Raw genomic sequence first — 67,857 nt, 5'->3', positions numbered from 1 at the left:
ATTATAGTCATATCATAATAATGTGGGGCCAAGGGAAGTTTACTTTTATGGTGTCCTTAAAGGTTAGAAGTTTCCTAAATTTTTGAATCCAGGCATTAAGATCAATTTCCAAAAGATGATTTTTTGGTAACACTTTACTTGACAGTTTCATTCATAACTGATTCATAACAGCTGTCATGAACTGCATATGAAGCATACTAGACTGATTCATGAAACATGACTCAACATTCATACCAACACTTTCATGGGGCAGCCGTGGTGTACTGGTTAGTGCATCGGGCTTGTAACCGGAGGGTTGCCGATTCGATCCCCGACCAGTCCACCACGGCTGAAGTGCCCTTGAGCAAGGCACCTAACCCCTCACTGCTCCCCGAGCGCCGCTGGTTGGGCAGGCAGCTCACTGCTCTGGGTTGTGTGATTCACCTCACTGTGTGTTCACTGTGTGCTGTGTGTTCACTAATTCGGTTAAATTGGGTTAAATGCAGAGAACTGAATTTCCCTCACGGGATCAAAAAAGTATATATTCTATTCTATTCTATTCTGAATGTGGAAGACAAAACGACGAAAACAGTCCAACAATCTAGTAATCCATGTACAGGGTATTATGAATCCTCTCCAGCGTTTGTAAACATCTCATGAATATATTATGAAGTCTACTTCAAATGTCACTTTACTATACGAGTTGTGACGTATTCATCATACTGGGAAGATAACTACTGACCATAAGTGGACCTCTGAATGGTTGGACATTCCTGTTTTATATATCTATATACACAGTCACTGGTGTAGACAATTATGCATTCTTCAGAGGTTACTATCATAAAATAAACAAACAGACAAACAAAAAGCTAAATTCTCCTGGACACTGGACTTCCCCATTGACTAAGATGTGACATGATCAGGTTGGCTAAAACGAAAAAAGACAGCAATGCTTCTTTGCGATTCATGAAAGGGTTGGTATGAATGTTGAGTCATGTTTCATGAATCAGTCATGAATGCTTCATGAGCAGTTCATGACAACTGTTATGAATGTGTTATGAATGAACCCGTCAAGTAAAGTGTTACCGATTTTTTTTATTCCTCTCAACTTTAGCATGGGTTCATAACACATGAGCACAACTGTAAGAGGGCCAAGTGGACGTTATCCTACTGGTCTGTGGACTATTGAATTGATTCCCAGTTTAAATATGCTGAATGACAAATGATCAAATAAATCTGTGATATGAATAAAGGTGAAAAAGTTTTGTTTGAAATGTCATTAGTCCAATGATTTACCACCTGTTGTAGCCAACAAACCTGGACATTTTAAAATATCTTTAACAAACAATGAATTGTCTTTGTTTACCCTATTACATAGCAAAGGTATTGTACATACAGAATTAGAAAAGCACTCAGAGAGCGTAAACCTCCGCCAAAGCACATAACCACCTCCTGGATCTAAGTTTCTTCCTTGGGTCATTTCAGACCTTCCCTGAAAGTTTCACTGACATCCATCCATACACTTTTTGAGTTATCTTGCGAACAAACAAAGAAACAAACCCCTTGGCGGAGGTAATGAATTAGAGTTGCAAGGCCGTAATCATTAATATTAACAGTCGCTTATAATCACAAACTTGAAAATGGTATGCCAGTTGAAGAAGTGAGTGCCTAGGTGTGAGATTACCTCAGCTGAACCACAGCTTACTGCACAGTATGTGAAAGTTGAAGAATAGGCTACCATGGAAACATGACATACAAAAAAAGCAGAGGAGTGAAATGACACATACATTGCTTTTTCTCTCCACCCTTCGTCTCCTGTAGCATGTTGTGCTATGCTATGCTATTTGTCAGACGCCTTTGTCCAAAGCATGCGGTTGGTGCTCTTTTTAAATTGAACAAGGGTAGTGCTTGATATAAACTGACCATTCTGTATACTATTCAAAAGCTCATCGCATAAAGTTAGGATCTTAAGTTAGTGCTTAACTAAACGAGACAAGCAGTAATGTTAGAGTGCTTGCTAGAGTACTTGTACGTGCTGAACATAAGTGAGTTATCAGTTTGAGATTTCTTTTTGAGAGTATGACATTGCAATTACCTTGTTTTTCTTATGTATTTCCTTTTAATGTGATGAAGAAAGTAGATGTCCACACACTGAAGACTCCAAACCTTTGACCTAATTTCTTTTTAATGTGCACATATAGAAAAATACTGCATCTATCTTCTGTGTAGTCATTAGCCTTAAATAACACATTATAGAACACATTCAATTTGTAATACTGTTCACAGTGACATTTGGCTGCTGTATTGTCAAATAGGCTACTGTAATTATAGTCATCCCAAGCTCACTCTGAACAATTATGCGTCTCTCTCTGACATTTTGCCATCTCAGGTATGAAGGTCAAGACAATTTTAGGCACATGTCTGGAGGCATTTTCCTGTCATCAACAGGGAAGGATATAAAATCTTGCAAAAAAATCTTGCAAAAAAAAAACTGTTTGAGCGTGTGTGTGTGTGTGTGTGTGTGTGTGTGTGTGTGTGTGCGTGCCAAAGGATTTATTTGCATATGTGAGCCGTATACTTCGTAATGTTTAAGCAGTTGACGTAACAGTTGCAATGGACTATTAAGAGCTGGCTATGTCACAATGATAGTACAGTATGTATATGGTGTAAGACGTCACTTTTCTGGACCAATGAGGGAACAGAGAGTGGTCGAAGGAAATTCGTGAAGCATCCGCGCACTGTTGAAAATATCTGTTAACCTAATCATTTCTGACCTCGCTAAATATGGAAAAGTTTCTGTTACAAAGTACTGTTACTATACATGGTGGGCAGACGCCCAAAATATTGTAATATGAACGTCAATTCATACTATGAGTGCGAAAGCCAAGCGGGTCAGAGTTTAACAATTTATTGGACAGGTTCAAGTTATTCATCCAACACATTACAGGAGTAGGCTACATCTAAATGCATAGTGTGAAAGTTACTTCAACAGGTTAAAGGAATTACTTAGGCTATCGTGCAAAACAGTCAGAGAATGAAAATACATTACCAGCTCAGAGGATTGAAGACTACACACCTACGGTGTGGGAGATCTGACAACAGAATAACTCCATGAATGATGTTCTGTCTACCCTTATATAGGCTACAAAGTTTGTGATTGGTTCAGACAGTGATATAGGTTACATGAATGGGGATCACATGATGAGTACTGTAGGTGAAACTGAGACCATTGTTGTAGTGAAACCACTTGAGTGAATCAATCAAGACATGACAATACATTTGGTTACATTTCCTGGTCCAAGTTGACTTCTGAGGACTTTGGACAAACATGTGACAGGAGGTCCACAATAGGCCCACACTTAGTAGCTAATCAAGAGTCCATATGTGATTGAAAGGAATGTCATCAGCCTAGGAATTTTAGATCCTTACAATGGTGTTGAAGACAATTAATATGTGTATAATGCAGTGAATACATACAGTGACATTGAGCTATATTGTGCTAAGCACACTGAATATTGATTTATTTCGTACATTGATTTGATACATTCTGTTATTTGAATCAGAACAGATCATTAAACATGTTTTTTTTCTAACAATATAAAAAACTCTTTTGGTGTGAATAGAAAAGGTACATGTACAGTTATTCATTTAGCAGCCTCTTTCTACAAAAAGCGGTTTATATACAGTATGTCAATCACATTACATGGGCCACTGTCCTCAAACCAACTCAGGGTTACCTGCATTACTCAAGGGCACAACAGGGTTAACTGCCTTACTCAAGGGCACAACAGTGGAAGCCAGAACATTTCAGGCTACTGCAAGCTAGCCCAGCTCCTTGACCATATGTTACCACCAGGTACTACTATGTTCCATTGTGCCAAGTGATTGATTTGATACAAAGTTAAGTGAATAAGTTGTCTTGTTAATTGACTGTCTGGAACACATAACAGCGCAATTTGTGAATTCATATTTTAGTAAGAATTGATCATTCATGTTGAGCCTTCTGCAGCAGAAATTATGTGGGACAACCATTTGCTTCATGTTCTGTTTATAATGAGTCTGACATTTATTCATTTGGCAGACAGTTTAATCCTGTCACAGGGTGTGGTAGTCTAAAGTATGTGTGTGTGTGTGTGTGTGTGTGTGTGTGTGCCTGCGTGCATCCGTGCGTCCATGCGTGCGTGTGTGTGTGTGTGTGAGAGAGAGAGAGAGAAAGTGTATGTACATTTGACTGTTTTTTCTTTGCATCCCATGTAGAGGCTTGTGTGTTTGTGTACAGTATGTGCAAACACCTGTGCTGGTAACTTGAATGTGGGTTGGATCATGTTGTTTATGTGAGTGCGTAAACAAACAAGCCCAGCTCCACTCCCAGCCGTAAGACTTTGTTTGAAAGGGATTATCTGAGATTGAGTGCGTAATGGTCCAGCTCCACTCCCAGCCGTAAGACTTTGTGTGAAAGGGATTCTCTGAGACTGAGTATGTAATGGTCCCATCCACTCCCTTTTTCTGCAGTTTGACCTTCTCAGAAATATGTGGGAAAATATGACCTTAGAGAGGAGGCGCGCACATCCAAAAAAACTGACAGGTCCCGGATTGCAAAAGTTCAGAACATGAGAGAACAAATCTGAAACCACACACTGAGCTCCACGCTAACGGTTTTAATCACCAAGTAACGTTTCGGGTGACTGCCCCCCTCCTGGCTCAAAGAACATGACCTTCCAACATGTTTCCATTATCATGCTGGAGGGTTTCTTCTGGTGCTGTATGCAAATTCTTTAAAAGGCTTTAAAAGCGCTGGAGACCACTCATGTGGGGCACAGCCTCCTCCAGAACAGCCCACCTAGACCCTCCTCTGCTCTCCTCGCATCTGCCTCAGCATGGTGTCATATTCCAGCCGCATGTCCCTCTCTGGAGGATCCATCAGTGGGGGATCTTCTCGCCTTTCCCTCTCCGGGGGTAGCAGCCGTACGGGCATCATGAGAGCCGGTAGCGTGTACGGCGGCGCCGGCGGTGCAGGGGTCCGCATCTCCGGTTCATCCCGCATTCTGTCCATGGGTGGAGGTGGTGGTGGTGGATTCGGTGGTGGTGCAGGCTATGGATTTTCCGCCGCTGGAGGAGCAGGAGGAGGCTTCAGCCTGGGAGGCTTGAGTGGAGGAGTCATCGGCAACGATAAGTTCACCATGCAGAACCTCAACGACCGTCTGGCTGCCTACCTGGTCAAGGTGCAGGTCCTGGAGAAGGCCAACGCGGAGCTGGAGATGAAGATCAGACTGTTCCTGGAGAGCAAGGCTGTTCCTCAAGCGCACGACTCCATGGGCTTCATGAGTGTCATTGCCGATTTGCAGTCCAAGGTACTGTACTGTAAGTTAGCCAAAGTAAATGGTTCATTTTTGTTTTTTCGATGGTATATTTTTTCACTATAGACTTTTCTTTTTATATTGACACCTGAGCCAAAAGAAATTCTTTACTTCTATATTCAGTGCATTAAAGATTCTGATTCTGATAACCAAAACATAACAGGTCGCTAGAATTTAACTCTGCTATTCTTGTTGGCATCTTCGTATCACTGCAAAAATTAATTTAGTTTTTTTGTATTTCAATTCAGATACAAGGATTCCTTCAACTGAAGGGCTCCATACATCTTGCTGTTGATAACTCTAACATGGTTGTGGATGACTACAGACGGAAGTGAGGCTTTGTATGCATTCATGTTCACATTCATGTACTGTACACAAAATAAGAGCATATATAGTCTTTGTTTGATTTCTTTTGGCTATGAAATAGGGTTGATACTGTATAGATGGACATTTTTCTGTGGGTGATGCTACATGAAATGTAATTGGTATGAATTCTGATATGTGTCTTTTAACAAACATTCTGTGGATTTGAAGGTATGAGAGCGAGTTCTCCATTCGCCAGTCGGTGGAAGCAGATGTGGCCGGGCTGAAATTTGTCCTTGGCGACCTGACCTCTGCCAATAAAGACCTCACTCTTCATCTGTCTGGCCTGCAAGAAGAGCTGCACATGCTCAAAAACAGCCACGAAGAGGTACATTACCCAACTGTATCTGTTGCATTGCATACAACCTACTTCACAGTCACTTCAGCCAAGAGGTGGCTGCAGTAGACAGTGGTTCTCATAATAGCATAATGGCATTGTAGCATTAGCAAGATGCAGTCAGGGATTTTGCAGGAAGTCATCCTTTGTTTGTGTTTATGTTTACTTAAATTGAATAACAGAGGCTTTTGTGCAACATGACGGGACAATTGCTCTGCCGCTAGTTTGGAGTTTAACACAGATTTAAACTCCAACTCCCAACTCCAGTTTAAAACCATGTGAAACTCCAAACTAGAGACAGATATATTTAAACAATACATTTTAACCAGGGACCAAACAAAGCATGAAGAGGTAATTCACTCTTACCTTCCATATTCCCAGAGAAATTCCATGCCAGGTACTGTTTTGGTTTGAGTGACAGCCTGGCCCCACTTAGATGGTTATTAGCTTTCAGAGCCTGGGATGGAATGCCTTCAGAAACTGCCTTCAGTTTTTGTTGTACACTGTTCTCACAACAGGGGCAGATACTGTAACATGCATGAGGAGATGAATGCTGAATGTGACAAAAAAAAATGATGGGCATGAGATGAAGTAAATCCCAGACAGCACCTTTAATAGCAATAGCAACATCTCAGACAGCACCTTTAATAGCGATGTCAATATCTCAGACTGCACCTTTAATAGCAATGTCAATATCTCAGACAGCACCTTTAATAGCAATGTCAATATCTCAGACTGCACCTTTAAAGATACCCTGTGCAACAATTTCATAGTCATAAAATCGCTTAGAAATCGTTGTTTTGCTTGACTGGCCAGTTTTATCGAAATCAGTCATATTTACTCCCGCCCCCAGTGTCCCTATCCGCTATTGCAGTTTGTGCAGGAGGCGATCGTTCCTTGTTTACATCTGGAAGTCTGAAACGCGCAAGGAACAAGAAGAACCACGCTTGCAATTTATATATATTTATATAGCCTATGTTATGTATAAATATTCACCCTAAAGCTGTAGGGGAAGCTCTGAAGAGAAATATGCAAGCATAAAACGAGCGAAAACGAAAAGCAAAACCAAAACCGGAGATGAAATCGCCAATCCTACATAGTTTCTCTTTGATAGCAATATCAATATCATAGTAATAGTCGAACGGCTACATTCACAAAAGAAGTGTTTTATTAGTGAAAGTGAAGAAAAGGGAATTACGGCCCTCTCCAACATGATTGACAGGTTCACACCAGGGGGCACACATACCTCTCCTACGGCCGTAAATCATTCTGTCCACTGCAACCTAAAGCCTACAATTCTGCATCAGCACATGACATGTGCAGTCAAGTGGATGTTCATAGTCATGTGTGAAGACCAGGGCCTATATTAGTAAGTAGTAGTAGATGTGATAGTAATAGTACTAACTAGTAGTGATGATAGTAGTAGAAGTAGTAGAGGTAGCAGTAGTAGTAGTGGTGGTAGGTGTGGTAGTAGGCTAATAGATGTAGATGTACTGTAGTAGTACTAGTAGTAGTAGTGACGATAGTGCTGACATTAGTAGTAGTAGTAGCAGTGGTGGTAATAGTAGTGGTGATAGTGGTAGAAGTAGTAGTGACAATAGTGGTGATATTAGTGGTAGTGATAGTAGTAGCAGTGGTAGTAGTAGTACTGATGAAAGTGGTAGTAGTAGTAGTAGTAGCAGCAGCAGCAGTGATAGCTTTAGCAGTATAGCAGGTGTTGTAGCTGTATTAGTTGTTTGTTATGGTGGTATGGCACACCCATTCCATTTTAGGCCTGTAGTTTGCTTTGATTTGAACGACTAAGTCCCAGCTTATGTTCATTTAATTTTCCCGCTCTGAAAGGACCTGCTCGCCCTGCGCACACAAGTCGGGCACCAGGTCAGTGTGGACGTGGACGCTGCGCCCCAGCAGGACCTCTCTGTTGTCCTGGCGGGAGTCCGCCAGCACTACGAAACTGTGGCCGCCAAGAACAAGCAGGAGCTCGATGTGTGGTTCCAGGCCAAGGTCAGTGAACTATGAACAGTGTATTCTAAAGAAAGATCATGATTCTTCTAAGTCCGGATGTTCCGTTAAGTGTGGAAGGTCTTTTTCTTTTTTTTTCGATAACGAGGTAATGTGGATAAAATTCATTTGATAAACGGAGGGGGGGAAATATTCGGTTTTAAAAATACCCGGGTACGTGTGTACATAGCCTCAGTTACTTTTGAAAGAAGTAACTAGTGACTGCAAGTAACAGTAACTTACCCAACACTAACATATATGTATGCACAGTATATATATCATATATAAACACTAATGTCACAATTGTCTGGGGAACGTCTCCTGTTGCAGACGGAGGGCTTGAAGAAGGAGGTCACCACCAGCACCAGCACCCTGCAGGTCAGCAGCTCTGAAGTGACCTCCATGAAGAGCACTGTCCAGGCCCTGCAGATTGAGCTCATGTCCATCTCCACCATGGTACGTCCACAGCCCAGTCAAATGGGGTGATACAAAGCATGTGTGTGTGTGTGTGTGTGTGTGTGTGTGTGTGTGTGTGTGTGTGTGTGTGTGTGTGTGTGTGTGTGTGTGTGTGTGTGTGTGTGTGTGTGCTCTGCAGATTGAGCTCATGTCCATCTCCAGCATGGTACAGTACGTCCACTGATCCTCTACACTGGATTGCCTCTCATACTGTAGAAAACCAGTGGGGGAAAAACACTGTGTATAAAATATATTTTGTGTATGTATGTTTGTACTCACTGGTCCTGTGTTTGTGTGCATATGTGTGTCTGTCTGTCTGTCTGTCTCTCTCTCTCTCTCTCTGTGTGTGTGTGTTCACAGAGAGCTTCATTGGAGTCCACCCTTGCTGAGACAAAGACCCGGTACGCAGGCATGATGTCTGGGTTCCAGTCTCAGGTGAGCAGCCTGGAGGCCCAGCTAGCCCAGCTGCGTATCAACCTGGAGAGCCAGAGCTCAGAGTACCAGATGCTCCTGGACATCAAGACCAGGCTGGAGCTGGAGATCGCCGAGTACAGGAGACTGCTGGATGGCCAACTTAGCAGGTATGTGGAAAAACTCAATTTCACCATTTCAGCTGTTGTATGAAATGTCCGATACAACTTTTTAGAGGATGAAAAAAGCCTCGGCCAGTATACAAAGGCTGTGTTAGACAGATGGTCTTTCATTTTTCCAAAGGGATAATCACTGTCACACATCTCTCTGCACTGCATCATTTAGTCAATAGAGGGATGCTATGAAGTCTCTAACAGGGGAGCTACACCAGGTGCTTAACTGAATTGTTCCATTCGCGATGCATAAAATCCATTTTACAAGACTGGTCGTTCTTTCCGAACGTACGCCCACTGTGGCGTCTGGTGTAGCTATTTCCATTGATTATAGTGATTATTAACTGCTGCAGCATACGCGTCGCGAACGGTCTGCTTCAGTTACGCGCCTGGTGTAGCTCCCCTGTGAGCGTGAGATGCGTAGGAGTGGGAACACCAGCAGTGTGGTGTCACTCTGTTTGGTTCAGATCAGGTGCGAGTTCCCTGTCTGATCACCTGCACTCACCTCTGTGTGTGTTTCTCTTCAGCTCGTCCTCCTCCTCGTCCACCAGCACCAAGTATGTCACCGTGACGGAGGAGAGGGTGAATGGCCAGGTGGTCTCCTCCTCCACCTCGTCCTCCACCTCAGGCCTTATGTATCGCTGAGGAAAAGCGCTCACAAGCGTTCACAAGCGTTCTTCACCCTTGAGTCGTGAATCTGTCCGAGGTTTCTTCCTACTGTATATGTATCTCCAATTCTAGGGTTTTCTTCCTTGCCCCTGTTACTCATGGGCTCTCTTCAATGTTTAACACTCTGTAAAGCGCCATGAGACATGTGTAATGTTTTGGCGCTCTATAAGTGAAATTAAATTGAAATTAAATTGACATTAAAAACACCAGGGGGAGCCAGAGAGCAGCAGTTTGTGGACTTGGAATGAATGTCAAAATAAAATGTCTGGATAATATGTGTGCTACCTCTGTCTTTATTTTTGATGTTGTTGTTGTTGTTGTTGTTGGCAATTGCAATGCTCATATTCTGTTAGTCACTTTGGACAAAAGTGTCAAGTGGGTAACCTATTTGTTAATTGCATGTCTGTGGTTGACTCAGTACGAGCATTGAGAATAGCCGAATGGCTGAAACGTCTGCTCACCCAGTAAAAAAGAGTTTTTTCAGCAAAGACTTTGTCTATTTTTTACAGAGTGCGAACCCTTACTACCTTTTCCTGACAAAAGTGTCATAAAATAGGTACAATAACCATAACCGTATGCGTATAACATAACCATAAGCATGGTTGGAGTGGTGGTGTTTTCTGGAGCAATATGTATCTGTACTCCAATCTTTTGAAAATAAGTCATTGGTGACAGATAAATATAAGATAAAACAGATAAGAAATATTGGGAAAAGGTCTAATTTTTCAATCAGCTGAAATAAGCTCTTTTGAATGGAAAGGCATGGCTGACATTCATCTCACAGTAATAATCATTCCCAGCATTTGCCGGAGGTCTAAATGATGTCAAACCACTTGACAACCTGCCGACCCGGTTTGAACAGGTATTCAGACAAGACTTTGCAGGTAAGAAGCTGGATACGATGTAAGCTGTTGTGGAAGTCTGGTCTTGCCCATGAATAACTTGCTAATGGAGTAAAACGGAATCATTTAGGTTAGATCACCAGAGCTTGTCATCATTCTTATTCAAGCTCAATTCAATAGCAAACAAAGACAAAAAAAGAAAAACAAGCTTCAGCTTTGTCAAAACAGATGCTTGGGAGATAAAGGTTTTTTTTTATTTTTTTAAATCATTTAAAGTCTTTTAGACAGACTTTCTCACTCAGTCCCCACCCAGTCAAATGTAAAATGTACTTTTACTGACAATGCCGATTTCCATGACCTGCTATATCTGTCTGCTATAACTAATGGTGCATTGAAATTTTTAAAGCAGGCGCATACTGAAGCATTCTAGAATCTTTGACTTGTTTTAGAGCGTGAAATGAATGAATGGGCATATATAAAAAAAAGAAAAACAAAGAAAGACCAACCACAACTACTCAAGCAGGTAATGGAAAAGCTAATTACCAATGTAGCCTGGAAATTGCATTTTGGTGAGTAATTGTACATTTTAAACCTGACTTTGGCCCAAAAACACATGTCTGGAGTAGACAAACTGTTTTGCAAATGTCAATGATGCTTCGAGAAATGCACCAATGCAACTGACAGAAACTGCACACACACACACACACACGCACACAACAAAGGAACTGGTTGTTCCTTGCTATGATGTATAGGTGGCTCATGATAATCTCAGACTTTGAGACTCTCAGACTTTGACTCATGACAATGTATTTGTTCTGCTCTCCACCTCTAATAGATAATTAATCAAAAGGTAGCCTAGACTAGTGTAAGTGCTTGTTTTTAACTGTCAGGCAGTCCCATTTTCTAGACCTGTAACGGCTCTGATGGAGACCATTGTGAATATAAAAAACAATGAACCTGTAAAAACATCATGAAATACCTAATCTATGCCTGGCATCTACAGGGTTAGTGGGCCACCTAGTGGCAGGTTGTGTATATTACAAAGACACAAGCCAGAGTGCACTTCTTCATCTACAGTAGAGGTGCTGGTCTTGCTGGACACCTATTAGCACAAGCACAAACCATTCCAACTCCTCCTCCTCCTACTCAAGCGAGTAGGACGCATTTCTCGCTGCTCCTGCTTCACCTATCCCTTTAGCAATTTCTATTCTTTTTCTTTCTTTTATTTCATTTACAAACTAGGTTAGTAAAGACAGTGAAACTTTAGTAGTTAATTTTTACTTTAAACGGCAAGTCACCTTGAAGTTGGATTGAACAACATGCACTCCTCCGGCCCGAGACGCAGGAGATCATGTAGAAAATGTACTGAGCTAGAACAGAGGATTTCTGCTTTGGAATCAAAGATTGATGCCCTTTCATCAAAGACGGATGAACTACGAGAGACATCTCATGAAGTGAGTACAGCGACAACTGGAAATACAGTGAATGTAACTCAACAGTCCAATAGCATTGAATGCATCGACCTCACAAAGGAAAATGAGAGTTCCGAGCCTTGGCACAGGCAAAAAAGCAAAAAACGTAATACAAGAACTGTACGTACCTCTACACCAGTAAACTCAGATGTTAACTCCAGGCCTCGTATCAGAAATACAGATAGATCAGCAAACTGCAATAGGGCCTGTGGCCCTAGGGGAGACCCAGAGCCCCTCAAACTATGGAACAGATTTGAATGCCTCCAGGAGAGAGGAGAGAGGAGAGGAATTTCCCAGGGAAAAAACTTAAAGCAGGCAGCGATCAAACCACAACAATAGAAAGATGGGCACAGACAAGAAGCAACAATCGGCACCTGTTCATCCCACAACCCTCGTTCTAGGCGACTCAGCTGTGAGACTTTTAAATGGGGAAAGGATGGTTGTATGTTGTTTCCCAAATGTTTCAGTGTCTGACACAAAAAGCAAACTGACAGAACTGGTGTCAAAATATGCAACCATCAAGCGCATTATTGTGCATGTTGGTGCAAATGACATTTACAAAGAACAACTGTATGTCCAAGAAGATTTCAGGGAACTTTTCACTGCCCTATTTGGGCTTGGATTACAAACTTTCATCAGTGGCCCACTCCCAGCAGAGGGAAGCTTTGTTTTTACCAGACTATTCAGTTTGAACACCTGGCTCGCAAAGACATGCTTTTCAATTGGGATGAATTTTATTGACAATTTCAACCTTTTCTGGAATCACAGGGAATATTTCAGACCAAAGAGCACAGAGCTGAGTTGGACTGGGGCCAAGATCTTAACCCAAAACTATCACCTCTCTCTCTCGCACCCAACATTTTCTCTGCCAACCTTGAGCCAAGCCTCTGATAAGCGCTCAGTAGCCACACAGACGGAACACACTGAGGACATCAACATGCAGACCTTGGAGAAACATAAACAACCAGAACAACAATGCCCAGCCATGTCGACTCGACCTGATAAGGCGGGTACTGCTGAAATGATTCATAGTCAATCACTGGCGTCAAACTCTGCGCAATCTCAGCAAACAAATGGATGTAATGGGCAGGAGGAGATAGCACCTATCAAAGCTGCTGGGGGGCTATCAGAAAGGAAGGGTCATGTACCAGTGCCTCTCCCCACCTCTGACTCCTTGCCACCACAAAGCCACAACAACATGGAATACACTGGAACACTTGCTGAAAGCAAAGAAACAACCCCCTCAGGACCTCAGAAGGACAACAACATCCCAGGACCTCCGCAGGCAGATGGAGACTCTGGACCAGATTTCACATCACCACACACACCCATTAACCACCCCACCACTAACTCCTCAGGATCCCCTTCATACCCATCACCATCCCCATCCAAGCACATGATGTTCCCGGCAAAAATGGAGAGACTCCTACCAATAGCCAGGCTGATTTTTAGCACCTCGAGATCTTTAGCACTGAAGCGCACTGCACCTCCACACCGTAGTTCATATTCTCAGCTGGTAAATACTGATGGCAGCTGCACTGGACAATTATATGATGAATATGAGAGTTTTGTGTGATGTTCTGAGGGTCCCTGCAATAGAGATGGTAGTGATAGTACTTTTGAGAACATGCCGGGACCCAGTAAGCCTATGTCATTCTCTATTCCTGTTTTGACAAGAAATAGAAGACAAGTACATCGAGACTACAGGGTAAACCAGTCAAATCTCCTATCCGTAGCACTACAGCCTCAGATTTCCCCAGTGGATCATAGCTCCCCAATCCTTACAGCAAAACTAGCGCTCCTAAATATCAGATCTCTTTCAAACAAATCATTCTTAATTAATGATCTTATTTGCACACACAAACTTGATTTTTTACTTTTAACTGAGACATGGTTAGACCAAGCAAACAGTGCTGCTACCCTCATCGAATCAGCTCCCCCAAATTTCAGTTTTTTGAGTGCTACCAGAGCAAATAAAAGAGGAGGGGGGATAGCGACAATTTTCAAGGAATCCTTTCAGTGCAATCAGTCATCATTTGGTGAATTTACTTCATTTGAATATCTATGTGCAAGCATTAAGTCTTCTCCTCAGATTTTACTACTGACTATTTACAGGCCTCCAAGACATTCAGCTAAAGTCTTTCTTGAAGAGCTAGGTGAACTGCTATCAGTCATTTGCATAGAGTTTGACTGTCTTATCATATCAGGGGATCTAAACCTGCATGTGGATAATCCTGAAAACAATTATGCCAAGGAATTCATTGCACTAATCGATACTTTCTCCCTAACACAGCATATACAGGAGCCAACACACTCTCAAGGCCATACACTCGACCTCGTTATCACAAAGGGTCTCAATGTTTCTACAGCTGTTAAAGACCTGGCGTTATCCGATAATTTCTGCGTGTTTTTTGATGTGTCTATGTCTCCACACAGTCAGAACAGATCTATGTTGGTAAAAAGGAGAGTCATAAATGAACAGACAAGTGTTCTTTTTGAGCAAGCACTCTCTCAGGCGTCAAGTAATCTGTCAGACTCTGTAGAAGACTTACTGGATCACTTTAATGCAAAAATGGCAAGTATTATGGATGACATTGCTCCATTAAAATTCAAGAAAGTTAAGGAGAAACAGAAAGCACCATGGAAGCAGATTCCTGCAGTTAAACTCCTAAAAAGAGAGTGTAGGAAGACTGAAAGAAAATGGTGTAAATGCAAACTTCAGATCCACTATGAAATCCATAAAGAGATGCTCCGCACATATAACTCAGAAATATGCAAAGCAAGACAATCATTCTTTTCTAACATCATCAGTAGAAGTTCAAATAACACTTGTGTTTTATTTTCCACTGTAGATAAATTAACTAATCCTCCCTCACAATTAGCACCCGAACTTCTCTCAACTAATAAATGCAATGAGTTTTCATCTTTTTTTAAAGGTAAGATTGACAAAATCAGACTCAATATATCTGCTAAATTACTCATTCAACACTCGGAACTTCCAGCTACAAATAGAGGGAAACTTAACTTGATGTCAGAGTTCAATTTGATAGACTACGAAACACTTGAAAAAACAGTACAGATTCTCAGCTCCTCCACGTGTGTCTTAGACACCCTGCCTACAAATTTCTTCAAAACTGTTTTTCACCTTATAGCCGCAGATGTCCTTCACATTGTAAATGCATCACTGCTGTCTGGCACTTTTCCTAAGTCCCTAAAAACAGCTGTTGTAAAGCCACTGCTCAAGAAGAATAACCTAGATGCCTCCAAACTAAACAATTACAGGCCCATATCAAATCTACCTTTAATTGGCAAAATTATTGAAAAAGTAGTCTTTAATCAACTAACAACCTTCTTAACGTCAAATGGGTATTTTGATTACTTTCAGTCCGGTTTTCGGGCAAATCACAGCACTGAAACAGCTCTCATTAAGGTTTTCAATGACATACGTCTCAACACAGATTCTGGTAAAACATCAGTCCTAGTGCTATTGGACCTTAGTGCAGCATTTGACACTGTTGACCACAATATTTTACTACACAGACTAGAACACTGGGTTGGATTTACAGGCATAGTTACCAACTGGCTCAAATCATATCTACAACAGAGGAGCTTCTTTGTTGCCATCGGCAACTGTACCTCAACACCAACGTCCTTGACCTGTGGTGTTCCCCAGGGGTCGATCTTGGGGCCACTATTATTCAACCTCTATATGCTCCCACTTGGACAAATCATCCAAAATAATTTGATTTCATATCATAGCTATGCAGATGACACACAAATCTACTTAGCTCTGTCTCCTAACGACTAATGGTCCCCTTGATTCTCTGTGTCAGTGTATAGAACAAATCAACACTTGGATGTCTCAAAATTTTCTTCAGCTGAACAAAGAAAAAACTGAAGTCATTGTATTTGGTAAAAAGGAGGAAAGACTTAAGGTTGCCACTCTCCTTGACACAAAAGGATTGAAAGCAAAGGATACTGTTAAAAATCTTGGTGTATTAATCGACAGTGATCTAAATTTCAACAGCCACATGAAAATGATAACTAAATCAGCTTTTTACCACCTCAAAAATATTGCCAAACTGAGAGGGCTAATGTCAAAACATGATTTAGAAAAACTCATTCATGCATTTATCTCTAGCAGGGTTGATTACTGCAATGGACTGTTCACAGGCCTTCCTAAAAAGACTATCAAACAGCTTCAGGTGATTCAAAATGCAGCAGCTAGGGTTCTCACAAAAACAAAAAGAACTGAGCACATTACTCCAATTCTTAAATCTCTGCACTGGCTTCCAGTAAGTCACCGAATTGACTTTAAAGCACTACTGCTTGTTTATAAATCAGTAAATGGAGCAGGACCTAAATACCTATTAGACATGTTTCAGCAGTACACACCTTCTCGTCCTCTCAGGTCTCAGGAGAAAAACCTGTTAGTAAAACCCGCTGTTAGAACTAAACATGGTGAAGCATGCTATGCAGCTCAGCTTTGGAACCAACTTCCAGATGACATTAAAAAGGCCCCAACTGCAGCCAGTTTTAAATCTAGACTTAAGACAAAATTGTTCTCAGATGCTTTCTGCTAAATGTCTTAATTATTTCACCTTGAGTCTTTCATGCTTTCTTTATAAATCTTTATTTTTAAATGATGTTATGCTTTCCTTATAAGTTTTTATTTTGTTTTGGAAATTGAAACCTGATGTGTGTGATCCCTCAACATGCCGGAGAATTGCACTCATGGTGAGTAGTACTGGTTTGTTCCTTTTAAGTACTACGTTCTGCCCCTGGTTGGGCAAAGGGAGATTCAGGTGAGTAGGGCCCCCGTTTGGGGATAGTTTTTGTTGGGTGGTAGTCAGCGTCAGGGACGGCTGAGCTATCGGCCCTGGACATTAAGGTCTCCCCAGTAAGAAAGGAAATATTGTGTGCACACACAGATGGGCCTACGTCAACGAATCTCCAAAGAGTGGCAACAGCTCTGGGTGTTTGAGAAGGATCACTATCACTGGTTTGCTAAATTAGACTCAAAGTCTATCTGTTAAAAACAGACCTGTCTTCTTGTTATTCCACCTTATGTCTTTTATGTTAATTATTCTTTATTGCTTTCTTTTTATTTTTTATTTTTATTTTATCATTATTATTATTATTACTATTATTATTATTATTATTCCTCTTTGCTCATCTATGCTTTTATCTGCTATTACTGTTTGTTTTTTGTTTATGTAAAGCACATTGAATGACCTCTGTGTATGAAATGCGCTATATAAATAAACTTTACTTGACTTGACTTAATCATGTCTCAGTGTTTATATTTCGCAATTGACACAAAATGGCATATTCTACTTATTACCATCATAAGTTGATGAGTTTTATTCATGAGCTTGTAACCTGTATTTTGTACAGGGGCGGACATTCCTGGTTCCAAAGAGTAAAAGTCCCGCCATATATTCTTTCTACCTGTGCACTTCACACAGGTGATATCACTAATTATCTGATCTACAGTACCTGGCAGCTAATTAGGATTTCCAAAATGGTTGGATCAAATACTTGCCAGGACTTTTACCCTTTGGAACCAGGAATGTCCGCCTCTGATTTTGTATGTCTGTGGAGTGTTGTTTGTGTTGAACAGGAGGTACGAAAATGTAATGCTATTCAAATACAAACCAGAATCTGTAACACAAACAACTCTTGAGCTATCGCACTAACTAATAAAAATGGATACGACATTTACTTAACATCGCAATGCAAAGATACAGAAAAGCTGCCTGCACACACTCTTGACCCCTGTTGACCTCTAGAACAAGTTTGGGCTGCGGCGTTGTTCCTTCAGTAACATCGTGAAGGTGCTCTTTGGTAGAAAAAATGCTGATAATAGATGAATTGACCAAGTAAAAAAAATGTAAAAAGCTTTAAATCATGGGCTTAATCTTAATTTCTAGATTAAGGCCATGAATTAAAGAAGAACTATGCAGGATTGGCGATTTCATCTCTGGTTTCGGTTTCGTTGTTCGTTTTCGCTCGTTTTATGCTTGCATTTTCTCTGCAGAGCTTCCCCGACAGCTTTAGCGTGTATATTTATACATGTATAGGCTATATTTAAATATATAAATTGCAAGCGTGGTTCTTCGTCTCAGACTTCCAGATGTAAACAAAGAGCGATCGTCTTCTGCAGAAAGTTGCATAGGGTCTCTTTAAAGCTTTTTTAAAACCCTGTTGACCTCTGTTGACCCCTGTTGACCTTGTCTACACTGTAAGTAGGTTTATACAGACAACAACTTCCCTCAGTTAAGGATGTTGCAATTGCTGTAGCCTACTTACAGAATCAAAGCACATTCAAATAATCTGCAATGCTTTGCAATACAACTGTTCTAGTATAGGCTTGAAGTCTATTCACAGTCCTATCACAGTGTGTGCAGAAGATAGCAGAAGAGTCATTCTCTTTGACAGGGAACAAGATGCAAAACCCTTTCCTTCTGTCTGGGCTCTGTGTTGTCTGGCCTTCATAGGGACAATAGACCTCTGAAGTTCGCCTACAAAAAAGCTACCATCTTTGTCCAAATAAGGAGATCCGGTATCTTGAGATTTTTTCTATGGGAAAATAACATGGGGATTTTCAATTATCGCACCTGTTAAACTCTCGCGGGGGTGATGACATTGTAAATGCAGATGTTTTTCGCTACACAGTTTTGTCCACTGCCGTCTAGTGAATACTGTGATCTTTGGTAGGTGAAGACGGCACACTTTGATCTTTGCTACCCCAGAGCTAACTTACAATGCAACTTGCCATAGGCTAGATATGGATAGAATCTATACAACAACTGCACAGATAACTGTCATGGGTGAAAGTCTACTGTGACACCTAGTGGTGGTTTATGTCCATTACCACAAGCTAAGAAATTCCTCCACCTAGTGGATACAGTGTTAAGTGCAGCTATGAACAAGCACACACTCTCGTCACAAGGTTACCAGTTTACCATTTTTGTGCATATGAAAACGTGCTATATGAATAAATGTGATTTGGCTAAGGTGCAAAACCATTGGTTACAAAGACAATGGACCAGTCTTTTAACACAATGTTCTTGAAGTTCTGGTTGTCATACTTTCATTACAGTTTTTTACAACTGTTTACACACATTACAAAACTCTGCGTTTATTTTTCAAAACTACACACACAAACCCAAATGCTCACACAAAATGCAGAATGCCTCAAATCTCCAGAAAAATGACACACAACATTCAGAATGTCACAAACACATCTTTAAAGCAAACATTTGTCTCACATTCTAAACACGTTTGTCATAATATGACATTTTGGATTCATCATGTAGGCCTACACACTGTTGCTTACTGTAAATCTAAAGCTCTTCTGTCTTTCATAGGCTTCATATGTACATTTCCATACAAGACTGAAAGTCATCTACAGAGAGAAGTTGAAATACACAGTAAAAATGAAAGCAATATTGAAACCAAACATAGTGATTTTTCCTAAATAATTTGCTGTTGTGAACACAGCATTTCACAGCCAACAAGAAAAAAAATGCAATGACCACTACCACAAAAGTGTGTGTGTGTGTGTGTGTGTGTGTGTGTGTGTGTGTGTGTGTGTGTGTGTGTGTGTGTGTGTGTGTGTGTGTGTGTGTGTATTGACCCTTTCAACAGAAAACAACCATTGCTAAGCATTCCTCATTCTGGAGGCACTGAAAAAAGATAGCTAATGGTAACTAGCTCATTGACCGAATGTTTACTTGGGGACATACAAAATTACAGTAAAAAACAGGTTTTACACGAAGTCGCTTTTTTATCTTCATTGATTCTGAACATTTCAACGACAAATCCTCTAGGAGCAGAATGGAAGTGTCTGTCTATACCTATGAGTATATCTATCCACAGGCCTATACTTAGGCAATGCCTGGATGGTGTTCAGTAAAGTAATGAGTGTTTACATTTGTAAGGAGAGAGAGTGCTCTCCTTACAAATGGCTCTATTAGCAGTTTTAAATTGCATCTAAAACATCTACTGAAAACCACACAGCATTGCACTCATTACAGTTTTTTTCAATCGCCTACCCACAATTTTTGAACCCGAGTTCTTTTTAACAAAATTTAAGCACAGCTATCCAAACGCCACACTCAGTTTGCGTAATTCCTAGATTCTTTGCAAAATGAAACACTTCAGTCAAAACATACACACTTCAGTCAAAACATACACACTTCAGTCAAAACATATACACATATTTGTAAAAATGCTATTAACAAACACAGTCCTCAATGATCAGACACTATTGCAGCCAGTTTCACACTGCAGTGATAAATGCAAAACACATTTGTAAAAAGAAAAAATAGGAAATAGCATATGTGCTAGATTTTTGGCCAGACATTGTTATGTAAGGGATCATTTAGATGTCCAAAAAATAGTGACAAACCCACAACATTCTTCATGATTAGTTCGACATAGGGAAAGTGTACATAAATAGGTCTATAAACTTGCACTTGCACTGTACAACACTGAAGACTGCTGTAGACTGAATATTTCAAGTATTTCTTTCAATACTTACAGTATTTCTAACCATAATCAGTTACAGTAATCAACCAACAATGAAATCAATTGAACAAATAAAATCTGTAGACAAACAAAAACTACTGCATAAAGCACATGTACTGTACACTTTGACTCTGAAGAGCAACCACTGCAAAAGCAACAAGACTGTATAGCACACCTGAGTGCTGCGTTTTCAATTTTGCACATGTGTGCTTACACACCTGGTGGATGTGATTATCCAATTCGTTCATTAGTGTAGTCATTGGCAATCCGGGGCTTTGTAATGACAAGGAAGTAACCTCACAATCCTTATCTGTGTCTAAGGTGTGAAAATGTGTGTAGAGTTTTACAAATCACTGTGTGTAATGTTTTGCAAAAAGGGTGAAGCAGACATTGTGTGTAATGTTGTGCAAATCTGTGGAGGTGTTTTGCTCCTTGGAGTAAAATTTTGCTAATTGTGTGAAAAAAAATATTTTAGTGTGTAAACAATCGTAAAAAACTGTAACATTTGACAAAGCATACACTATACTTTTTTGTTGTTGTTTTTGTTTTTGCTTCGTCTTGTTCTTGTGTATATGGTCTTCTTTGTTTGTCTGCTGTACATGTGTATTTGTGCCCTGCCAGGGGGACTGCGGATGTAAATTAGCCTAAGGCTAACTCTGGTACAGTGCATCAAATGGAAACATTTATGTTAAAAAACTGTACATGGTCCCTTACAAATAAAACGACAAAAAATGAAGTGAAGCACTGGTGAATTAGTGGGGCATTTTGATAGGTTGTGTTTGAAAACTGACACCAAGTTACTTCCTGTTAGATTTTTGTGTGCTCGGTTGAAAACTGTGTGTGGTGTTTTGCAAAATATGTTTTTGGAAATTGAAAACTGTGTGAAACACTTGGTGTGGGCTTATGGTGTTTGAAGGACACCGGGGCAAAGATTGAGTGTGTAAACAGTTGAAAAAACTGTAATGTAAGAATAGATTGCTTTTGTAGGGTGTAGATCTAAAAAAATGCAACATTATAGACAGCAGAGAAACAACTGCAATGTCAGATGAAAAGCATCTATCATTAAATCAACAAAAGATTTCAATACACACACACACACACACGCACACACACACACGCACACGCACGCACACGCACACACACGCACACGCACACACACGCACACACACACACACACACACAATATTGTATTATGGTATTTGTTAGTTATCCATTTGTCATAGTATTTTACATTGAGCACAACTGGTTCTTTGTACAGTATGTCTATTCATATGATGGTTTGTGTGTGTCATTTGAAAAAGACCATTTTGAGGAGAAATTACATTGTTTTGAAAGAAAAGTTTCATTTTTCAGGAGAATTGAAGGGATTTGCCCATTATGTGTGTGTTTTTGGATTTGTGTGTAGAGTTCTGAGAGTATGAGGCATGCGTGTGTGTAAACAATCGAGTTACAGTAAAACTGTAAACTCTTTGTGAGCCCCCTAGTGGTGGTTTATGTCCATTACCACAAGCTAAGAAATTCCTCCACCCAGTGGATTCAGGGCTCAGTGCAGCTAGGAACAAGCACATGCTTGTGTCACAAGTTTGCCATCTGCTTGGACTTTACAGTTTTTCTCAATTGCTTTGCCCTGTTTAAAGAAACTGGAATCCACTTGGTCTTCATTACAGTTTTTTCAACTGTTTACACACTAAATCTTTTCTTGTCACACAATTTTCTAACACCACCAAATCTGCAAAACCATACACTAATTCTCAGTTTTCAACTTCCTACACAATTTGCAAAACACCACACTGTTCTACCTATAAAGACAGAAATCTAACAGGATGTAACTTGATGTCAGTTTTCAAACACAACCTATCAAAATGTCTCCCTTATTCACCAGTGCTTCACTCTCTCTGCTCACAAATGTAAACACTCATTACTTTACTGAACACCATCCAGGCATTGCCTAAGTATAGGCCTGTGGATAGATATACTCATAGGTATAGATAGACACTTCCATTCTGCTCCTAGAAGATTTGCAGTTGAAATGTTCAGAATCAATGCAGATACTTTGACAGGAAAATGAATCAGGCTTTAGCGTAATGTTCTACAAAAAGTCGACTTTGTGTAAAATCTGCTTTTTTTCTTGAAAGGGTCTCGAATTAAAGTGCATAGTCTAGTACTCCTGCATCACACCTGTCTGCTGTAGTACTCCTGCATCACATCTGTCTGCTGTAGTACTCCTGCATCACACCTGTCTGCTCTAGTACTCCTGCATCACACCTGTCTGCTGCTGTAGTACTCCTGCATCACACCTGTCTGCTGTAGTACTCCTGCATCACACCTGTCTGCTGCTCTAATACTCCTGCATCACACCTGTCTGCTCTAGTACTCCTGCATCACACCTGTCTGCTGCTGTAGTACTCCTGCATCACACCTGTCTGCTGCTCTAATACTCCTGCATCACACCTGTCTGCTCTAGTACTCCTGCATCACACCTGTCTGCTGCTGTAGTACTCCTGCATCACACCTGTCTGCTCTAATACTCCTGCATCACACCTGTCTGCTCTAGTACTCATGCATCACACCTGTCTGCTGTAGTACTCCTGCATCACACCTGTCTGCCACTCTAGTACTCCTGCATCACACCTGTCTGCTGTAGTACTCCTGCATCACACCTGTCTGCTGCTCTAATACTCCTGCATCACACCTGTCTGCTCTAGTACTCCTGCATCACACCTGTCTGCTGCTGTAGTACTCCTGCATCACACCTGTCTGCTGCTGTAGTACTCCTGCATCACACCTGTCTGCTGCTGTAGTACTCCTGCATCACACCTGTCTGCTCTAGTACTCCTGCATCACACCTGTCTGCTGTAGCACTCCTGCATCACACCTGTCTGCTCTAGTACTCCTACATCACACCTGTCTGCTGTAGTACTCCTGCATCACACCTGTCTGCCACTCTAGTACTCCTGCATCACACCTGTCTGCTCTAGTACTCCTGCATCACACCTGTCTGCTCTAGTACTCCTGCATCACACCTGTCTGCTGCTCTAGTACTCCTGCATCACACCTGTCTGCTCTAGTACTCCTGCATCACACCTGTCTGCCGCTCTAGTACTCCTGCATCACACCTGTCTGCTCTAGTACTCCTGCATCACACCTGTCTGCTCTAGTACTCCTGCATCACACCTGTCTGCTCTAGTACTCCTGCATCACACCTGTCTGCTGTAGTACTCCTGCATCACACCTGTCTGCTCTAGTACTCCTGCATCACACCTGTCTGCTCTAGTACTCCTGCATCACACCTGTCTGCTCTAGTACTCCTGCATCACACTTGTCTGCCGCTGTAGTTCTGCATCGCACCTGTCTGCTCTAGTACTCCTGCATCACACCTGTCTGCTGCTCTAGTACTCCTGCATCACACCTGTCTGCTGTAGTACTCCTGCATCACACCTGTCTGCTCTAGCACTCCTGCATCACACCTGTCTGCTGTAGTACTCCTGCATCACACCTGTCTGCTGCTCTAGTACTCCTGCATCACACTTGTCTGCTGCTCTAGTACTCCTGCATCACACCTGTCTGCTGCTCTAGTACTCCTGCATCACACCTGTCTGCTCTAATACTCCTGCATCACACCTGTCTGCTGCTCTAGTACTCCTGCATCACACTTGTCTGCTGCTCTAGTACTCCTGCATCACACCTGTCTGCTGCTCTAGTACTCCTGCATCACACTTGTCTGCTGCTCTAGTACTCCTGCATCACACCTGTCTGCTGCTCTAGTACTCCTGCATCACACCTGTCTGCTGCTCTAGCACTCCTGCATCACACCTGTCTGCTGCTGTAGTACTCCTGCATCTAACCTGTCTGCTGTAGTACTCCTGCATCACACCTGTCTGCTGCTCTAATACTCCTGCATCACACCTGTCTGCTCTAGTACTCCTGCATCACACCTGTCTGCTGCTGTACTCCTGCATCACACCTGTCTGCTGCTGTAGTACTCCTGCATCACACCTGTCTGCTGCTCTAGTACTCCTGCATCACACCTGTCTGCTGTAGCACTCCTGCATCACACCTGTCTGCTCTAGTACTCCTACATCACACCTGTCTGCTGTAGTACTCCTGCATCACACCTGTCTGCTGCTCCAGTACTCCTGCATCACACCTGTCTGCTCTAGTACTCCTACATCACACCTGTCTGCTGCTGTACTCCTGCATCACACCTGTCTGCCACTATACTCCTGCATCACACCTGTCTGCTGCTCTAGTACTCCTGCATCACACCTGTCTGCTGCTCTAGTACTCCTGCATCACACCTGTCTGCTCTAGTACTCCTGCATCACACCTGTCTGCTCTAGTACTCCTTCATCACACTTGTCTGCCGCTGTAGTTCTGCATCGCACCTGTCTGCTCTAGTACTCCTGCATCACACCTGTCTGCTGCTCTAGTACTCCTGCATCACACCTGTCTGCCGCTCTAGTACTCCTGCATCACACCTGTCTGCTGCTCTAGTACTCCTGCATCACATCTGTCTGCTGTAATACTCCTGCATCACACCTGTCTGCTGCTCTAGTACTCCTGCATCACACCTGTCTGCTGTAGTACTCCTGCATCACACCTGTCTGCCGCTCTAGTACTCCAGCATCACACCTGTCTGCTCTAATACTCCTGCATCACACCTGTCTGCTGCTCTAGTACTCCTGCATCACACCTGTCTGCTGCTCTACTACTCCTGCATCATACCTGTCTGCTGTAGCACTCCTGCATCACACCTGTCTGCTCTAGTACTCCTGCATCACACCTGTCTGCTGTAGCACTCCTGCATCACACCTGTCTGCTCTAGTACTCCTGCATCACACCTGTCTGCCGCTCTAGTACTCCTGCATCACACCTGTCTGCTCTAGTACTCCTGCATCACACCTGTCTGCTGCTCTAGTACTCCTGCATCACACCTGTCTGCTTCTCTAGTACTCCTGCATCACACCTGTCTGCTCTAGTACTCCTGCATCACACCTGTCTGCTGTAGTACTCCTGCATCACACCTGTCTGCTCTAGTACTCCTACATCACACCTGTCTGCTGTAGTACTCCTGCATCACACCTGTCTGCTCTAGTACTCCTGCATCACACCTGTCTGCTGTAGTACTCCTGCATCACACCTGTCTGCTGCTCTAGCACTCCTGCATCACACCTGTCTGCTGTAGTACTACTGCATCACACCTGTCTGCTCTAGTACTCCTGCATCACACCTGTCTGCTGTAGTACTCCTGCATCACACCTGTCTGCTCTAGTACTCCTGCATCACACCTGTCTGCTCTAGTACTCCTGCATCACACCTGTAGTACTCCTGCATCACACCTGTCTGCTGCTCTACTCCTGCATCACACCTGTCTGCCGCTCTAGTACTCCTGCATCACACCTGTCTGCTCTAATACTCCTGCATCACACCTGTCTGCTGCTCTAGTACTCCTGCATCACACCTGTCTGCTCTAGTACTCCTGCATCACACCTGTCTGCTGCTGTACTCCTGCATCACACCTGTCTGCCGCTCTAGTAATCCTGCATCACACCTGTCTGCCGCTCTAGTACTCCTGCATTACACCTGTCTGCTGCTGTAGTACTCCTGCATCACACCTGTCTGCTCTAGTACTCCTGCATCACACCTGTCTGCTGCTCTAGTACTCCTGCATCACACCTGTCTGCTGCTCTAGTACTCCTGCATCACACCTGTCTGCTGCTGTAGTACTCCTGCATCACACCTGTCTGCCACTCTAGTACTCCTGCATCACACCTGTCTGCTCTAGTACTCCTGCATCACACCTGTCTGCTGCTCTAGCACTCCTGCATCACACCTGTCTGCTGCTCCAGTACTCCTGCATCACACCTGTCTGCTGCTCTAGCACTCCTGCATCACACCTGTCTGCTGCTGTACTTCTGCATCACACCTGTCTGCTGCTGTAGTACTCCTGCATCACACCTGTCTGCTGCTGTAGTACTCCTGCATCACACCTGTCTGCTGCTCTAATACTCCTGCATCACACCTGTCTGCTCTAGTACTCCTGCATCACACCTGTCTGCTGCTCTAGTACTCCTGCATCACACCTGTCTGCCGCTCTAGTACTCCTGCATCACACCTGTCTGCCGCTCTAGTACTCCTGCATCACACCTGTCTGCTGCTGTAGTACTCCTGCATCACACCTGTCTGCTTTAGCACTCCTGAATCACACCTGTCTGCTCTAGTACTCCTGCATCACACCTGTAGTACTCCTGCATCACACCTGTAGTACTCCTGCATCACACCTGTCTGCCGCTCTAGTACTCCTGCATCACACCTGTCTGCTGCTCTAGTACTCCTCTATCACACCTGTCTGCTGCTCTACTCCTGCATCACACCTGTCTGCTGCTCTAGTACTCCTGCATCACACCTGTCTGCTGCTCTAGTACTCCTGGATCACACCTGTCTGCTCTAGTACTCCTGCATCACACCTGTCTGCTGCTGTACTCCTGCATCACACCTGTCTGCCGCTCTAGTACTCCTGCATCACACCTGTCTGCCGCTCTAGTACTCCTGCATCACACCTGTCTGCTCTAGTACTCCTGCATCACACCTGTCTGCTGCTGTAGTACTCCTGCATCACACCTGTCTGCTGTAGTACTCCTGCATCACACCTGTCTGCTCTAGTACTCCTGCATCACACCTGTCTGCTGCTGTAGTACTCCTGCATCACACCTGTCTGCTCTAGTACTCCTGCATCACACCTGTCTGCTGCTGTAGTACTCCTGCATCACACCTGTCTGCTGTAGTACTCCTGCATCACACCTGTCTGCTCTAGTACTCCTGCATCACACCTGTCTGCTGCTGTAGTACTCCTGCATCACACCTGTCTGCTCTAGTACTCCTGCATCACACCTGTCTGCTGCTGTAGTACTCCTGCATCACACCTGTCTGCTCTAGTACTCCTGCATCACACCTGTCTGCTGCTGTAGTACTCCTGCATCACACCTGTCTGCTGTAGTACTCCTGCATCACACCTGTCTGCTCTAGTACTCCTGCATCACACCTGTCTGCTGCTGTAGTACTCCTGCATCACACCTGTCTGCTCTAGTACTCCTGCATCACACCTGTCTGCCACTCTAGTACTCCTGCATCACACCTGTCTGCTGCTGTAGCACTCCTGCATCACACCTGTCTGCTGCTGTAGTACTCCTGCATCACACCTGTCTGCTGCTCTAGTACTCCTGCATCACACCTGTCTGCTGTAGTACTCCTGCATCACACCTGTCTGCTCTAGTACTCCTGCATCACACCTGTCTGCCACTCTAGTACTCCTGCATCACACCTGTCTGCTGCTGTACTCCTGCATCACACCTGTCTGCTCTAGTACTCCTGCATCACACCTGTCTGCTCTAGCACTCCTGCATCACACCTGTCTGCTGCTCTAGTACTCCTGCATCACACCTGTCTGCCGCTCTAGTACTCCTGCATCACACCTGTCTGCCACTCTAGTACTCCTGCATCACACCTGTCTGCTGCTGTAGTACTCCTGCATCACACCTGTCTGCTGCTCTAGTACTCCTGCATCACACCTGTCTGCCACTCATGAAAATTGTTTTAGATAATTAGTTCACTTTGCAATCAGCCTAAGCAGTGTAAAATAAAGCACAGGTAAGATGTGGCCTAGAGGACGTGGGGGTGAAGAAGTAGGAGGAAGAGGAGAAGGAAGAGGGCACAGAGGTGAAGAAGCGAGAGGGAGAGGATGACATGGAAAAGGAGGTGAAGTTAGAGGAAGAGGACAAGCAGTAGCGAAAGGAGGGGGAAGAGGAAGAGGAAGAAGAGGAAGAGATAGAATAACTGATGACATCAGCGCTACTGTACAATAGTGGACCATGTAATCAACCATGGAATGAGCCTGAAAGAAGCTGGCCAACGAGTTCAGCCTAACTTGAGCCAAAATGTTTCAGGGCTGCTTTGGTCCGCAACTGGTTTACAGATCACCCCATCTTCATTGTATACGCAACCTCCCTTCATACTCTCACACACTCTTACCCTTACTCCCCTCATACTCTCACACATTCTTACCCTTACTCCCCTCATACTCTCACACATTCTTACCCTTACTCCCCTCATACCCTTCATAGAATTCTTGAATCCTGCCTGGCGCTGGAAGGTCTTATTAGCGTCATCTCCATCAATACATAGCCCTTCTACAGGCAATGGAGGAGGCATGTGGGTATAGATACTGACCAGGCATCATGTCGGACCTGGATACAGCATTCCAGAAGATACCCCCCCCCCCCCCCCCCCTCCGTGCCTTGGACTGGGGGACATTGCATTCGATGTAGATGTAATTTTGTGTCCAGACCCAGAGAGACGACATGATGTAGACTTAAGCAATAAGCCCAGAGAGGCCGTGGTTAATACAGTAAAATCAAACAGCTAAGGGGTGTTGTTAGGCATGACGCCAAGCGGAATCCGGAAAGTGTTTGTTTCCGGAGTCCAGCAAATTCAACACTCTTAGAAAAAAAGGTGCTTTCCTGAACCACAAAATGGTTATATTGCATGCCTCATATTTGGTACCACAAAATGGTTCTTTAAACCATTTTGAAGAGTTAAAAAAAAACAACCCCTAAGGGCTCTTTAAACCCTGCACAGTTCTAAATAGCACCCCAAGACCCCTTTTTTTTTTTTTAGAAAAAAACAAAAGATGTAGACAACTTTTACATTAAAGGAATGTGTTTCAGGCTACCTTTGTTGTCTTCCAGCTGCGGACACCTTGAAGAAAAGCTTAACAAGTCGATGTCTTTGTCCTCCATTGCCGAAAAGGTACCGAACCAACAGGTTGTAAAGCTCACAGGTCTGTGGTGCAGCTTGAGGGGAAGGTGGGGGTGAGGAATAAAATTGCTTTGGCATTTGTCTGAAAGCCAAGTGATCAGATCTCACACAATCTCACACACACCCAAGATAATCATTTTAGCTCTCACAAATGCCTGTGTGGGTCACCACACATAGCACAAATAACAGATGAATTCATCTTGTGTCATACCTAATATGTTTACAATAGCACATGCCAAGGTACACTCCCTGAAAGACAAAACTTGACTGTTGTGTCTTGTCTGACTTGGGGCTTTGAGTGTAGAATTAAGAATTGAAGAAAGTCAACAAAAAAAGTGTTTAAAAAAGTATGCACCTGGCCTTTAGTGTTTTGTAGCCTTTCATTGTAAAAACAGAGACATTTTCATTCTTGACAACAAAAACAATGGAGCTAGAACAGAAGTCATATTTTACATAAAAAGTGGATAAAGCCGTTTTGGAGATGCATTTGCCATGCTGAACAGTCGTCTGTTTCTGTAAGCATGTGAGAATAACGTTTGACTGACTATGTGGTTGTATTTTGTGGACACAATCTTTGATATGTTTTGAAAGTTGCTGTATAGGCTACGTGGAAATGAAATATTGCTCACTGAGCATACACAAGAATGATTAGGCTAATAATATGCTAATTAGGCCTAGCCTACTACTACTACTACTAATAATAATAATAATAATATGGCACATTTGTTAGCTGTTTTAACTTTTGCATGCAGGCCTACATGTTATAACATTGTGTTCCAGATTAACACCGAACACCATAACGTTAAATACAAGATGACAAGATAATAACCTGTAGGCCTACGGCATGTTTCGACATTTGACGCTTCATTCCCTATGGCAGAGACTGCATGTGTGGTTTCTAATGATTATAACCCTGAGAGAACACAGTCACTTAGGCGAAGTGAACTTTAAAAAACACCTGCGGCAGTACTGGAACTTGGAAATCGCTGGGATATTTTCGAACCTGTGCGAAAGCACTCCGTGGCTTTGGCATCTGTATAAAAGTGCTGCGTATCTACCCCCTCATCACTTCCGAGCTGCTCTGAGAAGCATCAGTAGCCTCTACTCACAATGGCAACCTTCTCCAGCCGCATCTCCATGTCCTCCGGATCATCCATCGCAGGGGGGATCTCTGGGCTCTCCCTGTCCGGAGGAGGAGCTCGCATGAGCGTCATGCGGGCCGGCAGTGTGTACGGCGGAGCTGGAGGAGCTGGAGTTCGCATATCCAGCGCTGGCGCAGGGTTTGGCGCTGGCGCTGGCGCAGGCTTCGGTGGTGGCGCAGGGTTCGGGTTCGCTGCTGGCGGCGGCGGCGGCGGTGGCTTCAGCATGGCCGCTGGTGGCGGAGCTTTTGAGGCCGTTGTTGGCAACGGGAAATTCACCATGCAGAACCTCAACGACCGACTGGCCGCCTACCTGGTCAAGGTGCAGACCCTAGAGAAGGCCAACGCCGAGCTGGAGCTGAGGATCAGACAGTTCATGGAGGCTAGGATCGGCCCTGCTACGCATGACTTCTCTGGCTTCATGGTCACCATCAGTGACCTCCAGACCAAGGTGGGTGTTGGCATGTCCAGTCTCAGTGCAGAATCTACAGTTAAGGGCTATTTTTTTTTTTTGCTTTAGAGCCTACATGCGTGCTGTAAAATGCCTAGATTAGAGGAATCATTACAGTTCACGTGATTGCATAGTCATAAATAATTAACATACACAATTGCATTAGCTGTTGCAGCATCTAATCTTGTTTGTTTTACTTCAAGATTATGGGAATCATCAGTGTTAAGGGAGGAGTTGTCCTGGGTATTGACAACGCCAAACTGGCTGCCGAAGACTTCAGAGTCAAGTGAGTGTAATTCCTTCTCTAGAGTACTATTAAATCATTTTGCATTATCAGCGAAAAGCTTGCTGAGCTGTTGCTGCAACATAGTGAACTAAACCGTGTTTGCCGTGCCCTCTACTGGAATGTGTGAAACACATGCAGCCCACACACTCTCAGTCAATCATTCGAAGACAATATCCTCCTTGTCCTGTTTATCTTGATATTTTAATTTAGGCTAAATGCTGTTTCAAATTTCAGATTTGAGGCAGAGCAGGCCATGCGTCTCTCTGTGGAGGCTGACATCCTTGGACTCAGGAGGGTCCTGGAGGACCTCACCCTCTCCAAATCCGACCTCGCCATGCAGATAGCGGCCATTCAGGAGGAGCTCGCCTTCCTGAAGAAGAGCCATCAAGAGGTGTGTTGCTTTACAAGCATTTCCTTGTTCACATGTTCCTCGTTATCATTAGGCTACGTTTTTTCTACTCACTTGCATGGAATGGTCAATATAATCACCTTGGTCGTTATCATCTTCTTAACCATCCACCTGATGTCTACTGTACCTCAGGATCTCCTGGTTCTTCGCGCACAAGCCGGCAGCACAGTAAACGTGGAGGTGGACGCTGCTCCTCAGGAAGATCTCATGGCAGTCCTGGCCGGCGTCCGTGAACACTACGAGGCTGTGGCCGTCAAGAACAAAAAGGAACTGGAGGGCTGGTTCCAGGCCAAGGTGAGTAGCCTGGGCCTACACCTGCTCAATATACAGTAGGTCAAAATCTGATTGGATCAGAGTTATTAGGCATAAACAAAGTAAAAGCCATGAATAAAGAAGTCATAATACTCTCATAACAGTTTGTTGTCCAAGTCAAGTAGCCAACTATTTTCATGCAAACTCGAATATGGGCACAAGAACAGTTTTAAAACAACACAACGCATGCTGTGGAGGAGGCGGCTGCAACTTCCAGTAACATTGTTGCGTTTTCCTTTCCTCACCCACAGTCGGAAGCGCTCAGCAAAGAAGTCCTCACAAGCACAGCTGTCCTCCAGACGTCCTCCTCGGAAGTCACGTCCATCAAGAGCACAGTGCAGGCGCTACAGATCGAGCTGCAAGGCCTCGTTAGCATGGTGAGTGAACAACGGTGCCGTAGGCTACTCATTTGTAGGCCTAGTGTCGAGTGCATTGTCGAGTCTATTGCTCTATAGTTCTTAAGAAGTTCAAGAACTATTTATTTCAGGCAGTAGGCTACTCCCAATTATTGGAAATAGCCAATTAGTCTGGTGAAGTAGAAGTAGTACAATTACCAAAGCTAATAGCGATGGATATTTATAAAGCGGGATGCAACAACTCACCGACATTACTTACTGAGTTTATTTTCTTCTTGTTTGTTTGTGTTTTAGAAAGCGTCCATGGAAGCCACCCTGGCAGAGACCCAGACCCGCTACGCTAGCATGCTGGGCGGATACCAGATACAGGTGACCAGCCTGGAGGAACAACTCGCTGCCCTCCGCAGCGACCTTGAGCGCCAGGGCTACGAGTACTCGATGCTGCTGGACATCAAGACCAGACTGGAGATGGAGATCGCCGAGTACAGAAGACTGCTCGACGGAGACGCATACGCGGCCTCTTCGTACTCGTAAGTGCCTATAACCACATTTTAATTTAGTTACAGTTTATTACACTGAATACCAATACACTCTTGGTGACCACTGTCTTTTGTCCGCTCTGCCAGAACTGTCTCGTCCTCATCATTATCGACATCATCAGCAGCAGCATCAGCAGCAGTGGTAGAGGTAGCAGCAGCAGCAGCAGAAGCAGAGACCGTGTCCACAACACGTACCAGAGTGGTGACAGTGGTGGAAGAGATCGTTGATGGACAGGTTGTGTCGTCATCCACCTCCTCCTCCCTCATCGGCGGCTCCGAATTGAGTCTAGAAGCCCAAAGCTGATCCACAACTTGCCTGCTTATTGACACAAGACAGGTATAACCTGCAATGTCAAGGTTTAAAAAACCGCCAATAAAGCAAGAGCCCTCTACACTCTGTGTACATCCTTATTTGTGTTGACAAACAATCAACGAGATCTTACACAGGAAGGCTTAACATTCTGTCATAATCTCTTGTGACCAAGGGATCTTTAAACAGATGCTGTTAAGTGAAACCCCACAGAAAAATACTGAATGGAGAGACAATAATATAAATAAATATATATATATATATAGAGAGAGAGAGAGAGAGAGAGAGAGAGAGAGAGAGAGAGAGAGAGAGAGAGAGAGAGAAAGATTAAATAACATAATAATTGTAAGGGGTTGTGCTGCCATATATGTGGCTGAAGGGTCGGACATCCGTTTGACGTCGCATATGTGCAAGACATGGACATAAACAGTTAGTCACACACACCTTCTTGAGGGGACTACCTGAGGGGAAATAACTAGTCTGAACAACATTCATTCTCACAAAAAAAACATTTGACAGTTAACAGACTTGAAGACAGGTGCAGGATCATAAAACTGTAGTTAATCTGTCTACTCTAACTCTGGCTTATAACTCATGCAGTTACATAAAGACTGTCAATCAAGATATTTTATTACAACTTTCACTATTTTTGACCTTGAACGAAATGTGATACCTGAAAAAGAAAATGTTGAAACATCTGGAGGCATCTGGACCAACTGAAAAGTAAGTTGTATGTTCTAGAGTGCAATTTCAAAGTATATAACAAATGACCATGGCTCTGATAAAAGGAACAAGCATCATTGCAGTTTTACATTAGTTTCTTTTTAATAACTCATTCCAGTACAAGGTTTAGGAATTACATGTTATCATCAATAAATGTGTACATGGTGAGTATTTTACCGGAAGAAAGCAACTGGAATGGCACTCACTACAACACAGTTTTGACAAGGTACAAAGCTCTCTACTCAGCTCTCTGTCACGCCACTGATTCCCAAAAAACAGACACTTGCATAAGAGCAAATCAGTCACAACATGGACCCCAAACAACATAATGCAAAAAGGACATAAAAAGGTATGAAAAACATAAAGGAAACATATATATTTATATATATACTGTAGTATTTATATATAAAAAAAACCAAATAGGAATAATACTCTGAGAAGTTAAAAGTTTTTTGTTTTTTTTTAGCTACTATCGTTACTGAGACTGCTGCCACTGCTAAGGTCTGGCCGCTCTCGTTTGTGAATTTGCTCGTGTGCTTTGAGGTGGCCTGACTGGCTGAAGTTCTTGCCACAGTGGGAGCACGCGTACGGCCGCTCTCCCGTGTGAATCTGCTGGTGTGCTTTAAGATGTCCTAAGCGCCCGAAGCTCTTGCCGCACTGCGTGCAGCCAAACGGACGCTCGCCCGAGTGGATCTTCTCGTGCGTTTTGAGGACCCCTGAATTGCTGAAGGTCTTGCCACACTCGGAGCACGTGTAAGGCTTCTCGCCGGTGTGGATCTGTTGGTGGTTCCGAAAGCTGGTCTCCTTGACGAAGGTCTTGCCGCAGTGCGGGCAACAGAAAGGACGCTCGCCCGTGTGGCTCAGCTGGTGCGTTTTGAGTTCCTTGGACTGGCTAAAGCTCTTGCCGCACGTGAGGCAGCAGAAGGGCTTCTCGCCCGTGTGCAGCCGCTGGTGCGAGCGGAGGTCGTCCGCTTTGGTGAAGCCCTTGGGGCAGTGTGCGCAGGTGTAGGGCTTCTGCCCGGTGTGGATGAGCTGGTGGCGCTTCAGGTTGCCCGCCTGGCCGAAGCTCTTGCCGCACTGCGGACAGATGTAGGGCCGCTCGCCTGTGTGGATGCGCTGGTGCGTCTTGAGGTTCCCCAGAGTGCTGAAGGTCTTGCCGCACTGCGTGCAGGAGAACGGCTTCTCGCCGTTGAGGTTGCGAGGCTTCCGCGGACCCGCGCTGTGCCCTTTGGTCCCCATGTGGCCCGTCTCCAGCGAGCCTTTCGTCTCCGAGCCGGAGCCGAGCTCGTACACGTCGTTACCCGGGAACTCGGACTCCATTTTCCCCATGCCGTCGATGAGGGAGTCCGGCCTCAGCTTATTAAGTTCGGTTCGCAGCTCCGCCATGTGGATGGACTCGAGGCCGTTGATCTCGGACCTGATGTGGCTGGACATGAGGTTGGGTTCGTACTCGGTTTTGATGGCGCTCAGCTCGGTGGCGTAGTAGCACTGCAGGTCGGCGTGCTGCTCGGACTTGATGTACTCCAGGCTGTCGGAGACGTGCGTGATGTAGTCGAACACCAGGCTGGGCTCGTAGTGACTCTTGTACGAGTCCAGCTCGGTGCCGTGGAACGAGTGCATGTGGGCGCAGTGGTGCGCGCCGTGGTGCTCCGACTTGATGTAGTCCAGCCCGCTGAGCTCCATCTTGACCCGGTCCGACCCGAGCTCGGCCATGCTGAGCGGCTGGATCTCCGACAGGTCCACCGTGTGGATCGGCTCCAGGTCCGGCGGCTCCGTCTTCACGCACGGCAGCATGACCATGGGCTCAACGATCTCGGACGCCAGCGCGTTGAGGTTGGGCGTCGGGCAGTCGGAGGAGAGCAGGTGTAAGGTCGGCGTGCTGCACTCTGGTCGAAGCGGGTCCAGTGGCGGGGAGCCGCACTCGGACGCCAGAGTGCTTAGCCCTATAGAGATACACTCACTCTCCAGCTCTGCCATGGCGGGAGAGTCCAGTCCTCACGCGGGCTATGGCTTCCGCTATGGGAGCAGAGGTTGTGCTTTAGAACAAAATGATTATGATATGTTACGGTGGCCTTACACCTGAGAAAAATAGAAGAGGCCACGTTCTGTTTTCCGTGATGGGTGCCAAGGCTTGTTCCCTGGGTTAGGGTAAGTGCTGATCTCCAAGGACTCTGTATATTTGAACAAAGAAAAGAAAAAGAAAAAAACATGAAGTTATTTAGCTGTAAAAATACTGTAACCGTGTTCATTGTACTGTTCTTCATTACATGTAAACTGTTATTGTTTAACACAACGACATGCCGTTCCCAATCTATCAATATGTCTCCACCCATCAACCAACTTGATTTCAACAGCATGAGCATCAGTACTAAGGACAAAATATTCATTTAATATTTGATATCAATATCAAATATCAGCATTGACATTTGATCTATAACTAGTGAGCTAACGGTCTGAAAGGCATGTAAAACATTTCAAAACCATGAACAGGCCAGCTGCCACTGAAGAAAGCGTGTTACTATGCTAACTGGCAACTGGTGACACAGTTATGGAGACCCCCAGGGAAATCTAGCTAAGGAGATAACTAGGCTACATAGCACATATTCTGGACAGCTAGTGTGTACAACAGGTGTGCTGACCTGTTCTTTTCTTGACCGTAATACCATCGGTCAAGAAACCATCGGTGAATTTGGAAATAGAGATAACACAAACTCTATTGAAACCTGTTAAAAGGTTCTGTCACATAGATATAAAAGCAGTGAAAGGCCACAGATCAACCCATCAAACACACTTAAAGGACAGAATTTGTCACTACCACCAAGTACATCAATACTCACTCTGCTATAATAAACTAATTTACACAAAAACACAAAAGAGTTAACTCTTAAGATGACATGTAGCCTACACACATCTAGCACACCTCCAGTGGCAGCGTCGCTGGGCACCTACCTACCACTGGCATGCGCTCTACGTGGGAACATGCTAACTACGTGAGTCACTAACATGACTCATGGTGCAGCTGGTGAGGCTCCCGTCATGGCTGCCAGTTTACAAAGGGCCTCACTTCATTCACCAGAGAGCCTCAGGTGCCCGTTTAGTCTCTTACTAAACAATCTATAGGGCCTTCAATCTGTTATTCCATATCACCAACACCCACAGCATCTCATGTTCAAGTTTGAAGGCATCACACATACAGAGAACAGAACCGCTAATCTGATGCACTGTGATCTGGTACAATCTCACAATGAATACTAGCAATGCTGCTGCTTGTACAGCTGCTGTAACTACATCTAAAACAACTATTGCTGGTCCTGATAGGATACTACAAGTTGTAATGATGCTTACACAAATAACATAATAGCATATTTCGTTATTATGCACATAACAAATGCGTTATTATAATTTGACTATATCAACAATTTAATTGCTATGCTGTTGTATTTTTTGTATTTATTTATTTATTTTTCAATTGTGGGACTTAATCTTCACCACGATAATTATAGTGTCAACAGTAACAAATGGCAGGAATACGATGTTACGCTGCTGCTGTTGTTGTTTCGGCTGTTGTTATTACTAATGCTTGTTAGTTTTTTGGAGGTAGGCCTTTAATTTGCAAAGCAAACATGGGCTCGTGCTAATACATAACACCTAACTTGAGGTGTTAGAATCAGCATAGAGGCTCCAGGTCATTACCGCTACTGATTGGCGCTTTTCTTATGCTAACAGCCCTGTTGTGGATCATTAGGGCTTGCTCTGAGCTTCACAGTGTGAATTATAGTGAAATCATGATTTTTTAAAGTTAGTAGATTATTTATTAACTTCAGGTATTTAGGTACTGTGCAATGACTGCTTTGTTCTGTCACATCTCGTTCTTAAGAGAATACACCGATTTTCACCCATGACCTCATTTTGTATGCAGTCTATAATAGGCGCATGACATACATTCATAACGTGACAAAATGCTTAAAATCGTCTGTCGTTAAATAAGGGCGCATGTGATGTACGCTAAAAAGCTCAAAATGAAAGAGCCTGACCTAAATTTCAAGGAAATAACATGCACATCCTTGAGCTATTACAAAAATATGTGTAGTTGGCACCCGCACTAACTTCACTGAGAAAATGTCAGGCATGCGTTTTATTTTACTTCAAAGAGTTAAAATCTGTCGGCAACCTGAAAAAGTTGCGCGCCCGCATTTTACAATATGTTGCATTTTCAGAGTAAATATTCCTGTTCTAAGAACTTACAAGCGTCGCCAACAATGTTGCATTTCAAAAGGTATTCGGCGAGCGTAACTTTGTCTACCTATGTGTCGAGCGTTAACTACCTTTTTGCAGCTAGGTAGCTTGCCAGTTCGCCACGCATCATGCACTTTTAGCTGGCAGCACAAATCTGGTGTTTTTCTTCCTCTATATTCGTACTTAAATTACTAAGTGACACATAGCGGGGGAATGTAGAACGAGGGCGCACCATTTTATTATAAAATTAAAAGTTAATTCGCACATCAATCAAAAGTGATTCTTATGATCTCAGAGGGTACGATAATATACAAAGACGGGGCGAAATGCCATCTAGCCAGCTAGCCAGTGGCCATCTTGTTTATTGCTAACGTCGCTGATACAGCGAACCACACAGCCAACCAACCTACAAGCACAAGAGGAAAGTTGCAGCTCCGAAAGAGCAGCATCGCTAGCAACAACTTTTTGCCCCGCACATTTGCTTCTTTGATATGCCGTCCGGTCTGAGGGGGGATTTTCCATAACAAAAGACGACCTATCAAATTACGATTGGCTACCTGCGCTGGGCCATGCACATTTACATCACCGAGCAGAAAGAGGTGAAAATATGAATTATAGCTCTCCAGCTGCAGCTACCTGCTGTTTCTCCAGCTCATTGTTTTTTTACGTCTTCGGCTCGCCGTCGTGATTGAAAGGGTAAACCTCTGCCGGACCCGCCACGTCCTCTTCGGCCCAAGAGTCCAGCAGCCTCCGTGTCGCGCACTCCTTTTCTTTCCTCTCTCCCTCTCTCCTCTCCTCCCTCTCTCTCTCATTGACTAATTCCGCTTCGTTTTCACTCCCTTGTCGCTTTCCTCGGTGTTTCTGCTGTGCACTTCCGTCGTAAAATGTAAATGCGCGCGCAGCATGCATTCTCTCTGGGCGGCATTTCACTTCCGAATGTATAGCGAATGATTTGTGACAATGTAACTACTGATGATCCACGTTGCCGTTCGATAGCCATTGCTGTGGAAATATGAAACAAAATTGTATCACACGCTGGATACTTGTTTTGTGTCAACAGTGTAGAATCTGTGTCAGTGTACCATTCGCTTACAAGGCTGGCAGATGTTCTCATATTCAGGTCAACGTCCCACCTTTCATACCTGATGACTGTACGTGCATTCCATCACTGTATGCGAAAGCGATCATATTTGGCAGCGCTCTGCAGATCTTGGTGACAGACATCCTCAGATTTGACCTCATTCTTTTGCGCGCTTGATTTTACTGACATTCACGCAAATAATCTCCAGCCTTGCAGAGACTGTGCATTAGCCTACGCTGTCATTTCTTGTGGCGAATATTGCGAAATAACGCTATTTTTTTCATCAGTGACATTGGCAAGGTGTTTTCAGCAAATTCTATTTTAGAAGTATAGGCTTATTGAATATCAGTAAAATCACCCGTGTCTTTTTTTCTCAACCATGCCCAAATTCTCTTATTCATATCAAAATAATATACGATAGTGTTTATTACATTAAGTATACGCATTACATGCGTAATATAGCGTTACAACTGTATGCTGCCACAGGTAGAAACATTCAGGAGGCTTGGTACCATGGTCTGAAATATCCCACGGTGATTTTTTTTTTCTTCTTCCCCCCAATGCGATTATTATTTTTTTCGTTTTTTAAATCATCTTAGACTTGGTACTAGGTTTTTCCAGTCCATAATTTCAAACCCTGCGTTGCTTGTTGCTGGGTGATGATGAACAGTGAGGTGTGACAGTGCCACCTCATATTAACAAACGTGTTCTCTGTTGCCATGACAGATGAGTTGAAGGTGGCTGTCAGAGACCTGATTGCCTCACTACTAGATACAGTAGTATGTATAGCAAAGCTTAGAGCGGAGTGCAGCGCTTTATGATCTTTGATGTATAGCCTATGAGCTGCATCCTCTGCATACTGTACATTGTCCGGTATGATTTGATAATATTTGCAATGCTTTTGAGAGCCACCAATAACTGAAGGTGCATTCCTTGTGGCTGCCAGCTTGGCAGCTAATTACTGATTTATTGATGTTAGTTTTGGATCACGGTACATGTAGGCTATATTTCTAATAATCACAATCCTATATACTTCTGATCAAAATCAGCACCTTGCTCCTATAGTCCTGAGCGGAGGACTGTTCAGTTCCCTCAGAGAATAAAGAGTGTTACTGCACAGCACTGGTAGGCTGGGCGAACCCTGCCTGATCTGCCAGAGATTTGGATTTCGCCCTGCAGCTCAGGCTGGAAACCTGCACATCCATCTCTCCTGCTTCCTGGCCACATATTCTGGGTCAAATCGCAAACTATCTTATCCAAAAGGCGCACCTGGATCGTTGGTCTGATTGGTTGAAGGACTATCCAAAAGCGTACTGGGTTATTTGAACCACTGATCACGCCTCTTGTGCTGTAGAAATAAAGCGGAGACTCCCCAGACTGATGTTCAATCTTAAAAGATTGAGCTTAGTATGGCGATAGTCAGACTACAGCACTGGCTCTGTAATTGGGAAATAGACAAATTGTGGCTCAGACCAAGCGACACACAAAATCCCAGCCAATCAGCACAGTTCTTCTGGAGCACTGAGGTGAGGGTGCTGTGTGTGGCTATTGATTTTTAATTTAATTTGATTTCACTTATAGAGCGCAAAAACCTTACACATATCTCATGGCGCTTCACAGAGTGTTAAACACTCAGAGAGGGCCTATGAGTAACAGGGGCGAGGGACTACTAGAATTAGAGATACATAGGCTATAGGAAGAAACCTCGGGCAGATCCATAACCATTTTTGGAGCAGAGCTATTCACTACCTTTCACAAAGTTACAACTGAAGTGTGTGTGTGTGTGTGGGGGGGGGGGGGCAGCAGGGGGCAGCCCAGGCACGTAAAGGCTGCAGTTGAGACCAGTACATTGCAAATCTGTTACAGTCAACCACTGTAGGTTCCGAGTTGAATAGCATCTCACATCTCCTTAGAAAAGTGAGATTCGGACTCCAGTTTCTTTCTGCCAAGATTGCAGCAATATCGTATAGCAAAATCAGTCATTGGGCTGATGCATGAATCCTATAGCTGCTCTGACTAAATGATGCCTTTTGAAAGCTGTAGCACTGATTGTCATCAGTGCATCTGACAGTCACACACCTTCTGCTTATATGCTTGCTGACTGTTCCCGTCAGGCCACTTGCAAAGAAACGCCTAAACCTACCACACATCTGTGCCCTGTGTAAAACCAAAAGATGTTCCGTAGCGATACAGAATAAAAAAGGCAGGGGACAACCCGTGTGTGTGCCTCTGTCCGGTAAGTGTAACTGTAAAGGTCTTAACAGGGAAGCACGAGATAACTGTGTGAGTCATTCTTAACGGCTATGGAAAAAAAATGAGAGACCATTGCAATTTTTTCTGTCAGCCTACAGTTTCTGAGTGACATTTGAATATGTTGATGGTCATATACAAAGAGACCGCTGCAAACTTGAATATGACCATCAACTCACTTGAATGTCACTCAGTAACCAGAAACATGCAGTGGTCTCTTATTTTTCCCCCCAGAGCAGTATATTATAATTATACTAATGATGTTTTCTGAACAAAGGCAGGAATAATTGGCAGTCATCACTCACCTCACTTCTGCTTACTAGAGATTTAAAGTCTTCTTGCCATGCTCAGACAATATGAGGGCAGTGTTTCACAGGGTCCTGCAGAAGCAACCAAAATGGCTATAATGACAGACTAGATTTGCTCATGATAACAATTCAGTACAATTTCACCGCTTGTTACCCGCTGGAATTAGTGAACAAAAAGTCCCCAGGCCAATTCCCAACTTCTATTTGTGATTTGAGAATAAGTCTGCATGATGGCTCTCTCCACTGGTGTGTATAGTCAACGTTGCATCAATGGATTTACTGGTGAGCTAACAGTATGCCTTTCATAAGACATGATAGAATTTAAAAGGGCTGCTGGTGTTATGTTCAGTGTACAACTAGCCGTTCTGATTTTGCCAGAGACAGTCATCAGCTTCACAGGTTGCCCAGAGTGTCAGTCTGACTCACCAGAGCTGACGTGCCATCAGGGAGAGCTGGAAGTTGGACTGGAGAGGCTGGCCCCGCCTACATCACATACTGGCTCCGCCCACACCACATGCTGACCACGCCCACACCACCTGCTATCCCCACCAGCGCCCACGTCACAGAGGCCCTCCATCAGCTCATCAGCTGCCATCCTCTGATGTTAGTGTGGGTACCATGGATATAATAAAGCTTTATCACAGAGGCCCTCCATCAGCTCATCAGCTGCCATCCTCTGATGTTAGTGTGGGTACCATAGATATAATAAAGCTTTATTATATCTATGGTGGTGGGTACAGCTCAATAAGGAATTGATACTGTTATGCTCCACAAGTGGAGAGGGCTGCCCAGGTGGATAAAAAAAAATACAGGTGATGTTTGGCGGTGAGAGTTTACTGTTACCCACACTGAATACAGTATATATAGTTTGTAGTGTGTTGCAATTGCCTTTTCTTATGATTATGGGTCTATTCTTAACCAAAGACTTCTGAAGTTTGCCTACAAAAAAGTTACCATCTTTGTCTATGTAAAAAGATCTGGTATCTTGCAATTTGTCCTATGAGAAAATATTATGGGGATTTTTAGTGTACACACCTGTTAAACTCTCACGGGGACAAACATTTGAAATGCAGACATTTTGCTCTACACACTTTTGTCCTCTTTTGTCCACCCTGAATATAAAACACTCTAAATGCATCACATGGTCTTGCCACACTTTTTACCCCCCATCTATTTATTAAATTCTTCTATGTCTTCTTTAAAATTATAAATAATTAGTGATACCTCAGCACAGGAAAGTTGAGCAGCTAAATGTCATTTCAGTTCATGTTTTACAAGGTATCTATGTGAGAAATAGAACACTTGTATTCTAGAGATCACATTTGTGAACCGCATGCAGGTCAGATCTGTAAAATCCCTATCATAACCATGCTATTACCTAGTTGCCTATATTAAGTGTCTCCACGAAAACGAAAGACTCTCTATATTTACATAACTACCCTAATTAGCCCAAAGTGTTATGCAATTACAACAGTGGGCAATACCTTTAGTAACTTTAAAAGGACTACTAAAGTTATTGCAGAGTAGTAAACTAAATACCAGTAGAGTGGACAATAGTAGCCTACTGCGTCGTACTCTGCACAGTGAAATGTGGGCAGCAGAGCTGATACACTCAACATAATGACAGTAAATTTGGAACTATTCCAATAATGCAATATCCATATAGTCGAAACATTAACCAATGGCTGTGATATACGCAGCTCTGTTGCCAAGCAGCATTACATATGAACTCAAGTGAAAGCAGCTCTGAACAGAGCACCATATTTAAATTGGCTTAATTCCGTATCCATCAGTGTGTCAGTGTGCAGAATTCAGCTTTTGTTATGTTAAAGCTTGAGTCCCTTCTAAACACTGTAGTGATTTAGAAAAAAAAAAAAAAAATACAGGAGCAATATCCCTCACACCCCTCTAACTGGTTGTTGTTGTTTTGTGAATTAAATTCACAAAAATAACAATAATAATAATTAAAATAAAATATGAATCATCCACAGCAATGGTCATCATTCTGATTGAAATGTTCAGACAGGGCAAGACTGCCCTGAAATAAAGCAATGTATTCATACAATAAGGTTATGTTAACATATTTTGGTTTATTGTTGTTTAATTTTATTACAGTAAGTACCCATTTCCATCATCTAACATGTATAAAATGAAGACATAAGGCCTACATAATTACACTGTTCTGGCAATGTTACTTCGAACACGACTGAGGGAGCATTTAGAGTCCTCCCATACTTCAAATGGGAAAAAATAAGCTTGGAAGAAGCTCTTGTATTTGGGAATAAAACATTCATTCATGATCAATGATTTGGCAAAATCTAGCAAAGTGTCTAATCAAATCTGTGCATAGTCAATTCACCTTTAGGGGATTTCAAATCTAAAAATATTTCAATTGTGAATTCAGCAAAAACTGGTCACATCTTGCTCATGAAACATGAAATAAATTGACAATTTAAATCAGGCTCAGTCAGACTGACGTTCTCAAGAACTTTGCAGAGGAAATCTGAAAACAACTGACAAAGTAAAAACAAAATATACAAATCCAAAACAATTTCAACTAAACCTACAAAATGACTAGGCTACTGTTAAAATCCCTCATTGTTTAATCATTCCCTGATTTTTTGTCCAATGTGCAAATTTGGTTTAAGGGTTTAATTATTCCAAAGAAAAAGAATCATTTTTACGGTAACATCTTCAGCCCATTTTCAGCAAATAGCCAAAATTAATAAAAGTCATATCTCTGGAATCGGATAATTGAGACACTACGTTTACTATCAGTGTGTTTGTCTTTGGCCAAATCAATCCATCCTAATGATATCAGACCAATGCATGTCTTCCCATAATATTAGCAAGCATAATATTAACCTTCTAATAAACAACAAACCTGGTATAATCAAGTCTGCATGTCATTGCAACTGAAAAGTAGCATCTGTTGTGGTAAGGACACAAACAAATGCTGCATCCAATGTAAACGTGCTGATGGGAATCAACACCTGTTGAGGTAATGGCTGTTCAACTATCCAATTCCACATTAAGAAATCTTGCTCACACGACTCATGAGGTACTGCGGTTTGTGAGAGAAACTGAGAAGTAGGAAAGTGCAAGTGGTCGACTGTAAAACAAAAAAAAGTAACTAAGTGAATAGCATTAATACTTGGCATTTGTTGAAAAGCGGGCAGTTAGAAAACGCAAAAAGCTGAATGGCTTAAGAAAGAAAACGAAATGCGTAAAACACACACAAACACACACACACACACACGCGCACACACACCCACGCACACACAAGTAATGTACAAAACACTATTGCTCCCTAGCTAAGTTCAGAAAAACTGTAGAGTAAGTTATATGAGCGGAGTTGCATGCTACAGCATTAGACGAAGCATCTATAGTATAGAGTAAATAAAAAGCATTGTTGCTATTTTGCCAAAATTCACAGCCATGAATGCATTTCATCTACAAAAAAGGCATTAAAAATCACCGATGTCTGAGGCATACATATTTCTATACATAACACTGAGGCAACAAATGATATGAACAACAGGCAAGAGCTTCCCTCTAATTGCCACTAAAGGCACCATGGAATACAGAGAAAAACCCTTCACCACTGGATATGAACATTCATCAACAAGCAACGACACCCAGCGACGTGTCTAACATCAGCCACACAGAGAGGAACAGCGTTGCAAGTGAAAGGTGTGGCCGCTTATGCCCACAGAAGAATGTTTAGGATCTACCTAGAACTTTAAAGGCTGATATGGCTCAATGGTTCTTTACAGAACTTCTCATCAGGGGGTTCTAACTAGAACCTCAACTGGTTCTTCAATGGAGACAAGGTGAAGATTTGTTTGCTTAGAATCACCAAGTTTCATGTGAAAACTTGCGCAAAGCTAAGAGTTCGAAATGACCTACACAAAAGGCTTCATAAGCAGGTTCAAAAGAACTCTCACGTTCTACCAACTATTTTTTTCTTTTTCTTTTTTTTACCAAGAAATGGAGTTTGTTTTTTGTTGTTTTGTTGCCATTATGGTTGGCCAACCAAGGGTAAGATCAGGTTGAAGTTTAAAGGGTTGAAATGTTCTTTATAGAGAAAACAGGGTCTATGGAGGCTTCCACAGAGGAACTTTAGATAGGCTAGTTATAGTACTCCTCTAAGGGGAACCACTTACGAACACTTTGAAAACATACATTTTCAGGCATCTTTCTGCCAAGAAAGAGTTCTATATATAAATCAGAAGAGGTTATGGAGAACCACAACCCCATATAGATCTCTCTGTTGGTATTAAGTGATCCAAGGATCTTTTCTAGAATGAGTCAATGGTCAGAGAATGTCTCCATAAAGCATAGATTCAGTGTGGATAATATCAGAAACATGACAGGGTGTTCTGCATTTGTGTCTAGTGCCATTATGGTGCCACACATACCTTCTAAACATAATCAAAAGAAGGAAAATGTTATATACAGTGGACTGATGTGGTGATACAATATAGTTATCACAGGAATTGTAAAACTGGTCCATATATTTATACTGATGTGTTTATGGTAATCTTGTGGAGCCATCAGAGTGCACATCTGGACATAACTCACTGTGATGATGCTGGTATTGAGAGAGGTGACAATCTGACTAAAAACACTGACTTAACTTTTAAAGATACAGTCTGATGAAAGGTTGTTGATTTTTGAGTACAACAGCCAATCAAATTATACCCTTCCCTTCCATGCTCCTGTTGCTTGGCTGATGTGGCTCAATCCAAACCATTTTTTAAGCGTACACACAAACTGGACTGTCAAAGAACCACAAGGAGCTTAAAGACCAGTTAGGTGAATCTTTAAAGGACACTCACAGCTTCCATGAAGCACCACATGCCTTCGACAACACGACTTTGAGGTTCTGAATTGGTTTAGAACTTTCCCACAAACACTAAGACCTGCTATTCACTGCAGCCCACTCTTAGACCCGAAAACCTGTCCAGAAACGTGCACGCTAACATGTTAGCACGCTAACATGTCTCTGGCTCCACAAGATTAGCTCAAAGAGAAGTAGATCAGCAACAACGCCTCGTGGAGAGACGTGAAGGACGCAGCACACAGCATAGGAAACGCAAGCTGGTCAGCAGCAGCCCTGCTACGCTGATCCAAGGTTTGAAAATCCAGCTGAAAGGACGAGAGAATAGCTTAGTATGCCGGCTTGTTCCTGGCACTAGCGATGTACAACTCGGCTAGTTGCAAGGTTAAGGTTGAAGGTGACCATTTCGACTGAGTGAAAAGCCTTTGAGCCCTGTCTGTTATTGTATATTAATGCCAGAGCTGACACAAAAGAAGGCCGATAACAATTTCTATCGCTATCGACACATAATCGACCTATAGAAAAGATAATCATATTCAGGTTAATGTACATCATACACTAACGTATAGATAGAAAATGAGGGTTTGATCCCATCCACTATAAGGAGTGCCCTTGTAAACTGAGATAGAGGTTGTTTTTTTTGTAACCAAGACCAACAAAATCTGCTCTTCTTCTTATTGCACGTCTCTGTTGACGTCTTATTTTCCCTGAAAATGAGGTATTGAGAGGAATTGACTTCATCCTTCCTGTGTCTCCTACGCTTGCCAACAAAAAGCTCTGTAGATAAAGAAAGTAAGAAGAAGAGGGCACTCGTGACAGTGGCTTAGAATGCAACCCTGTGCAGCTCTTAACAGATCTATGGAAGGTACCCTGGAGGTGGGCCCAGAGCACAGGAGACTGAGTTGAAGAAAAGACCTTCTCTGACAAGGGATCAGTCCCTTTTTTTTCCCAAATCACACACTTACAATCGTTTAAGAACACGGTTCACATGCTATCAAGTATGATTCCAAGACAAGTTTAAAAACCTGTTTTGTACAAGTGTATGGGAATCAACACCCATCATGAATACGTTGTTTGAATCCCTTGCTATGTCAATACAGGAGAAGTGTGTGTTTTGAAAAACTAAACGAAAACAAGCCTCTATGTTCCAGTGGTCTCTGAGTAGACTGGGCATTATTTGAATCCCTCGCCTTGCGTCGTTGAATCAGATTGCCATCATGTACAGAACAGACACATTTTCAGCTTCCTTGTGCAATCGAGTTGAGCCATGACCTTCAATGCGGACAATGGTGCTTATGGTCCTCAAGCTCTGTAGCCAAGACGCTACACACATCCATAGAGACGCCAAGCATATTGAGAGAGAATAGGAAGACGCTACGCAACCCAAGGAGGCTGCCCAGAGCAGACATTTTGTTTTGTCTTTTTTCGTTTAAAAAAAAAAAAAAAAATGAGTGCATGCCTCTGGGAAAGGCCAGTGGAAAGGCAGACAGAAGTCCTGAAAGTGTCAGGATTTAAAAGTAAGCACCCTAACCCCACCCCAATAGAAGATGAACAAATATAAAATACCAAAAAAAAAAAAAACTAAACAAAACATAACAAAAAAGAAAATATCTAAGCACCCAAAAGTAAAGAAGAAGGACAGAATTATTGACACTACACCAACAAGACTGTCTACAACAGCAACACGTCGTCATCATAACTGCTGAAGATACAGTAGCATTTCCTCAAGCTTCTTGTAGTCATGTTCAATTTTTTTGTTTACCCCTCTTCTCTCCTAGCGTCTCTTGTATGGGGATTCTGTCAAATGTACACAAATGTACACAAATGTACACAAGTGACCATGAATGTTGTGCTGTTCCTGTGGTAGATGTGGTGTCCTTGAAAGTTCAAGTCACAGAGCTACGGCAGGCCACATGCCAATCCATGGCCAGTATGCAGTTGTGCTGTGTAGCCAAGCACATTATATTAAAAAAAATAATAACAAAGAAAGAAAAAAGGTTTTCCCTTTTATCCAAGTTAATATCTGAAATTCTGTTCCTTATGAGGTATTTTTGGCTCAATACAAGACAAAAAAAAAAAAGTTTTGTGTCATTGGCGGCTGTAGAAAGTGGATTGTGAAGTGTACGTCAATAATTAGAAATCCCTGGTTCATTCAATCTAAAAAAAAAAATCACATTCAGAGGTGGGCATCAAAAATCAATTCGGCCTTGCCTCTGTCCATTGCTAACGGTAGCTAACCTTCCCTACACTGGCACTGAGGCCTTTTCAAATGTAAGTCACAGCTCTAGTGCTGAAGATGGCAGAAGTGATTCACATTCATTTTCGTTCTGTGCTACTTTACCCATCATCAAAAGCCACTGGGGTTCTCAATACATCATGAACCAGTGTGGCTTTCTTTAACATTTACCAAAGAAAACCTGTTCTGCCTACAGGGATTTCCTTATTTCAAAAGGCAAACCAACTATTGATTTATTACACTATGCAGGTACATCCTCAGTGCCTCATTTCTTTGAGGGTGGGGTGTGTGTGAGTGGGAGGGTGAGGTGTGTGTGTGTAGGAGGGGTTCAGGGGTAAGCGCTCAGTTACATTTCTTCCTTTCCTTAAAAAGAAAAATCACTTCATTGCCTGTCGTAACATTACGTTAGGCAACATTATCCCCATGCTCATATGTACATGAATTTCACACGGCGTCCACTGTAACCCAGCCATTCCAATCTGCCAACCTGTGACATCAGCACCGAGAAGTCAGTGACAGTGATGATATTTCAGCTGGCTCCAATTTCTGAGATCGAAAAAAAACAAAACACACAAAAACTAAAAAAAAAATATATGAAAAAGAAACAGCAGGTAGTATCACACTCCTTTACACCGCTCTGGCTCAAACTCCAGAGTACCTAAACAGAAAAGGGAAAAAAAACGCTATTTTCTTCTGAACTCACGCCTCAAAAAGGCGCAAGGCTCAATTCCTAGTCATGGGAGTGCTGGATTGAAATCTTGCTAATCTTGCTCTCCCTCCCTTCATCTCTCTTCTCCTTTTCCGTGTGTGGAGACTCACACAATGACTCACAGTCAGACATATAGATATAAAAAAAAAAAAAAAACACTGTAAAGTTCACCTATATGTATTATTTTTCTGTTTTTTTGTTTTGTTTTGTTATTTTCGCTTCTCTTCTCCGCCCTCATTCCTGAGGGTCTCGTCGTCCCCTGGCGTGGTGCTCGCGGTGCGTGCGCAGATGGGCCTGCAGGCGGGAGGGCTGCGTGAAGCGCTTGCCGCACTCGGAGCAGCGGAGGCCGCAGGCCGCCTCGTGCACCTGCTGGTGCGCCTTGAGGAGGTGCGCCCGGCTGAAGCGCTTCCCGCAGCGCTTGCACGCGTGCGGCTTCCTGCTCGAGCTCCGCGAGCCTCCCCGCGGAGAGAAACAGTGGTCCGCGTCCGAGCTTTTGTCTTCCTCCTCCTCCTCTTCCTCCTCCTCCTCCTCCTCCATCTCCTCCACCTCTTCCACCACCACGTCCTCTTTCACAGTCAGCACCGGCGGCGTCGTCTGCCCAGGAGGGCTCTCTGCTGGCCGGGGCTCGGTGGAGTCGTCGGCTGGAGCCTCCGAGAGGACAGGCAGTCCCTCCATCGACTCCTCGTCGCCCTCTAGCAGCTGAGAGGGGAGTGTCAGCAGTCTGTGCAGCATGGAGGGGGACGACAGATCAGGAACGCCATCTGGAGGAGAGAGAGAGAGAGAGGGGGAGGAAGGAGAGGAAGAAAGAAGGAAAGGAGGGGGGAGAATGAGAGAGAAAGAATGAAAGAAAGAAAGAGCGAAAGAGAAAGAACGAAAGAAAGAAAGAAAGAGGAGGAAAAAGAGAGGGGAAAGAAAGAAAGACAGACAGAAAGAAAGGAGGAGATATGGGTAAAGAAAGAAAGACAGAAAGAAAGGCAAAAGAGGGGGGGAAACAAAACTGCTGAGTCAACATGTTGCCGTGGGGACAATAATCAGTGGCACATATCTAATGCTGTGGCTACACAGGTAGATGCAGTGCCAGTGACCCATCCAGTCAAACATGTTGTGTCAGTCACAGGCAGTCCCACATTCACAGTCAAGTCATGTGGCCAGACGTTTTGCCTAACAGCACACTACCCTGCCAAAAAAGCGCTGTTCCAAAACAGCCCAAGGGAAAGCATAAACATCAGCTCGTGGGGACTCGGACGTCCTTGGTCCTACTCACCTGTGGGACTGACCACTGCGACTCCGACACCCTGCGGTTCCGAGTGCGGGGACAGAACCTCCAGGTCCTCCGGCTGCAGCCACTCGGACTGGCCCGTGCCCGCGAGCCTCTGGCCCACCGGGCAGCTGGGCTCCAGGGCCTCGCGGATCAGGGCGTCCATGTGGGACATCTGGCCCTGGACCGGGCCGAGATCGAGCTGGAGCTCGGCGCTGCCCTCGGCCTTCACCGCCTCCTTGATGTGCCAGGCGTCGCTGCACCACTTCTGGCCGAACACCTTGTCCAGGATGGGCACCCAGTCCTGCGCCACCGCCAGAACCTTCTGCTTGTCCGCCTCCGCTGCAGACACAACACAACACAACACAGAGACGTCACGTTACTAATCACAACACAGAGACGTCACATCGCGTAGCCGCACGGCCCGCACGCGTGCCACACTAATCACAACACAGAGACGTCACGTCACTCATCACTTCATCATTTCATGTACAAGAGTACAAACCACATGAGAACAAACTTCACAAACATGCCGGCATACCAACTTTGGCTGGCCTGGGTGTTCCCATGCTGCCTTGCACGCAATTTCATTCAAGCTGCTAAGGCAGTCTGGAAACTACCGCCCTAATTTTTGTCTGAGATAGGGGACCAATCACAGAACACGGGGAAAAGCAAGACGATGATGAGCTATGTACAGACGCATTTGATAGACATCCTTGGCGCCCAATGAACGGATCTGGGCATTTTTTCAAATAAAAGAAAATTAATGTTTGGTTGCCAGACCACGTCTCATTTGAGAGGTGGTAGGCGCTAGCCAGGCTAAACCTTTGGCCATATTTGGCTACTAAATCACCTTGGCTATTGAAAGACACACGTCAGAAGGATGATTACGCCCATTTTTTGGGGTCTTTTTTGGCTACATGCAGTGAGTGCTTTATTGTGTCCTAAGTTCCAACTGAAACAGGGCACTGGTTCAGCCGTCAACATGGCTCTCAGACAGGTTTAAACAAGAGATGTTCAGTTATTCCGCCGTCGTCAGTTCCCTTTTCTACTCCCCAGCCTACTCCTCCACAGAAATATATGCTGAGTACATTTTTCTGAAAACATGACCTTTAGCATGAAAAACCCCCACACACACACACACACACACAACATAAAGAACATAGGCCAGACGGTATAGTATACACTGTCTGTATGCCAGACTCCTTGAGTCACACTGGCTTTAGGTAACATGTCCATGAGATATGACACCACAAAGGCAAAGGAGTGCCAAAGCCAGTTGGTTCGTGTTCTTTTTCTGGAGCAGGCGCTTCGTAGGAGGGGAAAAAAACGAATGAGGCAGGTGGCTTTGGAGCCGCAGTAACCGAACAAATGACAACAACGACGAGACTTTTCGCATGACGACGTGCAGGACACAAGACTTTTTTTTTTTTTTGCGGAACGTTAACTAGGTCACCTATATGGTGAGACTATAGTTAATCGTTAACTTTAAACGGTGAGTGTCGGCACACTGTACATTACATAAACATCTCACGGCAACAAAGGGCTGTTATTCACTCACACTCTCTTGACACACCTGATCAGGAATATGGGCCAATTCAGCCTACAGGCCGCAACGCAACTAATACTGCACACATGGTTACTGCAGGTTGCAGCAAGTTCAATTGAAGACTTTAAGACCATTTTCAAGATTATTATAAATTAAATTTGGATAGATAGATTGAAATTGGATGGATTGAAGTTGCATGACATTGTAGTTATTTCTCTCAAATGCACATATACAGTATATCACAGTAACAATAAATTATAACATTTATGTGGAGTTGATAAAAAACTTTGTAGCTCGTATAAAAGTTTAGAGAAGAAATGTATTTACTTTGCTAGTAATTCTGGGACCCCTTGTCCGTCATATTTGTTTGCAAGTATGGGCATAACATGTGAATTACTGTAGTGAATAAAGACTAACATATCCTTAAATATCATTACATTACATCAGATTGCATGATTTCTTTCTCAGCAATGTACAGTGGTATATGGACATATGCCACCCATATAACCTACATATCAGTCCATCTCCGCCTCTCTCATATGGAAATGCTGCCATCAGACTTGTGACACAGGCCACGGGCCGCAGCTTCTTACAACAACACAGTAGGCAAATAAGTATATTATTAAGCCTTCTGATAGAAAACGGCCATTCAAATCAGGTAAGCAATCTCAATCATCATGTCCTGTTGGTGCTGAAGTAAGAGCAGCCATCAGGATACCAGGTACAGTAGGTAGTCTCTCCATGCAGCCCTCCTACTATCAGTGTGGGCCAAAGGTTAGTGCTGTCATATCCACTATCACATGTTCATGCCTGTAGTGCGCTCAAGTAACCAAACAGTGGAGGCTACGGTTGGTGCTCACATGTATGTTCAAGTACAGGCAGCGTAACCGGTATTGTGTAAATAGCACAGAACCAAACTACACCAGAGTCAGAGCCAGCAGGCATGCACATGAGGGGGCTGACATGCGCAGCTGTCGCATCGGCATCCCAAACCGTACACACAGGCCCCGTTCCCACAATGACCCAGGTGTGTGTGTGTGTGTGTATGTGTGTGTCCACGCTCACCACCCTGGTCATTTCCTAAACACACACCTCATCTCTCGGCCACTCATCTCTTGTCCAGTGTGTGTGCATGTGTGTGTGCGTGCATGTGTGTGTGTGCGTGTGTGCGTGGCTAGTTTGTACACACACAGGTATACTATAGCCTACACACACATATCTAGAAGTCTAAATTCCTAATCTGGTCACGCATCAGGAAGTGAGGGGCGCTTCCTGTTCACCAATGTATCCATTCAACACATGAAGCGGAGCAGCAAGGTGACAGGAGCATGCTACCCACCATTTGTGCTGTCGTTGGACGCCTGCTGCTTTGCCCGGGTGACCTTGGCGGCCCGTTCTCGGCCCCTGGGTGGTTCCGGCCGCGTGCCCTCCGAGCTGCCGGGCGAGTCCGAGTCGTTGTCCGCCTCCTTCTTCATGGTGGCGACCCCGTGCAGCACGTCGGGCATGCCGTCGCTCTTGCCGCTGCTGCTGCTCTCGGAGCGCTTCTTGCTCGCCCGCAGCCGCCCGTTCAAGGCCTCGTTCTCGTGGTCCACCTTGGTCAGTTCCAGGAGCAGGTCGTCGAAGCTGTCCTCCACGATCTTGGTCAGCTCCGTCACGGCAAACTCCAGCACCTGCTCCATCACGACTTTCAGCTGGCCTGCAGGATGGCGAACAACAAGAGATCCATAACATTTAAAACCTTCAAGATTCCCACAGTAAACATTTATACAACGCTCTTCATATTGGAAGAATACGGGGCTAATCTTATTCCACTTGCTACAGTAGCTACACAGAACACATTTCCCCCTTTTCCTGCTTCAGCTAACAGGGAACTCAGATCACCTGCAGAACTTCAACAGTTCAAACACACCTCAATTGACTAGCTGCGCGAAAGTCTCTCGGTGAGCTTGTTTACTTCCTGTAGAGCCGGGTACGTGTGAGCCTGCCACTATTCTCAATGTAATTAGCATCTACACGGACGCGGTTGGGTGCTGCACCTAGTGAATCAGCATGTTACCATGAAGAAGGACGTGTAAAGACTAATTGCATTTACAATGGTCACAGGTTCAAACAAACATGGCTCCCCAGGAAACAAACAAGATCACCAAGAGCCTTTTGTGCAACTTGTCCATGCTTCCACCTCATACTAAACTATTCATCTGCACAGCCTGGGGAGGCACCCAACGCCTAGTCATCCTCCCTGTGAATGTGTGTAGTACGCAAGGGGCGCAAGCGAAGCATGTCAACAAATGGATGTGACCTCATATGGAATCTTAGAGCAGTGGTGATGAAAAATTGTGTTAGCCTACTTATCGCTAAGATACAGCTCTGAACACTTGACATGTTTTAGAAATGTTTAGAGCCATCAGTCCCGACGCCATGTGGAAATACAAGTAGTGAACACATTCTCACATGTGGTACAATTATGAGAGCATTCTTAGCAAATTCTCAACTGTAAGGGGCCAGAAAACTGATGTGACCAGATTAACAGTATAGGGCCATATTACAGTATATTGTTTAAGATGTACAGCCTAGTCTTCCATGGTGCATTTGTTCCATATGGCATTGTGCATGATATGCGGCCTTGTGCCATACAATCTAGTGCTACACTATCTTGTTTGTTCTGTCTATGATGTAACATTGTGCAGGATATACTATCTGGTTGCACGTTGCGTCATCCAGGAAATAATACTTGGCATGGTATGATATTAGCGTTCGCATTTTCATATCCTTCAATCATGATTCCTGTTAAAAAAAACACCATGACACAGTGTGATATCGTTTGAAGTCAACATTGCCCTCCCTACACACAAACTCACATTCTAGAGTTTCCAGCTCAAGACTTGGCTGCAAACAAGTAGCAGTTCCTCTCAACAACCCGCACAGTTAGAACACCATCGGCTGGCTAGGAGTGCATCAGCATTAAACTACATTAAACCGGCCGTTCACAAATCCTCCTGAGATCACCATCTGCAGGACCCGTGGGTCTTCGGCCTCCAGAGATCTCACACACAAATACTGCTCAGGTTGCCACACTGCAGTGCTCGTGTTGGCATCTCACAGCGAGCGGAGTGAGTTGCACGGGACATTCAGTGAGGAGAACGAATCATGGGAAACATCTGTGCATGGGAGCTCGTCCCAAAGCCGTCACTCGCGAGAGACTCGGAGGAGGATCCTGTCCTCTAGTCCCCTCTGGAATGTTAAATGAAACCCTGGGCAAAATTATAGGACATTATCACGGACCTCATTTCAGCGCTCGATCACGTTCTCCCTGTCTCCCTCCCCCCGCCTGGACACAGCTCGCTGGTGAGGTTTTAAAGGGGAAACAACTGGAATGGACATTTTAAAACCTGTTAGATGCAACACCTTTTTTTTTTACTATGTGCCAGCTGAGCTCATAGCAAAAACAGCACACTGATGGTAGTGTTGCATGGAGAAATGCACAGACCAATTTCAATTCATTTGTTTTCCCTTCGCCACTTTCTTTGTTAAGGAACAACTTTTTTCCCCCATCTGATTGTTGCTTAGATGCCTTTCATAGCAAGAGATTCAGCTACTTCCCTCTGAGTTTGCAGCGTTCGTGACAGTGGGGGCAGACGGGCACAGATCGGCTCCGGGGCCTGCCAGACAGAGCCTTCCTCTTCCAGCTCTTTGAAACCGCCACTCTGATGCAATCGTGCCAAGGTGGCTTAGACTATCTGCATACTTGCCCGATCGGATTATTGACAGATCACTGCCACCCTGAACAAGTCTTTGCATGGGATGTGTATACCTACTGTATGTGTGTGTGTGTGTGTGTGTTTCTTTCTTTCTTTCTCTCTATCTCTCTCTCTCTCCATCTCAACTGCCATGCCCTATTCAAACTATTCAAACTGCACCAAAAACAACGTTGGCATCGAGTGAAGATTATTTCGAGACGGGTGCAATAATGTGAAAAACAACACATGAGATTATTGTTTGAGGGTACTTAACTCCTTCCTGGTTCTGGGGCCCAAAGGAGCGAGGCTGTAATTATGGGGCGGCTGAGGGTTTGTCATGGGGGTGTCTGATAATCAAGAACCTCTGGGAACTGGCAAGGCTGAGCTGGGCCATGCACTGCTATTTCCTGAGTTGTTTTTAATGTTGTCGTCCAGATTTAAAATGGGGCAGAAAAGAATAAGGTTGTTTGTATTACTCAGGATGGACGGCCATGATCAAAAACAGCCACTCCCAAAAACGCCGAGTGGAGCCCAAAATGGATGCCACTTATCTCCACAATGAGTGTGGGAACCATCTAAGGCTTCAATTAAACCTCAACACCCTTCAAGACTTCGCTCGTCCACGCTCCCGCACGGAGGAACTTTTGTGTGTGGTGCTTTGTCTCTCTGTCGGACAGTAGGGACAATGACGTTTATGGACCCAGAAGGTGCCCACCCACCCCTCCCCTTCCGCATCCCTTCCCCACCCCACCCCACCCCACCCTTTTCGGCAGATAATGTCCGCATGGATGGGGTAGGTGTGGCTTGGTGGCGCGAGTCTCATTGGCTGATTATTGGGGGGAAAGTCACCCTTTCCTTGGCTACTGTTACCACAGTGCGAGAGGCAGCGCGTAGGAGACACTCGACAACAATAGCGTCACTGCCCCGACCCACCACTGATAACAGTCACAACATGCCCCATAATCTGCACTGCAGTGTGTGTGTGTGTGTGTGTGTCTGCCTGTGTGCATGCATGATGCCTCGGAGTGAGCATAACCCTCTGTGAGTGTGTGTGAGGGGAGGGGGGGGGGAGAGGGGGATAGAGAGAGAGGGATAGAGAAAGAGAGAGGGAGAGAGACTACAAAAGAATGTTTAATATAGACCAAAGTGAGGCTGACTCAGATTTTTTTCCTGTTCAGAGCACGCTTCCGCCACAATAATAAACAGCCTTCTAGCTGAAACACTGCTTGCATACTGCAGAATGACCCCTGGTCACATCTCTATTCGACACACCATAACACTGACCACGGGGAAAGCCATCTCACAGACAATACAAGAGATAGCTATTTCCATCCTGAAACCATTACACCCTACGGCACTGTGCGCAAGGCTTTATTGTTTTGATAAGAGGCATATCCAAAGCTACTACAAGGCCCACTTGTGTTCCTAATGTTGTAGTTTACACTGATATAGTTTTTTGTTTTGGGATATAACGGAAGACAACAAAATGCACAGTAAGCAGATAGTGAACAGTGAAAAGGGGGTGTGTTACCATGTGTAATAAACACTTAGCTCCGTTATTTACCATGAACTCATAAAACGAAGTATCTGCGCGGCACAGAAAATCCATGCGTCATTCATTCCTCGACCGTGTTTAATATGGCGTTTAACAAGCACTAATGATAGAACAACAAGGGAGCAATCATCTAAGCATACTTATGTTAACTTCCCCCTCCTTCCGTCTGCTGTGGTGTTCTGTCCTGTTTTTGGGGCTTAGTCTAGGCTACGCGAAAGAAAAAGAATGATGAGCTTGTTTTTAAAGGAAGCTCTTGGCCAAAGACATAGCCTACACATAATGTTTACTGTGTGTCCATGGTCGCTGACACATCTGGATGTCGTGCTAGCACGCAGCTTTTGAGCTGAACACGAAAGGAAGGCTGTCGACCAAAGTGTGTGCAAATAACCTTACCCACAGCTCGCCCTTTCTGCTCAATCCTGAGAGTGTCCCCCTGTATGCTGCGCTCTCGATTCTGGTTGGGGGTGTGTTGCTCCGGCTTTGTCTCTTCGCTGGCCACACTCGTTTCTCTCCCGCCTTTGCAAGTGGCAGTTTTGCCATGTCCTCTGTTATATTCAAACTCTGAAGTCTGAAGCTTCAACCTCAGTCGTTGGTTTTCTTGGTCCCTGGCAGTTGTTTCCAGCAACATAGAATTCAAGGTGGCACCAACAGTCTTGGTTATTTCCTGAACAGCGAGTTGCACTACCTGCTCAAGCGCTGATTCGAGCTGGCCTTGAAAAAACGAGATATATAGTGCGCCGTTCATGATGTCGTCCGCTTTGTTGGAAGACCACTTTCATTCTTCCCCCCTCTCCCCGAAAAAGAAATGAAAAATAGACAGAACTCAACACACAACTGATTGAAATGAAGAACTACCTCCTCTTTCAACGCATCATGTGTACACCCCTTGGATGCTACCGTACTCTCCCTTGTGAAGACGCAACGCTATTCCTGCCATCTCTAACCAATTTCAAGGTTTCTGCAGCATGGGCCACTAGTTGTACGCCATTTTGCTCTAACAGAGAAGTTTCCCTAACCATGAATATTTTTTTATTCAGATCTGGGACTAACATTTGAGAGCGAGAACCAATGCGTTCGACCAGGTATTTCTATATCAAAATGAAGTGTCATGGCGTGAAACATGTTGTACAATGCATAATCATTAACTATTATTACATAATAATAATACATAATAGTCTAACTATTTCTATTATTGCTTGTTTGTGCGTCAAGTTCGATACGCCTAATGTAGCCTAAACCAACTATTCCATCAATAATTTAATTAATCCTTTTTGTTCTCCATGTCACTGTCACTGTCCATTTTAAAATCGATAGAACACAGCCTAATCTGAGTGGAATCGTAATGAGATATCACACAGACTGTTCAAGACATTTCAGAAAACCTTTGCATTTTGGAGAAACCAAAAAAATAAACGTGTCATGCTCCTACTCTCTCCTCGGGTCCCAGCGCGTAACCAGTGGCCAAATTATGCCTGATCTCTTTCTCAAATCGCAATGAATAAAATAACCCGTTTAAATCACAGTGAAACAAGTCTGTGCTCCTGCTGCTGCTATCATCACATGGATTGTGTAATTCGACGTAACTATTTTCCGATCAACAGCAGGCGCATGTTATGTAATAGTTGAGTAACTAAAGTAATGTTAAGTAATGTAGGTGAGCGGTGTGTGCAGCTCATGGAGGCTAGGGCTGGTAAAATTAGACTGCAACGCGTTACCGACTGAAGACTGCCAGGCTGTACATTGTCCCGACTCTTCGCAGCATCGGCTTCTAGTATTGGATCACGCATATAGTATAAACATAGGATTGTTTGCAATATTAACTTAAACCATTTCCAAAAAGAAATACGCTTGCTCTCACAAGGCTTGATCACGGCTGAAGGGACACTCCCCCTTCCAAACCACCAATATTTTGTGCGCTCTTGATATTCATGTACGGTAAACACAGCGTTCTCAACACTAACAAACCGGAAGGCGGGGTTGAGATCATGGCAGATCATGGCACCCAACTGTCTTTGTTCTGTGGCACTATGATTATGAGCTCGCTGCGAGATTATCTGAGACTATGTTCCCTAAAAGATGTCCGCGCTGCAGTTCATGCTGTTTTGCATGGAATGCACTCTGGCTCTATCCTAATGCATTTCTGTTACATAATGGGGATGAGTGCGCCCCTTGCTCTGTTACAGTTACATCAGTTGTTGCCACGACACGCGTGCTCGAATCACTGCCACATGATACGAAGTGACAAGCTTTTGTTTCCTCAATTAATTTGCGCTGAAAGAGGCGGTCTTAGACATTTGCTTTGAGGGATTAAGTGAGGAGAGCGAAACTGACCTAAAATCTGGCAGCTCTCGCTCAAGCGATAGTAATGGTGGTAAGCAGAAGCGCGACTGGCACAAGAGCATGGTTTGAAAACCGCAGCCGCCTCACACACACATTTGAACATGTTTACGAACAAGAACGTGTCGCATATTTCTATAGTGAGCATAAGCTGTTTTTCAAGAGCACAATCATATAATCTATTTATTATTAATCTTCAAAGTTTAATTGTTTTCAGGAGTCATAGGCTACTTGCCTACGCTCCTCGGCTCCTCCTTACAACGTGGCCATATACATGTTTACATTAAAAGGGGTTGCAATTTTACTTCTCATAATTATACGTCGATGTTATGATAGCACAATTGAAGAAATGGCCAGTGAATCAGTTATTGGTCTGCGACCTACAACATTTCTAATCCTAACTTTAGACTGAATATTGCATCTCAGTGGAAAAGTCAATAAGAAAAAAGCGTTGCTGTGAAATGCTATTCACTGGATCAGATTACCTGTGGTTTTGCCCATTTTATAGCATTCCTGCCAGTTGCTCACCCAGACACTAGCAGGGTGGACTCCACAGATTTAGCCTTCATCAAGGCCAGATCCCCTAGTCCAGGCCAGGGGCTTACATGCCAGGCCACGGTACTGTACAACAATGTTGAAATTCTGTTTACAAATATTTTTGAATGTTGTTATTTAAATATATATTTTTACAAGAGAAAAGCAAATGTCAAACTCGTATCTCGTATCATTCTGAAAGTACTGTGATGGAAGTTCCTGTCCATTCTGTGGGTTACATCTAGATACTTTGTTGCAGGTTTTGTGAGGAAATGGATTGAAATTCTTGAAACAGAACAATGAGTCTCATAAAACTGCACACGGGTAAGGAGAAATGCTGCGGTTTTTCAGCATCAGTGTGGTTAGCTCCAGGGCACTTGTATCAGACTCAGACTGCTAGCTACAATTACCCAAACACACAGTGAAACACGCCTTTTAATTTTATAGGCTGTGTCTTAAAGTGCCAGTAAGTAGATCTTTGTCCATGGATTCCATGGTAATTAAGGGGTTGACTCCCAAATAATCACCAAGGAGGTATGTTTCCAAAATTAACCAAACCTTTAATACAGATTGCACGACTCTTCCATGGTTTTGGGGAAAGTTACAGTGAATTTAAGTACGTTGTGACAAATGTTAATGCTTCCTGTCGTAAAAGAAAGCTGTGTCAATATTATTTGGGCAACTTGCAGTCGACCTGGTGAAACGGCGCAAACTAACACTTCTGTGAATTGCACTAATTACCCACGGTGTAAAATGAGACAAGGCTGCATAAAACAAGGGTGACAAGCTGACTGCTCACCATGAATCTGTTCAAAGGTTTTGTCTGATCAGATCAAGTGCAATGCTAGCGTCTACCCAACACCTCTTTTCAAACTCGGTCAAGCTTGCATCAAATGGCCCCCACCCTTCTTGCTCCCCCTCCCCGCCCCCGGTTCATGATGGGTGCCATGGCTGCCTCTTTGTCATGGAGGGCCCCAGCTCACTGTACCGGGCGAGCTGAAGGAGAATTGTTTTTTAGTCTGATGCACACACAGAGGCGAGGGGTGGGTTGGCCACTTGCCAGGTTTCTAAAGACTGGCTCCTTGTGTTCCATATGCTCTCCACAGAGGCAGAGCCCTTATCTAGAAAGGCACTTAACCGCAAGTCTACGCCAGCCTGCCTATATGTCACTGGTGCGTGCCCCGCCCCTCCCTCCCGTCTGTATTCTCCTCTGAGATGGCCTATATCCCAGTAATCCCAGTGAGGGATGATATGATGGGGTTAACTGGGCTGTGTATTATTTACTCTGTAGCTCCTGTTATGTTTATTTATTCATCTTAAACATCTATATAGGCTAAAATCAAAACCCATGTGTTTGCTTCATGGCTAAATAAGGTATAGACCGAGTATTTGAAAGATTCTGTTACAAACGTTGTTTTCCCTCAGTAATTATTATGACTATTATTGTTATAATTTGTTGTAATGATTGAATACATTTTATATGTGTTTACAATGTTGCTGTGTTTCTGTGTTAATCATGGCGTTGGCCATGTCCATATCAGCACCACCTTTGGCACTGATCCCACATATACAACCTCCTTGCAGGCCTGGTGCAGTGTTTAGGCATTTCCCTTATTGTCTGTATAGCTGTTGCATTCCGTTTCCTAGAGGAGAACAGGCTGCTCATCGATCACAGCTATAAAGGTGGGTGTAGACTGCACAGTGGAGTCTGTTCTTTCCAATGTTATTGCACCACCCAGCCAATGTGGTGAAAAAAAAAACAGTACATGTTTTGGCCACCAGGTGGAACAGTTTCAGCGGTGTGACATTGCAACCATTAGGTGGTTGATGAAATATACTTGTTGGTGACTGTAAAATGCAGCCAAATTAGTAAAGACGCACCATACCAAAATGCATAAATTCTGGCCAATACATCAGGTTTTTTGTACTATTTTGGTTTCAGAAAACCTACAAAACTATGTATCTTGAGCATGGAAAGAGGATAAAGAGAATAGCATCTCCAGACTATCTGTATAGCAGGCTTGTGCACAATTCCGAATTTTAGAATTTGCCTCCATTCAATTCATGAGTTGGAATTTGAATTGAATTGGCCCCACCCCACAGGAAGTTGAATTTGAATTGGAATTGGAATGACAGGAAGTGGAATTCAATTCATGGCAATTCAAAACAAATTCACATGTCACATAACAGGAAGAATGTGTTGAACCTCACATACATTCAGTTCAGGGAAAATTACATTGGAAATGTAATTGATTACTGTTTTCAATTATAAATTGTGTGTTTGTTGAGATCATATCTGACATTTTGTGAAACTTAATGGTTAAACACTGCAAAAAAGGGTGTCTAAAAACAAGATAAAAACACTAAATCTGAGGTAAAAGGTACTCAAAACAAGTGAAATGTTCTGTCCATGCAGCAAGATAATTTCAATTGACAAGATTTTGTGAATTAAGATAAATAAAAAAAATCTAGCAATAAGCATGTCTACAGAGGTATTTGGAAACTTAACATAAGCTGAAATTGCTGTTTTTAAGATTACTTATAAATATAATTTTTACATCCCCAAAATAAGTAAAATATACTTAATATAAGCATAAAATGCTGGTTGTAAAATTAGGTTACTTAAATAGCCTCAGATTATATTCCTTTTGTTTTGGAAGAATATTTTCTGGACTTTTTGCCTTTATTCAGATAGGATAATGAAGATAGACAGGAAGCGGGTAGGTGTGTGAAAGAGTTGGGGAGAGATTCGGATTTGACCACAGGTGAGATTCGAACCGGGTCCCCGTGGGTAGTTGGACAAGTACAAGGTACTAATGCTGTAACCTGTTGCGCCACAGTACCACAGCTTGTGGCAGGTCTAGATTACGTATATTTAAAGTTGTTACATAAGTTGTTATAAGCATAAACTGCTGTTTTAAAATGATATCTTAAATCTTAAATGTCATCTTAAATTAAGTCAAATTTTCTTGTCACTTAAAACAAGCTTTATTTTGATGAGAATTTGAGGGAGAGATGTAAAAGATCTCATTTTAACAGTATTTACCTCATTTTAAGATTTCATGCCTATTTGAGACAAAAAAAAGATGTGCTTGATTTATTAAGCATTATTAAAGTTGAACACTTCAAACAATATAAATGATCTAACACTTCTAATCTATTTTTTTCATCTTGATAAGAATCAAATAATTTGCAGCGTACCCTTATATTATGTATATGAATTGATTTGAATTTCATTGAATTTCAATTCTACTTCCCTTAATTCAAATTCGAATTGTAATTCTGCATCCTGTTTTTGACCTCAATTCAAATTCAATTCAAACTCAAGAATTGAATTGGAATTTAGGAGTCATTCTCAATTCAATTCTGAATTTTGCACAAGCCTGCTGTATAGGCCTATGTCATGTTTTTCATTGGGGTTTGGACATGCCCCAAGTGGACTTATTTGGGTCTTCAGGGTATGGCGAGCGTGGATCGTAATTGTACTGCATATCAATTGTATGGTGTTGTTGTAATCCACTTCAGTTCACTTCAAACCAAGATCAGTTGTTCGTCATTTGAGAGTTTCCAGACTAATTCATGCAAAAGCTGATTTTATTTTTGGCCAAACCTGACGCGTTCAGATGAGGGTTCACATCAGGGATCACTGATGGGAAATTCGTTTTCAGAATTTAATGTAACATAAAATTTAATGAATGACAAAATTAAAAATCATTTAAGGTGTAAATAGAAAGAATAATAAATAAACCAGCTAAACCATGTATGCATGTGCGACAGTGTAATTAGATAAACAAATAAGAAATAAGAATTATGAAATCAGTTAATTCAGAGGTTCATTTTGGCTCAACATCAGTTTAGTAAACAGAGGCAGGCCCTGGTGGTCATCACTCTGAAGATGGAGAACAGCAGCTGCCCAGAGCAGCCTATTGTCTTGAGCCATGGAGTGCGTCTGCCCAGCGACAGCAGCGAGTGTAGGGATGGAGGCTGGCGTGGGACCATCTGACTCAGATGTATGGGCCTGAGATAGATGCCTTTTGCCACTCTGGCTGAAGTCATATTGAACCCTTTAAGGGGAAACTCAGCTGAATTTCCACAAAGCCATGTATCATTACTGTTCAAACTTGTTTACAGCCGAGAAAAGCGAGTTTGGAGTCTGTGCAAGCAAATTAGCCTCTTTGGAGGAGCCTACAAGTCCCCAAATCTCTAAGTCAATAGATTTCCGTGTTCTTATGCAAGCATTTCCCAGAGGCCCAGGGTTGCAGTGTTCAGAATTGTCTGGTCTTGGAAATACAGTTGGCGTCAGTTGTCCTGGAGTGCATTTTAATAACATAATATCCTACTTTTACATCTGTGTGACAGACCAGCAGCTCCAAGGCAGATGAGACCGTGGTGAACTAGAAAGTCTCATTGCCTTCTCAGCTGAAAAACAACACTGGTAATCTCTGTTTAGACAACTAGAAATAGATACCCATGAAGCAGTGATTGAAAGAGGTTTGTTCTGCTTATCCATATAATGTAAACCTATGGAATTTTAAGCCTTTGAAGTGCAATATATCAGATATACTCAAAACACAGACATAACCTTATAATTCTACGGGGACATGATGGGCACAGTCAGGAAGAATGTGTGCCTTGAAAGGTTCTAAAGAATCCATATAATACATTCCAACAATTCTAAAACATTCTGAACACACAGCAACGTCCCGGCCTGCTGAAGGCGTGCACTTTTGAAATGCCACCACAGTTCCACATTAACATTCCTGTAGGGCAGGTGTTCTCAGCCCTCCCTCCGCCCCTCCTTGCCCCCCCCCCCCCCCCCCCCCCTGCACTGCAATGCACCTCCTCAAACCTGCCCCTGTCCCACACCGAGTCCGCCAATGTGCCTGAAATACCCCTGATTAGCTGGATGGAGTGAGTTTATCTCATCAGAAGTGCAATTGATTAGTCCAGCGAGGTGTGAAGAACAGGACAGGAAGATTGGATTGGTGACGTGCAGGGAAGACATGGTTCCACCAGAGACAGGCTGAGAGATGCTGCACAGGGGCCTTGGGGTTGTTTGGGGATGAAATCAACTTTATTTTTCACTCTTCCTTCCCTTCACTCGGTCTTTATACTGCACCTCATCACACATCATAGTTACAGGCTATGATATAGGTGAGGAGTGTGACCAGGTGTGGGTCTGGTAAAGTGACACAGTTCTGAAGACTCTCAAGTCATCTGAGGTGTTAAGGGGTTGATTGGTTGATTGATTAATAGTGAAAGTCTGAGAGCGCTTCAATTTGCCAGACAGATATAATGCTATAAATGGGTTAGCATTTAAGTCCCTGCAGCATTTAGAAATGTTTTATCTAATAGGCTGAAACGTGTAACAGAATCACAGTCATAATAGTTTAATGGTTCATGCCGAATGTCAGACGGCAAAACAAGTCTCATCACATCCGCTTCTCGAGTGATACCATTGATTCTGACAGTGATTCAGCTATCTTCAACTAAAATACGGTTAACCTGCATTTTAAATTTGGTTTAATCGTCTGCATGTTATTGTTTTGTACAAAAGTACGCAACGATAAAAAATAAAAAAAAAAACATCAACACTTTGAGTATACAACTAAATCAGTGATCAAAACATATAGCAATGTTTTAAATATAACCTATACACATGCATATGCATACAGTATATGTATCGTTAGTTTTACAGTGCATGTGTTCTAATCACGTTATTACTTGATGAATGGATGTGATTAACCTGTTCTCCAGTCTTCTGATGTTGGTGTAAACCCCATTGTCATGGTATGAATTGGCATAAAAAAAATATTTTGGTACGTACAATAAAGTGAACATGACGTGCTGTAATATCACGTAATGAATTAGACCTCTCATCAGTAGTGAAATACACAACTTAGTGTCACTGTAGCGCACTTGTATTGCAGCTGAGGAGATACCTTAGGACCTTAGACCAGCCCTAGACAAGTCATATGTTTATCTATCCTGTAAAAAACATTAACAGTGTAGGGATTCACAGTCTCACTCTATTTCGGAGAACTTGGAGATTCTTGGTAAAACAGCAACTCTCACCACCACAAATAGGCCGCGAGCTAGATAGGCCTACCGTGCACCCCCCCCACCTCCCAACAAAACCATACTTTTTTGAAAGGTCTGGGTGTGTAGAATATGAATCTGAATGTTAACATTGAAAATTTTGGGATGCACTACCTGTTTTAGCCCTATGAATAGGGAAACCCTAAAAACCGATTATAAGCGATTCTAACACATCAAGATGGTCCTATCAATCAGAACAGCTTTTAATTGACCTATTACACATTCAAACTTCACATATGAAGACTTAGGTCAAATGTCTACCATGATGCTTTTTGGTAGGTGTCTTAAATTAACATAGGCAAAGCCTTATATTGATATAATGAGCCCATTTCATGTATAGGACACAAAGTAGATTCGACTACCATACACCGCCTACCCCCTTTTCTAACAAAATCATGCTTTTGTGAAAGGTTTGGATGTGTAAAATATGAATATGAATGTTAACATTGAACATTTTGGGTTGCACTACCTGTTTTAGCCCTATGAATAGGGAAACCCTAAAAACCGATTATAAGCTATTCTAACACATCAAGATGGTCCTCGTCAATCAGAACAGCTTTTAAGTGACCTATTACACACCCAAACTTCACATATGAAGACTTAGGTCAAATATCTATCATGCTGCTTATTGGTAGGTGTCTTAAATTAACATAGGCAAAGCCTCATATTGATATAATGAGCCCATTTCATGTATAGGCCACAAAGTAGATACGACTACCATACACCCCCTACCCCCTTTTCTAACAAAATCATGCTTTTGTGAAAGGTTTGGATGTGTAAAATATGAATATGAATGTTAATATTACACATTTTGGGTTGCACTACCTGTTTTAGCCCTATGAATAGGGAAACCCTAAAAAACGATTATAAGCGATTCTAACACATCAAGATGGTCCTAGTCAATCAGAACAGCTTTTAGATGACCTGTTACAGACTCAAAGTTCACATATGAAGACTTAGGTCAAATATCTACCATGCTGCATATTGGTAGGTGTCTAAAATTAACATAGCTAAGGCCTTATATTGATATAGGGAGCTAATTTCATGTATAGGCCACAATCTACTGTAGATACGCCTACCATACACCCCCAATCCCTCTGCTTTGGGGTTGGGGGTGTATGGTAGGCACAAATGCACAATAACTTAATACAAGAGAACTATAAAGCATTCTCATTTCTCTCTCTCACACAC

At 43.3% G+C, this 67,857-nt stretch overlaps 4 protein-coding genes across 4 annotated transcripts; 2 read left to right on the top strand and 2 right to left on the bottom strand.

The window, feature by feature from the left end:
- The first annotated feature begins 4,812 nt into the window (after nucleotides 1–4,812).
- On the top strand, nucleotides 4,813–9,951 carry LOC134077069 (keratin, type I cytoskeletal 13-like). The gene is made up of 7 exons (XM_062532455.1): nucleotides 4,813–5,330; nucleotides 5,585–5,667; nucleotides 5,871–6,027; nucleotides 7,879–8,040; nucleotides 8,368–8,493; nucleotides 8,854–9,074; nucleotides 9,605–9,951. Exons 1-7 carry the CDS (start codon nucleotides 4,857–4,859, stop codon nucleotides 9,720–9,722), a joined length of 1,341 nt encoding a protein of 446 aa, XP_062388439.1. The 5' UTR covers nucleotides 4,813–4,856; the 3' UTR covers nucleotides 9,723–9,951.
- Nucleotides 9,952–30,519: 20,568 nt separating this feature from the next.
- Nucleotides 30,520–33,258, top strand: LOC134077062 (keratin, type I cytoskeletal 13-like). Its single transcript, XM_062532447.1, has 7 exons — nucleotides 30,520–30,999; nucleotides 31,203–31,285; nucleotides 31,520–31,676; nucleotides 31,827–31,988; nucleotides 32,258–32,383; nucleotides 32,657–32,892; nucleotides 32,989–33,258. The coding sequence occupies exons 1-7, from the start codon at nucleotides 30,520–30,522 to the stop codon at nucleotides 33,203–33,205; spliced, it is 1,461 nt and encodes a 486-aa protein (XP_062388431.1). The 3' UTR covers nucleotides 33,206–33,258.
- A 761-nt stretch (nucleotides 33,259–34,019) lies between these two features.
- Nucleotides 34,020–39,029, bottom strand: si:dkeyp-113d7.1 (uncharacterized protein LOC407709 homolog). The gene is made up of 2 exons (XM_062532446.1): nucleotides 38,807–39,029; nucleotides 34,020–36,105 (listed from the first exon to the last, which is right to left on the bottom strand). The coding sequence occupies exon 2, from the start codon at nucleotides 35,909–35,911 to the stop codon at nucleotides 34,397–34,399; it is 1,515 nt and encodes a 504-aa protein (XP_062388430.1). The 5' UTR covers nucleotides 35,912–36,105; nucleotides 38,807–39,029; the 3' UTR covers nucleotides 34,020–34,396.
- A 4,850-nt stretch (nucleotides 39,030–43,879) lies between these two features.
- si:dkeyp-113d7.10 (zinc finger protein 394) lies at nucleotides 43,880–59,250 on the bottom strand. Its single transcript, XM_062532444.1, has 4 exons — nucleotides 58,090–59,250; nucleotides 53,744–54,100; nucleotides 50,862–51,197; nucleotides 43,880–50,358 (listed from the first exon to the last, which is right to left on the bottom strand). The coding sequence occupies exons 1-4, from the start codon at nucleotides 58,439–58,441 to the stop codon at nucleotides 49,832–49,834; spliced, it is 1,572 nt and encodes a 523-aa protein (XP_062388428.1). The 5' UTR covers nucleotides 58,442–59,250; the 3' UTR covers nucleotides 43,880–49,831.
- Between the last annotated feature and the right edge of the window lie 8,607 nt (nucleotides 59,251–67,857).

The sequence above is a fragment of the Sardina pilchardus genome, chromosome 3, assembly GCF_963854185.1.
Source record: "Sardina pilchardus chromosome 3, fSarPil1.1, whole genome shotgun sequence".
Lineage (NCBI taxonomy): Eukaryota > Metazoa > Chordata > Actinopteri > Clupeiformes > Clupeidae > Sardina > Sardina pilchardus.
Note: the sequence above shows the minus strand (reverse complement) of the source record. Positions and strands in the feature narration are given on the sequence as shown.

Excerpts from the sequence above, each read along its gene's own strand:
- LOC134077069 (XM_062532455.1), top strand. The coding sequence starts at position 4,857 with ATGGTGTCATATTCCAGCCGCATGTCCCTCTCTGGAGGATCCATCAGT. Across the intron at positions 5,331-5,584 it reads TTGCCGATTTGCAGTCCAAG|ATACAAGGATTCCTTCAACT; the intron begins GTACTGTACTGT and ends ATTTCAATTCAG. Across the intron at positions 8,494-8,853 it reads TCATGTCCATCTCCACCATG|AGAGCTTCATTGGAGTCCAC; the intron begins GTACGTCCACAG and ends GTGTGTTCACAG.
- LOC134077062 (XM_062532447.1), top strand. The coding sequence starts at position 30,520 with ATGGCAACCTTCTCCAGCCGCATCTCCATGTCCTCCGGATCATCCATC. Across the intron at positions 31,000-31,202 it reads TCAGTGACCTCCAGACCAAG|ATTATGGGAATCATCAGTGT; the intron begins GTGGGTGTTGGC and ends TTTTACTTCAAG. Across the intron at positions 31,286-31,519 it reads GCCGAAGACTTCAGAGTCAA|ATTTGAGGCAGAGCAGGCCA; the intron begins GTGAGTGTAATT and ends TTCAAATTTCAG.
- si:dkeyp-113d7.1 (XM_062532446.1), bottom strand. The coding sequence starts at position 35,911 with ATGGCAGAGCTGGAGAGTGAGTGTATCTCTATAGGGCTAAGCACTCTG.
- si:dkeyp-113d7.10 (XM_062532444.1), bottom strand. The coding sequence starts at position 58,441 with ATGAACGGCGCACTATATATCTCGTTTTTTCAAGGCCAGCTCGAATCA. Across the intron at positions 54,101-58,089 it reads GCAGAAAGGGCGAGCTGTGG|GCCAGCTGAAAGTCGTGATG; the intron begins GTAAGGTTATTT and ends GCCATCCTGCAG. Across the intron at positions 51,198-53,743 it reads GTCCAACGACAGCACAAATG|CGGAGGCGGACAAGCAGAAG; the intron begins GTGGGTAGCATG and ends TTGTGTCTGCAG.